Source organism: Hydra vulgaris, chromosome 11 (assembly GCF_038396675.1).
Source record: "Hydra vulgaris chromosome 11, alternate assembly HydraT2T_AEP".
Taxonomy (NCBI): Eukaryota; Metazoa; Cnidaria; class Hydrozoa; order Anthoathecata; family Hydridae; genus Hydra; species Hydra vulgaris.
In genome coordinates, this window is record NC_088930.1 from 54,307,876 (window position 1) to 54,379,964 (window position 72,089).

Consider the following 72,089-nt stretch of genomic DNA (forward strand, 5'->3'; position numbering starts at 1 on the left):
GCTTTATAAGCAGGAGATCCAGGACATCTCTGCTAATCAAAATTAATTTCATTTGAAAATTTAAATGCAATTTTACATTTGATGTTTTTCTATACGTGTATTATGTTAGAATTGACTACACGTGTTTCTCCAATTGAGATGTAATACATAGGTTGGCTAATAAATAAACACACTTTCTTATAAATTGCACTTTGTCTTACAAAGAAATACGCTTTCTTGAATAAACAAAAATAAAACTTATTTAAACCATTTTAAAGCAAACTTATTCTCTTTAAGAAAACGTTATTAGTCGAAATATTATGCTCACTGCAATGGCTTTATTATTTGCTGTGTTAATATTTTTAAGAAGCAGATGGAAAAAGCGCTATTTAGTAACTTAAAAATTAATTAATTAGTGCACAATGAACATTAAATTTCATTTAGAAATAGTAAAATATGTTGTGAAAAATCTCAAAAATAAATATTTTGGTTTTCAATGTGTTTTTTAACCAAAATTTTGCCATTTAGCAAATTTATAAAAAGCATCGAAACCGAAATTAATTGAAATTTTGTCTGAAACTAATGCCTAAACAGAATTTTGTTCGATAACCAACTTAAAAACACCAACACAAATGAAAAAAATAGTTATGTTTATGATGTTTCATTTCCCATGTTAAACTTATCGTGGCATTTAATTTTTTTTTTTAACATATGCGTAAAATAAAAGTTTAAACTAAGTTAACTTGTTTGTTTACTTACAAAAAGTTATATAACATAAATAGTTTAAAATGTTTGAAAAAAAACTTTAAGGGACTTGGGACTAGGGTTAATTAACATTTTGGGCTGAAATTTGAAGTTTAGGGTTTCTACATTACCGAAAAACAGCTGGGCAGAATGGCATTTTTGAACTTTGGTTTTTTCGGAACACCCTTGTATATATTATATATATATGAATATATATATATATATATATATATATATATATATATATATATATAAAATTTTTATATAAATATAAATGCATATATATATATATATATATATATATATATATATTTATATATATATATATATATATATATATAAATTATATATATATATATATATATATATATATATATATATATATATATATATATATATATATATGTACATTTATATTTATATAAAAATTGTATATATATATAATATATATATATATATATATATATATATATATATATATATATAATAATATATGTATATATATTTATTTATATATATACATATATATATATATATTTATCTATATTTTAGATAATATATATATATATATATATATATATATATATATATATATATATATATATATATATATATACATATATATATATATATATATATATATACATATATATACATATACATATATATATATATATATATATATATATATATATATATATATATATATATATATATATATATATATATATATATATATATATATATATATATATATATATATTATTTATATATATATATAGATATATATATATATATATAATATATATATATATATATATATATATATATATATATATATATATATATGTATATGTATATATATATATATATATATATATATATATATATATATGTATATATATATATATATATATATATATATATATATATATTATCTAAAATATAGATAAATATATATATATATATGTATATATATAAATAAATATATATACATATATATTATATATATATATATATATATATATATATATATATATATACATATATAAATATATATATATATATAAATATATATAAATATACTTTTGTAGTGGGTTTGCAATGAACCTAAATAGGCATTTTAAGCGCTTTGAAGTTAACTCTCTTTGGATAACTTTCCAACATGTGAAATAGTGGCTAGTTGTCGGCCACTTTTGGCGGCTGGCTTTAATGATTCACTAATTAATTGATAAGGAAACTAATTGGACTGCTTAAAATGGTTCAATAAACCCACTGATTTTCTGCTATTGAATGATTAATTTGCCTTTACATTCTGTTTAAAAAAACATTTGTACGTAAGTTAAAGTTTGGTCTTCAGATCTTTAACTTATGTACTTATCTAGGCTTTACAATTATAAATAACAAGATATTTTAAAACAGTTTAAAATTCTTATTCTGAATAATTTCTTTTATATTAAATTTCGCAAGGTCTTGTTGACTATCTCCACATGACAATGTATGGCTCATTCGTTCCGAAGTAAAATCTTGAGCAAAATAATGCGAAACAGAAAATAAGCTAAACAAAATAAATGTAAAATTATAAGTCACTCATGAATTAATAAACAAAAACACCCAAATAAAATAACAACAACATTAATTGCAAAAGATCTTAAAGGCGCACATTAAAGGAGCTATCGCTATTGTTGGACTTACTCGAATTTGTCGAAACTTTTTAACTTTTTATTTTATACTATATCCGACTATATCCAATTTTATCTCGCATGTTAAAAGGTTTTTCCGTGTTTTGATTGTGGTTTTGTTAACGGCATTCTTGAAATATATATATATATATATATCTACAACCCTTAGATGTTGTCCGAAAGTTTTTTCGATATTTTGTTGACAAAAAGTAAAAATTAAAATGCAAGACCGGAATTTTTTTTTTTTAATAATGATAGACTGCCTGCCCCAACCAAACCCTCAGTCGATGTAGCAGCACTCCCTTGCGGGTCAGGCTATTTGTCAGTCGATGTAGCAGCACTCCCTTGCGAGTCAGGCTATTTGTCAGTCGATGTAGCAGCACTCCCTTGCGAGTCAGGCTATTTGTCAGTCGATGTAGCAGCACTCCCTTGCGAGTCAGGCTATAAGATAGTCGATGTAGCAACACTCCGCGCATGATTTTCAGTAAAAAAAAATAAAAATAAAAACATTTTATTAAAAAAAATAAAAATAAAAACATTTTATTAAAAAAAATAAAATAAAAACATTGTTTATATTGTTAAAAACATTCACAATGTTTTTAAAACATTCTGGTCAATTAAATTTGCGTTTTTGTGGTTTTTTTAAAAAACGATTAATTTGTAATTAAATTAATGGTTTTTACTTTCGTCCAACACGGAAATGTTGGACGAAAGTTAAAAGTAATTAAAAGTGACGTATATGTTGGCGTAAGAATCACTTTTTTCCTTCCGCTCTTCCCAAAGCCAACAAACTATAGATCTATATATATATATATCTATATATATATATATATATATATATATATATATATATATATATATTATATATATATATATATATATATATATATATATATATATATATATATATATATGTTTATATATAAATATAAACTTGAATTATATATATATATATTTATATATATATATGAACTTGAATTGTATATATATATATATATATATATATATATATATATATATATATATATATATATATATAAATATATATATATATATATATATATATATATATATATATAAATTTATATATATATATATACATATATATATATATATATATATATATATATATATATATATATAAATATGTATGAGTTTGAATTAAATATATATATATATATATATATACATATATATATAGGATGCGATTTTATTATATATATATATATATATATATATATATATATATATATATATATAGGATGCGATTTTATTTTATATATATATATATATATATATATATATATATATATATATATATATATATATATATATATATATATATATTTATATATAAACATGATCGTAAATCTAAGAAAATTAAATTTTCTTATAATTAGTCAAAAATATTCAAACAGACCATTTATGTTTGTTGAGGAAAAGACTTTTGCTTCGGATAAAGTTAAGACAATTGGGGTTATAATTGATAAGGATATAAAGTTAAGTTTGGTGATCACACTAATGCTGTATGCGGAAAAGTTAATGGTAATTGCTTTGCCTTTTCTCGAAAAAGAGGTTTTCTATCTTGTAAACAAGCTATTCTATTACACAGGTCAACAAAAAAAAATTTTTTTTCTGGTGCCGAGCAAACAGTTTGTTTTTTGTATAGCATTTCTCATTTTGATTTCAAATATGTAACTCTTTTTTTACCATCAGGTCAAGTTGTAAAGATATTTAGGTTCAAATCTTAAGTATTTAGGGTAAAGTCCCTAATATTGTCGAAAAAAATGTTTTTCAAAAGTATGTCAACCTGGGTCTCAAAAGAAGCGTATTTTCATAGAGATTTTAGAAAACATAAATATATTTCCTTAAAATTTATTGACAAAAAAATTATGTAAAAAAATGCTAAAGACTCTTAAAAAAAAGTCAACAGAATGTTATTCACCAAAAATACACAAAATACTTATTTTTATTACAAATGAATAACATTTTAAAAATGTTATTCATTTGTAATAAAAATAAGTTAAACAATATTAGGGACTTTACCCTAAATACTTAAGATTTGAACCTAAATATCTTTACAACTTGACCTGATGGTAAAAAAAGAGTTGCATATTTGAAATCAAAATGAGAAATGCTATACAAAAAACAAATTGTTTTCTCGGCACCAGAAAATTTTTTTTTTTTTGTTGACCTGTGTTATTTAACGCGTATATTTTGTATAATTTTTCATACTCATTTTTTATATGAATGTTTTGATTAAAATATAATGACAACTATATTAATAAAATTCATAAAAAAGCAACCCAAATGGCCCATAAAAGTTTCGATTTGTTTTTGAATTAAATGGTTAAGTTAAAAAATAACTCAAGAATCCATCTTCGAAACTTGCGATTTCTAATTTCTTGCGATTTGATGTTTTTAAATCCCTTAATGGTTAAAACTTAAACCCTGAATTAAGAAAGGGCTTATTTATAAAAAAAAAATGTTTGAAATTTCAACTAAGAGGATGCAGTATATTGTTGCTACCACCTAAAGGTTCTTACTATTACAGTACAAACAATGTGCTATGTGTTATATAGGGCCATCTCGCTCTGGAATTTTCTTGACAATAAAACCATATGCTCAAAGAATCTACAGGTTTTCGAATATAATATTTTACATTGGAGTGCGGGAAATGTTATTGTAAAATTTGTAGAACTTAAATTAATTTATTATTATGATTATATGATATGAAATTACGATTTTATGATTTTTATTATGATTTGATCTATTATGGTATTATGATGTTATGTTTTCATAATGATTTTATATTTATAAAATGATATTACATTTTTATAATGATATTAGATTTTTATAATGATAGAACTTTTGTAATAATATATTTATATAATGATATATTTTTATAATGACATTATATTTTTATAATGATATTATAATATTATAAATGTTATTAGTTTATTTTTTTAAACTACTGTATGCAATCAACTGTAAATAAGTTTAAATTTAATATTATTACTAACCATGTCATTTTTACGAATTTGTAAATTTACTTATTCTTTTTATGGTATTTATAAAGACATATTTTTGACGATATTTTCGAAATCATTTTTTCATTTTATAAATTTTCTGCACGATATTTTATTTATATAAGTTGTTATGCTAGTTTTTACCAATTTTAATGGCATTTTTACGATATTTGTGTTTGTTTGTTATGTCTATACGATTTATTGTGTTGATTTTTATTAGTTTATTTTTTTAAACTACTGTATGCAATCAACTATAAATAAAGCTATAAATAAATAAAGACAGTCGTAAATACTAAAAGTTGCTAATTTAGTTTTTTTTCACATATTTGCTTTTTGCCACCATTTCTAACTCAAGACATAGCTAAACTTGTACAAGCTCAACACCAAGCCACAAAACATATTGCTAACTTTCAAGCTAACTAACTTAACACAAACACAAGGTAACTAACTATCTTAACAAGCCACATAACATATTGATAAACTCTTGCCTTATTTTCAGAAACTATCAAGACTCAACTTAACAACGCTTACCTAACGCAGACCTTATTGAGCAATATAAAATTATCAGCAATGTCAATAAAGTTACCTTTTCCGTCCCTCACCTTTGACTAAACAGCGAGTCTTTAAAGTATAGTCTTCGACCGCGTGGACTCACAAAACAACTGAAAGTACAACTTGTACAAAACTGCGCAGAAAGAATCAACTTCCTCACCAACCGTGTTGTCAAACCATGGATTGCTTTAACTCAAAATGCGGTTGACTTGAAGAAACTGAACAATTTTAAATACGGACCTGCTTTGTTCCGGTGTCTTAAATTTAGTTAAAATCTAATAACTGTATTTCTATCATAGAATTGCTTGGTGTGCCTCTCTTTGTAAATAACTTGCAAACATTGTTGACCATGAATAAACCAAACAAAATATTTAAACTAAACTAGTATTGATAAAGGTGTGAATCTTTTTGCCTATTTTTTTCCGTAACATTGGCGGCTGCCCCCCAAAATGTTTTTAAAGGCAAAATATTCTTTCATCCGCTTCTAATGGCTTTTGCATATCAATTGGCAGCGCTGCAAGACTTTTGATAAAAAACCATGGCAGCGACCGCTCGAAAATATTTTGCCTCCGAACATTTTGGAGACAAAATCTTTTTAAGGCCGACGTTCATAGGGAGGTGATAGCCAATAATGGCTGCCTGAAAATAAAAATTTAGACACAAAATAAATTGGAGGCCGCCTCTAGTGGCATCTATCTCCCAAGTAGCTTGTGCCGCCAAATTGGAGGCGGAAATGTTTGCCTCTCGCCGGCAGATGCAAGGAATGATTTCACGTTTGCTTTTAAGTTAAAATTAGGAAAAATGTTGAAATTTGTCATCAAAGTTGTTTTTTTTTTTAAAAAACATCTTCGATTCCAACAAGGCTGCAAGCAGCCACTAATTTAAGTTGGAAGTTACTCAAAGAGAAAAGATGAAGATTGTAGAGCAAAAAAACGATTGATGACGACTTGAAGGATTGCAAAATATATGAATCAGAAAAGCAAGATGAAGGAAGCGCATTCCAAAGAACTAATGTTCGAGAAAAATAACTAGAGGAATAAGCATTTTTAGAGAATTTAGGAACAGTCACAGAAAAAGGATGAGGCTTAATTGAATGACGAGTAACAAAAGAATGAATTTTAGTAGATGTCACAAGAGACGATACTTCTTTAGAGCAGTGCCCATTCTAGGATTTGCAGAAAAGAAAAAGTGAAACAACATTACGACGATGTGATATGGTTGGAGGTTGGCTGCAAGAGCAGGTTCAACTATGTTTACAATGTGTTTTTACACCTTGTCTAAAAGAGAAAGGACATCATTAGAAGATCCACCCCAGATATGGCAACAGTATTCCATACAGTGCCGTATTTGAGATTTATAGTTTTTATATAAAAATTGGAAGTAAGAGTTAATCCTAGAGGATGCAGAGTAGATGACTCATCAAGTTCATCACCGTTCATAAATATAGGAAGATCTAAATTGTTGCGATAACAATTGGCTAAAAAAATTGAGTTTTATCTGTATTAAAGTTTACCAGCCACTCTGAGCCCCATGCTTTAGCAGAAGTGAGATCTTTTTCAAGCTCAAATGCCCCCTACAAGCAATCAGAGAGTGTTGGTTTCATATCAAGACAAGAATAAATGATAGTATCATCAGCAACCAATGCCAACTTAGATGTGAGGATACCTGGAAGATTGTTAATGTAAATAAATAGTAAAGTAAGATTGTTAATGTGAATAAATAGTAAAGCTTATTGAGTATCTGGCAATATCTGATCAAACTGACCTAGCCCTTTCTTTTTATACGTCAGTTAATATTGTTGTTGTTGCTGACTCTAAGGATCACCACTCTGAATGGCTTTGCTCTGGTGTCGGTGATTCTACAAGCATTAAAGCCCACAACTTTTACCTTTCTCAATCTGGGATTGAGAAAGGTAAAAGTTGTGGGCTTTAATACCTGCAGAATCACTAGCCCTAGAGCCAAGCCATTCAGAGAGGTGAGCATTAAAGTCACAGACAACAACAGTATTAACTGACGGATAAGGAGAGGGCTTGGTCAGTTTGATGAGAAATAATATCAAAAAGAGTGCAGTCTTGAGATGAAGGAGAGCGATATAGAACAAAGAGAAAGGCAATAGAGTGAAGTGATATTAAATGAAAGCACATGAAAAAATAGTCCGTGGATTCAAACCTAGTTTGACAAAAAATGGGTGAATTCTTATGAATGTAAATGCCCAGGCTAAGCATTTACATTCATAAGAAATATTTTAAATACTATTAATAAACTCTGAGCGGTTACAAAAGGCTCCAAATGTGGCCTCAGCAATGCACACCAAAAGTACAAACAGGGACACCGCCATCCGCAACATGACACTGTTAATACTTTGATATTTTTCAGCTGTAGATGGAATCAGCCTCTCTGAGAGCTGCCACAGAGTTCAGGAATCCTGACTACTAGCCAACATCAGAATCATAAAACTGAGTTTAAGAGCTGTATCCTCATTAGGAGATAATAGAATGAGTTGCGTAGCCATAAAAACAGGGGCACAAACAAAACCCATGTATTGCATTAAGAAGATCCACCATTCAACATCCTAAACTGGAAGCAATTTATTAAAAATACATTTGCACCAGCCTAATAGATGAAGAAAGCGCGCAAGGCTGGTCATCAGATTGAATCTGTTTACTCCTTAAGTTTTTTTCTATGAGGCCTTCTACAAGACAGTAGCTGTATGCATTTAACATCTGCCCAAGATGAGTCTTTTTATTGAAACACCATCTCTAGCCTTTACTCAACCAAGAGCCCCAAGGCAGGGGGTGTTTTAAGTTGGAGTTGGCATCTCCTAGCCTTTACCTAAATAGGCGTATCCTACAAGGCAGCAGGACATGAAGCAGATTGTACTGGGTTACATGTTACCAGTAGCAGGATAACCTGACCTGACCGTGGTCAGGTTTTGTTTTACATGACCTATTATAAAAGTTTTGATTATCTAATTAAAATAATATTTTTGTCGGAATAGTTGTATATCAAATAAATGCAAATAAAATCAAATCAAATAAAATAAAAATTTTGATCCAACTTTTAGTATATATTAGTAGATATATTTAAAACGAATGTTAAAAATCCTTTAATTTCATTTCTGCGCCTTATACGGTTTGTGCTTCGTGTGAGTTCAAATCCTTTCGCTACCAGACTTAATTTTTTTTTTTAATCTGTTCTAATATTTTAGAATACAAAGTAAAACATTTTTAAACGCCAATGGATATTGTATGCATAACATATATAAAGATATTACATACTATAACAAACGAAAAGAAGAGAAGTTTTAAAAAAGCTTTTTAAAATTTCTAAAAACATAAACTAACATAATTTATATATTTATATATATAATATATATATATATATATATATATATATATATATATATATATATATATATATATATATATACATATATACATATATATATATATATATATATATATAAATATATACATATATATATATATATATATATATATATATAAATAAATATAGAAAGAAAGAGAGAGAAAAAGAGATTTTTAAAATGAGGGAACAATTTCCTTATGAGATTTAAAAGGACTTACCGCAGTGTTATTTAAACGATTTACACAATTACACAATTAGATTGGGTTTATATATTATATAAATGTATATATATATATATATATATATATATATATATATATATATATATATATATATATATATATATATATATATATATGTATATATATATATATATATGTATATATATATGGATGTATATATATATGTATGTATATATATATATATATATATATATATATATATATATATATATATATATATATATGTATAATATATATATATATATATATATATATATATATATATATATATATGTATATATATATATATATATATATATATATATATACACTTATAAAACTTGTAAAGTAAGGTCACTTTTGTACTGAAAATATATTGTGACTCTACATGATTTTAAAATATGGTTTAATATTTAATCATACTTATAATTTCTTTTAATAACTACTAATGTTACTCAAGCAAGAGGAGTGGGAAAGATACTACACGAAAAACGGTAAAAAATGTTTTGAATGCTATTATGGTCAGTGATGGATCCAGGACTTTTTGGTGGGGAGGATAGGAGGGGGGGGGGGGTTTGTAGAAATACTTTTGAACTTTGTACCACACTTGCGTCTCCTAAATAAAAAAAGAAAATGTTTTCAATTTCTGAGATATTTTAGGAATTTTAGATTATGATGGGGGAGGGGAATAAATACCACCACTCACCTTCTCTCGATCCGTCAAAAATTTTTTACAAGCACTGCTTATTATAAATGCATAAAAGGTAAGCATTGAATGGGAGTTTGTAGCTATTGCATTTTATATAAAACTGAAATATTTTTGTTAGCAGTAAGTAACAGAACATGAAACTCTAGTACATTGCTCATTTTCTCCAATTGATTGTTTGCAAATACATTTGCGGTCGGTTTTTTTTTAATTCTTTTATGTGAGACTTTCCAAAACTGAGAACACATATTTTATTATAAACTTTTACCGTGAATATCTTTTAGTTTGTTGACTTTTTGGCAATTGAATTCAAAAGCAAAGCCGTCCTATTTTTTTTTCCTTATTTGCTTTATTTTTGATTTTATACACATGCCTTAATATTTTCAGGCAATTTTGTAATACATTTCATTTCTTTAGATACTACTTTTGGTGACAAAATTGGTTATGATGAAAGCAACATCGAGGTTGCCATTGTTGACATATTAAAGCGAGCAAAAACCAACGTTTTAATTAGATTGTAATATTTTAAATAATTTTTATCAGGTTGTAATTTAATAATAGTTGTAATAAATAATAATATTATTTTCAAAAATATTATTCTTTTTCTGTTTTTGTAATGGTTCGTGTCAATACTGGGATTTTGTTTCTTAATGCAAAAACCTTATTATTGTCCTAATGAGGGTTGCCACACGTGTTGAATCTCTAAACATATGTATATTAAATTTATACATTGTCGGAAGAAAATAAAGACTTCATTTCTTATATCAAGACTTCATTTTTATAGTTGTTAGAAATGAAGTTAGTATATATCCCATAATTCATCAAGAATCCATCTAAAAAAGACAAAAACTATTTATTTATTACTATTCCAATAAACAGGGCCGTCTCAAGGAGAGGGGGGGGGTAGGGGGTGCCTCCTCCACCCCCCCTCCCCATCCCACACACGAATTTTATTAGTCGGCAAGTTGGATACTGGAGTCGGCTAAATTGGAGTCATAGTTTGCGGTCGGGAAATTTTAGAAAACAAGAAGCTTTTTTTTTATCTTTTAGATAATTTAGTGGCCAAAAAATTTTTTTTCGCTTTAGTCGTCAAAAAACAGACACGTCCAACAATCCTCCTACTTTAAAATTTCTTTGGAACGGCCCTGGTAATAAATACAATCTCTTAATCGCGAAAGGATATATCTGTGCCAGTTTTATATATTTTTATGCAATTGTATGCAACATACTTAAAATTAATAAAAAATGTAAGATAAATGCAAGGATATTGACGAACCAACGTCAATGCGCAAAATTTTTTTGGCTTAACTTTTAGATTATCGTTTAATATTATTCTTGGGTGTTAAATCATATTATTGAGCTCATCGAACAGGATTAAAAAGAAATAGACGCTCTAGAACAATTGTTATTAATTTATTGAGGTATAAAGACAAGATAAAAATTTTGTAAGAATCATATAAGCTTAAAGGAACTAACGTGTATGTGAACGAAGACTTTTCCCGTGAAACTGTGGATATAAGAAAAAAGGAAGCGAAGAAAAGGCGATCCAATGGTGAAAATGTTTATCTTAGGTATGATAAAGTTATTACTTTAAAAAACTCTTTATTTAAACTTAGTAATAATAAATTAAATCAAAATTAAAAAGTTATATATATTTCAAATGAGTATTTAAAGGTAACATATATATACTTTTTTTTTTTTAAATGGCGGAAAATAATACTTTAAATGCTTTTGATATATCTACTAGAGAAAACACGATACTTTTAAAAATGATTTTGACCCTGACGTGAATTATTTTAATAACTTTTCAATAGATACTGTTTATTTTAATATAAGTGATGCCTCAAGTTATTTAAATATTTCATTATCCAATTTTTCATGTTTAAATTTGAACATCAGGAGTATGAGTTAAAACTTTTGAACCCCTAAAAATAGCTTTAAAAAACTTAAACTACAATTTTAGTGTAATCTGTCTAACAGAAACTTAGTGTCAAAATGGCGATGAGTTAAATTCTAATTTTTTCTACCAGGTTATAATTCAATACACCTACCCAGGAAAAACGGCATTGGCGGGGGCGTATGTATTTTTATTCTTATTTCTTTTACTTTTAAAAATTACAAAACCTCAGTGTCAATGACGCTTATTGTGAGTCGTTAACAATTGAAATTCCTAATCAGAAAACCAAAAATATTTTTATAACTTCTTTTACAGACCACCTAATGATATTTTTGAAGCGTTTGAAAGACACTTTAAAATATGTTGCCAAAAGTCATTAAATAACATAATTACTTAATTGGTGATTTTAACATAGATATTCAAAAAATTAATAATGATTCCTACGCTAACCGGTTTGTAAATACTCTACTTCAGAACAGTTTTTATTTTTTTATTTTTATTTCTATTTATTTCGTCATTTTACACATTTTACAATGTTATCTATAAATTTAAACAAATATATATAATTGCAAGCTGACTGGGGCAAGTAGAAGTCAAAATGACTTATCATCAAGCCTCTTTGTGAAATACAAAAAAAAAAAATACAATTAAATTTTACATCTTCCAATATTACATAAAAGAGTGAAATTAATAAGTTTAAAAAAAAAAAAAAAAAATTTGGTTAGAACTTTTAGAAGGTTAAAAAAGAACTTAAAGTTAAAAAAAGAACTTCAAGTTAAAAAAAGAACTTAAAGTTAAAAAAAGAAGAAATTTAAAATAAAGTTAAAATATAAAATAACAAATAAAAAATTACAAATCTGTACATATTCGTATACATATTAAAGTTTAATATGTATACGAATATGTACAGATTTGTTATTTTATATTTTAACTTTATTTTAAATTTCTGAAGATATGAAGCGCATTAAATTTTTTTTTTTTTTTTGTTTATTGTCTTTAATTTAAAGCCAATAAACAAAAAAAAAATTTAATGCGCTTCATATGCATATACATATTCAATACAATATTAAAATTAAATAAAGTACATAAAAAATTAAAAATACAAAATTATTTCGATTTTTTTAAAAAAAATGAGAGAATGTACGTAATGTTTAAATTTAGTAAGTGTTTTTATATAGTTCTTTTAAATGTAGCAATAGATTTTATTTTTTTCATATTTTCGTCAAGAACCGAATTCCACAAGCGTGGTCCCCGGCATATAGTCGAGAAGTCAGATTTTTTAAATGATGTTAGTGGGATGTAGTAATTACTCATTGAATGTCTTGTTTCATATTTATAATTAATTCGAGTGAAACTTTTAAAAAAATATTTTGGAATCATTTCATTTTGAAGTTTAAACATAAATCACAAGTTATGGTATATATTTAGTTTGTGTACATATAGAGCATTTATTTCCTTGAGTAACGGCTCGGCACTTTCGTATCTACTTGCGCCCAAAACTAATCTACTTGCTTGCTTTTGTTTTGTATAAATAATTTTTAGGAAAGATAAATGATTGTTTGCCCAGGCAATATTACAATAGTTAATATGACTATGTATAAATGAAAATTATAAATTTTTTAAACATAAATTATTTAAAAGATGTTTTGTCTTGTACATAATCCCCAGGGTCTTTGAAACTTTGTTCTCGACTAGCTTTATTTGGCTTTTCCAATTTAAATTCTCATCGAAAATTATTCCTAGTATTTTCATTGAAAAAACTCTTTTTATTTTAATATTGTTAATTGTTAGTTCAGGTAATTTGAGTGGAAGGTTCTCGGATTTAGATGACTTTGCAAACAAAATATATTTCGTTTTTTCAATATTTAATGAAAGTTTATTTGCTTCAAACCACTCATTAAGATATATTAATTCTGTGTTTACAATATAAAAAGTCTTTTTCAAATTTGAGTCAGAAAAGAAAACATTTGTGTCATCAGCAAAAATAATATAATTAAGTATTTTTGAAGACAAATAAATATCATCAATATAAATTAAAAACAGCAGGGGTCCAAGTATTGATCCTTGGGGAACTCCGCAATTTATTGATTCAAATGGGGAACATGTTAAGTCATATGGTACTCCTTGTTTACGATTTTGTAAATAACATTGCAGCCACTTTAAATTGGAGTGAACTACTCCATAATTGTGTAGTTTATAAATTAGAATCTTGTGGTTGACAGTTTCAAATGCTTTTGATAGATCTAGAAAAATTCCGAGTGTGTAACTGTCGTTATCAAAACCATTTAAAATTTGGTAGGCAAGATCAATTACTGCATGTTCCGTGGAATGGTGGTTTAATACCTGTAATTAACAAACCAACTCGTGTAACTCGCAATACTTCTTCAATTATTGATAACATTATCACTAATATTGCCATGACTTGCCAAATCAAAAGTAGAATAATAAAAACTGATATCAGCGATCATTTTCCAAATTTTCTTATAAATTACTCTTTAATTCCTGAATCAAAAAAATTTATTCGGAACATATCTAAGGCAGATAAACAACCAATCTATTTTAAATTTTCGAGAATTTTTAACAGAAGTTGATAGGAATCTTTTAACTGAGTGCAATGATGCTTATGATTACGGTTGTTTTTACGCTTGTTTTCTAAACAATACGAAAGATCCTTTCCAAAAATTAAAAAAACAACTAATTTTAAAAACTTTATTAATCCGTGGATGACAAATGGTCTTAGAAAATCATTCAGAAAAAAACAAAGGTTGTATGAAAACTTTTTAAAATATAAAACTTATAACAATGAAATTAAATAAAAAAAGGTATTAAAATTGTTTTGAAAGAATAAAAAAGCAAATTAAAAAAATTATTTTTCTAACCTCTTAGAACATTCAATTGGAAATAGTAAAAAGACATGGGAAGTAATTAAAGAAGTTACAGGAAAAAAACAATTACAAAAAAACAATCTATTCCAAATAGATTAAAGCTAACCTTGAACAAACAAATATTTGATAAGAAAGAAATAGCTGAAAACTTCAACAAATTTTTTACAAACATAGGAAAAAAATTAGCAGCAGATTTAACTCCTGGAAATAAAACATTCCAATCCTATTTAAAAAAACAAACTATGTAATGGATTAGTTGGAACTGTCTCTAAATGAACTTCAAGCATCCTTTAATGCGCTTAAAATAAATAAAATTGCCGGTTTTGATGATATTAATGTTAATGATAAATCTAAAAGCTGTTTTTGATGTTATTAAATTACCTCTTTTGTTTATTTTAAATCTTTCAATAACAACCGGTATTTTTCCTTGTCAATTAAAAATAGCAAGAGTAGTCCCTGTATACAAAAATGGTGACGATTCTATACTATCTAACTACAGACCTATATCTATCCTTTCTTGTTTTTCAAAGCTGCGTGAGCGTATTATGTATAACAGACTGTATAGTTATCTTGGAAAACATAATATCTTATACAGCAAACAGTTTGGTTTTTGAAACAGGGCTTTCAACACATCATGCAGTAAATGATTAAGCCAGTCAAATTATGGATGGGTTTGCTAAAAAAAGTTATGCTCTCGGGTTGTTCATTGACTTGTCAAAAGCCTTTGACACTGTTGATCATAAAGTTCTCTTGTACAAACTAGAAACATATAGAGTAATAAATAGCAACCTAAAATGGCTGCAAATTTTAAAATAGAACCTTAAAAATAGAAAACAAGGAATATCTTATGATTCAACGTGTACAAAGTTAGAAACAAAAAGCTGCGGAGTTCCTCAAGGCTCTATTCTTGGAACCTTACTATTTCTGGTTTACGTAAATGATATTTACCTATTTTCAAACATGCTTAATTTTGTTCTTTTTGCTGATAACACTAATCTTTTTTATACCCATTCCAATATAAAAACAGTTTTCTTTACAGTAAATCGTGAGCTGGAAAACCTAAATGACGGGTTTAAATCAAACAAACTCTCTTTGAATATCAGTAAAACTAGTAGATTTTATTTCATCATCAATCTAAATCCGACGACTTGCCTCTACAACTTCCTCAGCTAATAATAAATAACAATATAGTAAACAGAGTTTCATCACTTAAAATTTTAGGAATAATATTTGATCTACATCTCAATTGGAAAAATTATATTACGCTATATGAAAACAAAATTTCTAAAACTATAGGCCTTATGCATAAAAGAAAACACCTACTAAGTAAAAAATGTTTAATAGATTTATATTATTCTTTTATCCATAGCTACATAAGCTATTGTAATATTACTTGGGCAAGTACTTGCCGTTCAGCATTAAAAAATATATATTAGGCAAAAACAAGCCAGTAGAATTATATGGAATGTGAATAAATACGCCCACTCATAGCCTTTACTCCGGGAAGTTAAAGCTCTTAATGTCTATAAGATAGACGAGTTCCAAAACTTGTTATTCATGTTAAAATATCAAAATGACATGCTTCCAAATTTCTTTAATAACCAATTTCTAAAAATAAATCATAAATACTTAAAGAAGTGCTCTACCCATAAATTTAATTTACCTAAGTCAACTCTTAAAATATCTGATTGCTCAATTTCAAAGAGAGGGCCTCGTCTGTGGAACATAGTTCTTAATAAAAATATGAAAAGTATAACTTCAATAAATTGTTTTAAAAATATAGTTAAACAGTATTTACTTGAATTAACAGACGCAAACATCTTTTTGTATTTTTAAATAGAAAAAAAAAATCTTGTAATATTTCTTAATATATGTATTTATTTAATTTTTGCAATTTGTCACATTCTTGTTGTAATTTTGTTTTAACTTGTTTTGTATAACGAGTATTTGTAAATTTATATAATGAGAACTTTATAAAAAATATTTTACGCTTACTATAGGGGCTTGATGACAAGACTTCTGTCTTCTCTTTTCTCCTGTCGTTATTAATTTTTTTTTTATTAAAATTTTATTAATAAAAATTGTACAACAAGATCGTTTTAAAATGTTTTTAAATTTTTTTTTTTTTTTTTTTTTTTATATTGTTATTTAGGTGCCCCAAGAAGACCTAACGGTCTTGTCACAGAGCACCGCGGATGTGAATTTAACCAGAGAGTTCACGCCTCCTTCCTTACCGTGACGCGAAAATATGTCCAAGGCTCGTTTCGAACCTGGATCTCTTGCTTATAAAGCAAGCGCTCTAACCACTGCGCCACGGCCGCACTATGACGAAATAAATGTTTCTAACCTAATCATATTCGTATCAATGAACTTTTTTTTATGACTATGTTTTAGTGGTCTAAGATTTTTTGTTATATTATTATTTTTTTGCTATAAAAATTATAAGAAATATTAAAGAAATTTCAAGATTCATCACGCTAAGAGAAGTCTTAAATCCCCAAAAACAATATTGATGATAGCGCTCTCAAAATTTCAACTGACAACTAAAAAATAAATCATTATTTTTACTACTTTATTATTGCTCTGTTATTTAAAAACATTGAGCACTCTATTTTTATAATATACTAACTTAATTTATATATATATATATATATATATATATATATATATATATATATATATATATATATATATATATATATACATATATATATTTATAAACAAACTTAAAATATTTTCGATAATATAGAGTGCTCAATGTTATATATATATATTTAGAAATTATATATATGTGTATGTATATATATATATATATATATATATATATATATATATATATATATATATATATATATATATATATATATAAATATATATATATATATATTTAGAAACTATATATATGTGTATATATATATATATATATATATATATATATATATATACATATATATATATATATATATATATATATATATATATATATATATATATATATATATATATATATATATATATATATTTAGAAACTATATATATGTGTATATATATATATATATATATATATATATATATATATATATACATATATATATATATATATATATATATATATATATATATATGTATATATATATATATATATATATATATACATATATATATATATAAAATCAAGTTGTTTCTCCGCGCAGCGGCTTTGTTCGTCAAGGTTCGTGTTTCGGAGTTATAGAGTTGAGAGAGGGTGATAACCACAAGTAGCTTCCTCATCTGTAGTGGCCTTCTCGGCTTTGGGGAGGTGAATTATTAAAAAAAAAAAAAATTAAATATATATATATATATATATATATATTAGTAGAAAATCACTGACCAAAAATTTTTTTCATTTTACACTGTGTTTTATCAACAAAGATTCATCAGATTCATTCATTCAAGATCATCAAGATTAATTCAGAAATGCATTTCATCACAATAGCATTTCTAATGAATTTTTGCTGATGAAACACAGTGTAAAATGAAAAAAATTTTTGTTGCGTGATCTTCTACTAATATATAATTGCTCTGTTCCGTTAAGAACATTGAGCACTCTATTGTGTAGGATAAGTTTTAAAGTTGCTTAAATATATATATATATATATATATATATATATATATATATATATATATATATATATATATATATATATATATATAAATATATATATATATATATATATATATATATATATATATATATATATATATATATAAATTGTTATACATAAATACAAGTTTATATATTTGTGCTTACAGATAAACAAGTATAAATATATGATGACTCAACATCAACTTTATGGTGAAATTCTCTGTTAACCAGTTAATTAGAAAATGATAATTATTAAAGTTAATTAGTAATTTTTGCTTTAAACCGATTCCAATAGTTTTGATGTTTTTGAAAGTGATTCTATGTTGTCTTAAACTAAACTCTCCTTAAAAAGTGCTGTTTTTAGTAAACCCTTTTCACTCTGATACTTTTCCTTATTTATAATAATTGACCTTGTTTCGTGGCCAGTTAAAAATTAAGCTACACATTGTTTGTCTTAATGCAGCAACATTGGCATAGGAAATGAATGTTACTAAAAACACCGAATCGTGTTAGTACAATGTTCTTTTGTCCAATAAAATTCTGCATATTAGACATCTAGTTTATATAATGTATCATTGGTATTAACAATGACATATATTTAATGTATATGTATATGGTCTGCCCTTTGTTAAATCTAGCAATACACAGTTTTAGTCTTTACTTTACTTGTTAATTTCTAAACCTTTGTTTCAAACAAAAACCTAACTGTTTAAGTAGTTTCTCAAAAAAGTGTTTTGGAAAGTTCCAAATGTTTTTATAAAATGTTCTTATTTGCAAAGACTTTTTTTTTGAAGTACAATAACGTTAAAAAATTTACTTGTAATACTTCATCGCAGGGCCGTACCAGGCCAACTTTGCGCTTCGGGCAAGCAAATAAAATTGCGCCCCTCCCAAAAAAATATGCAAAAAACACATTATATATATATATATATTTACATGAAAAAAAATTAATTATTGATCACAAAATTTATCGCATCAAGATAAAAAAACAATTTTTCATCAATGTTTCACAAACTTCAGTTCAAGGTCACTTTTCTGGCTTTTTTGGAGGCAAAGGCACTAATGACATCATTAAAATCAAGTGCGTTGGCCACTTCATGTTCAATTGAAACTACTGCCAGACAAGACAAACGTTCTTGGCCCATAGTTGATCATAAATAGTTTTTTATGATCTTAAGTTTACTGAAACTTCTTTCACACGTGGCAACTGTAACTGGTAAAGTGAGGAAGATGCGAATAGCAATTGCCGTGTTAGGATAAGCATCAGTCAATGAGTATATATGAATGAGCTGCAAAATGTCCATCGGGCTAGATATTTCAAAGTTTTCCATCATGGCAGCAGCTTGATATTTAAAGCTTGCCATTTCTGACTGGAAATCTGAAGAATCTAAATCTGCCTTGTAAATTTTAGACAAATTTTTGGCTTTAGTCTTAAGTTCATCCACTGAACTTTTGGAGAGAGAATGTCCACTGAGAAAGTCAAAATCTGAGGAAACAGCAGACATAGCTTCAAACCGCCACTCAATTTGTGTGACAATGCTGTCAAACACAAGGTTGCACTGGGATCCGAAATCTGTTTCTGGTGACAAACGGCAAAAGTTATCTTCAGCTTCATAAAGTGCCATCTGCTTCACTTTGCGCTTTCTCTTCATAGGAAAGTCTCCTTCAATTCTAATTTGGAAAGCTGTTTCTGCAGCAGCTTTGATAATGTTGTCCACCCCAACATCTCTCAGATTCTGAATGGAAGCCTTCAGTCCTTTCATTTTTTTTGCTGCAATGTCAGTTGAAATGTTTTTAGACTGAAGAAGTTTGTTTTCCCGGTCAATTAAAGAAAGAATTTGACACCGAAAATCCAACAAACACAGAAAACTGAAATCAATTTGAATGATGAGCTCTTTTGCACTGCAAACTGAGACAGCATTTATCTTGGGAGTGTGAATTATGGATTCCAAAACTTGAAGAACTTCTTTTATTTGTCTGTGTAGTGGGATGATTGCTTCTTTTTTGGCAGCCCATCTTGTATCACTATTTCCCTTTAGTGAGATGGTCAATGTTTTCATCAGTTTTTCCCATCTTAAGGTAGAACTTGAGAAAAAGTTAAAGATGGCTTGAACTTTTCCAAAGAATGTAATCATGAGTGGAGAAACTTCAGCAGCATAGAAACCAACAAGGTTTAAAGTGTGAGCTGCACATGGAACAAATCTTGCAAACTCATTTAGAGAATGGATGTGAGCTTGGACGCCATTATATTTTCCAGACATATTGGCTCCATTGTCGTAACCTTGGCCCCGACAATCAGAAATGCTCAGGCCATCCTTCTCCAGTTTTTCGGTGATTTCAGCTGCAAGGCCCTTTCCAGTTTTTTCGTGAGATTCAATGAAGTCCACAAAGCTTTCCTCAATTGTACAGGTTTCTTCAGTGATGTGGACATACCTGATTATTTGGGTTATCTGCTCTTTGTGGGAGGCATCTGGAGTGCAGTCAAACAAAACAGAGTAGTATTTAGCTTCTCTGACATTTAACAAAATTTCATTCCTGACTTTCTGCCCAAGTAATTCAATCAGCTCATTTTGAATTCGAGGAGAAAAGTAGGATGTTGTGGTTTTCTTTGCCTTAACGGATGCAACGTGTTCAGCCACTAAAGGATAATAATGGCTTATCAGCTCAATTAAGTTCAGAAAGATGCCACTGTTTTGCTCTCCAATTACTCCTGTTGAACCCCGAAGGGCAAGATTGTTCTTGGCACAGAAGAAAATTGCATCAACAATCACTTTCAAGATATCTCTCCACTTTTTCATCTCTCCGTTGATAACTCTCTGCAGATCAGAATCCAAGGTTATTCCTTCCTTGAGATTTTTTTCCACATTTTTCCAATCAGAATAGCATCTTTGGTGTTTATTGCTGTTTTCGTGTTCTGGAATTCTTGGGTTCAGTTTTTTTCAGTCACAAAATCCTTTTGAAATTTCTGAAAAATTGTTGGTTTTTGTCGTTGAAAATAGCAGACAGTAAAAACAAAACAAAGAATCTTTTTTGTTGCTGTACAGCAGCCAGTAGCGAACAAATTTTTCACCATTGGGATGAATTTTTTCATATCATTTTGAGCTGAAGTGTCGCATTCTGTTGTCAAAGTCACAAAGTGTGTTTGGGAAATATTCTCTTCTTTCTTGCTCCGGCCCATGCTGAATCAAAAAGCACCTTGTTTTATCTGTCATTTTAGGCCATGTAGCTGGATCACTGTGTTGAAAGTTTTCTCCTGAGGTTGCTGAAATTTCTGAGATTTCAGGAGGAAATTCACTGTTGCCCATTTCATTTGGTTTGGAAAGCTGAGAATTTCTATCTTCTTGTGCTTCTGAATCATTTGGTCCAAATTCGTCTTGACTTTGGCCAATGAAAATCTCCTCTTCAATTAATTCCAATGGATGATATGAATTTAAGTCAGTAATTAAAGATGTAGCAGCAACTTCAGCTGTTGAATCATTATCAACTTCATTGAAAGTATCCTCTGAAATAATTTGTTTTTCCACAGAAGAGTTTGTTACCAACCGCTTCTTGAAACAATTTCTTAGTTTTGCGTCACTTTCAAGACGGTCTCTTCTTTTCTTCTTAAATTCAGCACCAGATAATTTTTTTGCACGATTCATTGTAAAAAATAATGTTCAGAAAATACAACTTTTTAGTGTTTAAGGGCGCTCTTCTGTTTGGTAAATGAGCTTTTATTTTAAAGTTCGTCAGGAGGCGCAATTTTAATCAATTTTCTTATCAACATAAAAGTGACGCCACGCAAATTAGTTTTATAATGTGAAAATAAATAAATTAATTTGGGGAATTTTGCGCCCTCCCAATTTTGGCGCCTCAGGCCGCGGCCCGGCTGGCCCCGCCCTTGGTACGGCCCTGCTTCATCGCTACAAAATAAAAAATATATAAAAAGGAAATTGTTTTCAATCAGGCCAATTCTTTTTTTCTTTTAAATACTTTATAATCTTTATAATTTTTCTTAGCAAACACAGTTTGCTAAGGTGAGTTGTAGAGAATATAAAGTACTTGAAAGTCTTTTGATTGATTTACTTTGCATATTTAGAATCGTTTTAGACTTTATGAACTTAGTTTGTTTTGGGGTTGTCTGTTGATTATTGGTATTTTGAAAAAAAAAAGCGCAAGGTAATGTCATTTGTCATATGTTCAAATTATTCATATTTCTGAAAAGTCATATTACTTATCCATCTGATTTTGTCAGAAAGTCTAGATCTCTGGTAGTGTTTTAAAATATAAAAGGCTATACAGTTAATTTCTTTTGTATACTAGCCCTTATGTACTAAAAATACAAACCAAATTAACAGCATCAATGCATTGGTTATGCATTGATGGTACTTAGTTGGTTCGGATGACTGGATTATTAAGACTGATATTATTAAGGCTGTGGAATATTATGGTCTAAAATTCCTAACATAATTTAAATAACCTGATTCATTTTTTATAACTTTTTGAATGATTGCTTCTCGATGCCTGCCAATTCATTTAAAAATTGTTGAGCCTGAAATTGTTAGTTTTTAGTAAGAAGATGCCACTTGCTCAAATGGTCAAGCGTTTAAGTGAAATGTAAGTAGTTCGGATTGGAAAAAAAACACTTAACAATGTAATCACTGGTGTTAAAGAGAGGTATCTATTAAAACGGTTTTTGATTCTTCAGTTTGTGGACATGTACTATTTCAGTTTCTTTATTGTACCATGCAATTCAAGTTATACGAAAACATTTTGTCTTTGCCAAAATAACCCTTTTAAAAAAACTTTACAGAAATCTGAGCTCAGGTGAGCATCAAATAGAAAGTTAGTCTAATTTCTTATATTGGTGGTATTTCAATTTGTTCATTACAAATGTTTTTTCATTTTTAAGAACAGAATTACGTAATGAACAAAAAATTTGCCCTTTTTGAAAAAATATTGAAATAAAGCAAAATTTTGAAAATGGTAGGTGTGGAATATACTTACTATGTTATACCGTATATATATTAACATACCCGTAATATATTAACATTTAGCAATAATTATACGGATCATGGTAAGTTCGTTTTTGGGCAAATTTAAGTCATCTCATGTTTTTTGAAACTTTTTATACCAATGGAACTTAATTAACACATTTCCAGCGGGTACTCTAAATATTATTTAGACTGGTACTGATTCCACTTCGTTGATAATTAGTGTTTCGCGCAACGTCTACCTTAGCGACTAATGTTTTTTAAAGATAATCGTAAAGATAATTTTTAAAGATAATTTAAAGGTTCTAGAAAATTTATTTTATAGCTTTAAAATGTAAAAAATAAGTATAGTTTTTATAAATGTATATAATTATTTTTCTACTGCTTACTAAAACATATTGCAATAAGGAACAAATATAGAAACGGTAAGTCCTGAATAGATTTATCAAGACCCGTATTTTACGGGTCGTTACAGCTAGTATACATAGTTTATAAACACATTTTCTAAGTATATTTTTTTATGAAAACATAAATAAATACTTGATTTTAATTGAGGCGATACTTGCTTTTTTCACAGGAAACAAATTCGATGTGTTTTGGTTCTTAGGAAATCTTACCTTCCAAACCTACTATTGAAAAAACGTCTCTGCAGGAATTTTTTTTTTTATCAATAGTAGTCTTAAGACATGAAAAATTTATAAAAGAAGCCATTTTAGACATAGTCTTATCTACATAGGGTTGGCAGAAAGTTGAGTTAAACTAATTGACGCAAAAACTTTTTAGTCTTACCAAAATTAGTCTAACTAAAATTATTCGACTAACTTTTTAGTCCTACTAAAATTATTCGACCAACTTTTTAGTCCAACTAAAATTAGTCGGCTGATTTTTTAGTCTAACTAAAATTAGTCGACTAACTTTTTAGTCTAGCTAAAATTAGTCGCAAAATATAGAGTGGCAGTTTGATAATAATAATAATTATTATTATTATAAAAAAACAGTAATTAATTCGCTAATCCTTGTCTTCTCTTATTAAGCAGTAAAATTTTCGTGAACGAAAAAAAAAAAAGGAAACGAAAATTAATGCCTTTTGTTAACGAGATTAAAAACGAGAACTAAGTTTATTTTAAAAACAAAATCTGAATAAAAACAATATTTTTTATTTTTCGATCGGATTAAATACAGAATCAAAAGGTATTATGGAGCGAAAAATAATTTCATTTTAATTTGAAAAAATTGAATTATCAGATATATATTTATTATAATATAATATAAATCATTTATGTAAAATTCACAGATATTATTCGTACTGAGTAAAAACATTACTCAGTACGAATTAATACAAATATTTTAATTGAAATCAATTTTTCAGAAATCGGAAGTATCTTCTGATAATAATTGTTTTTAATTTTATTTTATTGTTTTGCAATAAAATTTTTCAAATTTGGTATTTTAACTATTTTGTTTTGAAAATAATAATTTTTGCTATAATATTTTTAATTTTTTTTTTAGTGTGTAACAAATAACATCAAGAAAGAAGTAAGCTCTCATAGCTCTTATAAACTTTATATGATACTTTTTTATTAAAATGTATTAGAAATTTTTATTTAATTAATTTTTTGTTTTTAATTTGTTTATTTTTTAATTTTTGTAACAATTGACTGCCTGCCAAAACCAAAACTCTCAGTCGATGTGCGTACACTCCCATGGCTGTTTAAACAAGTTCGTTTAAACAAGTTTGTTTACACAAAATTGTTTGCACAAGTTTGTTTAAACAAGTTTGTTTAAACAAGTTTGTTTAAACAAGTTTGTTTAAACCAGTTTGTTTAAACAAGTTTGTTTAAACAAGTTTGTTTAAACAAGTTTGTTTAAACAAGTTTGTTTAAACAAGTTTGTTTAAACAAGTTTGTTTAAACAAGTTTGTTTAAACAAGTTTGTTTAAACAAGTTTGTTTAAACAAGTTTGTTTAAACAAGTTTGTTTAAACAAGTTTGTTTAAACAAGTTTGTTTAAACAAGTTTGTTTAAACAAGTTTGTTTAAACAAGTTTGTTTAAACAAGTTTGTTTAAACAAGTTTGTTTAAACTCCTTTAGTCAAAATCGATATAGTTAAATAATAATTTTAATAAAAATTATTAAAGAAAATATTTTCAGCAAAAAAATATTTTTGACTGAGCAATACTTTATTTGTCAATTATTTCCGATATCTAGGGCCTACGCCCTCGTCACACGATAAATATTAATAATCTAATGCAACATAAAAAGGTGAAACTAGCACTATTTAGGAGCGAAATTCCACCCAAAATTGAAAAAATTATAACATTATAGCATCAGCTAAAGTGTAAAATAAAACGCTTTCGGAAAATAACGATGAAAAATGGCGGAAATAAAAGCTCAATTTTTTAGCTTCTTTATTTGATGTTAGCTTCAAAAAATCTGAAAGGAAAACGGGTAAGTTAAAAATATTCCTGTTTTTCAAAACGCATATATTTTAAGGAACTGTAGAAAATAATTTTATTTAGAATGAATTGATTTAGAGGATTATTTTTGCAAGTCACTTATTAATTGTAAATTAATTTTTATTTTTCATATACTTCCATATATAGTAAGGTATATTTTTGCAAGTATATTATCCGGAAGAACCAATTGAAATCGAGTTAAAAAAGATGCAAAGTTTTGTCAAGTCTTCTAATCCGATAAACAACCAAACTTTTCAAAAAGGCAACAAATATATTCTCACATTAGTTAAGTTAAGTTATGCGCTTTTGTTAATATTCTTGATGCGATTTTAAATGAACACGAGTGGCAAAAAACGCTAAAGCAGCCAAAAAAAGTCTTTGAGATATAAAATAAAATATCTAAATCATATTAAAATACAATAAGCAACTTAAAAGAAGCGCTCATTCAAGTGTATTTGCCGTGGTACTCTTGAAAGCCATTGCAATAAGGTAATAGTGAGAAATAGTTGCAACTTTTTTTTATAAGAAAAGTCAACGAAAGTGTATGCAAACAATACATAACTTACTAAACTTACTAACTTACATAAACTTCAAATTATGTAATTTTAAAACATAACTTCTAACTTACATAAACTTCAAATTACGTAATGTTAAAATATATAACAAGTTTAACACTGTTACTTTCAGTTGAAAATTGCATTGCGCCACATGTTCCATAAGATTTAATCTGTGGCATTTATTTCCGTTTTATAAAGTGTTATATAGTTCTAAAATTTTGTAAGACAATATGCTTGCTTTGCCGAAGGGTTTGCATGCAGGGTTCCTAATATATATAGCTACAACTGGTCTATTTCTTTCTTTTTATTCAATCTTTTTCAATTTTTCTAAAATATGAAACAAATTGCTTTTGAAAAAAGAAGTTTCTTATGAAAGAAAGAATGTTATTTTGTTTTGCAATTTAAATAACAAAAGTTTAAAAAAAAGCAAGCTGATGATTTGAACTTGCCATGCGGCGACCTTTCCTTTTTAAAACATTTAGGTGGTTAAAAAATTATTTTTTTATAGAGGACATAATGGAAAATTCTAATTTTATATTTAAAATAAACCATTTTATTAAATTTATTTTTAAAAATAATAAAAAGTTAAAATTATGTAATATTAAGGTAATTAGGAATTTTAAATTTTTATAGCTATGTTACCACGCCCCCGTTAAACATTCTATACCGAGTGCGCAATGACAGAATTTAAATAACCATCTAAATAGTATCATACTCCGTAGAGTTTTGGAAGAGTCAAATCGGTCGCGTTTAACTGATAATGCACAAGGCATAGATAATTTTTTGTATTTCCTATTTAAAAGTTTTAAAAATTTCAGAAATATCTTTAAATCTTCTATTATCATAATCATAAATGATATAACTATTAAATATCCTTTTATTAATAAATAGGATGATTTTTTTAATTTTTTAATCTCTTTTTAAAGTTACTAAAGCTTAATTTTTTAATGGTTTACTTAATGAAATAGATTCTGTTTTTTAGGTGATGTATTGAAATTGTATCTTGACAGGATGTTAATTTTATAGATACTTATGTTGATCGTATTTTAAATACAGGTAAGTTGTTTTTTAATTTTTATAGGTTTTAAATAATTCTACGTTCATTCAATGTTACATTCAATCATGTTTTAAATGAATATAAATATTTAGTCCAGTGTTATTGTCTGGCAGTGATACTCAGGTTAGATTTTATTAAGTTAAATTTACTTTTAAAGAATCTTTTAAATTTAATTTCTTAAAAAAATTACATTAATTTTGCTTTGCTTTTTCTTTAGTTTCTCATTCAACAAACTATTTTATACAAAATGTTTAAAACTGAATAACAATATTTAGTTTGTTATTTTCATCGAATTCATCGAAATAGTGCGTATCTAATAAGTACTTACAATAAATTCGTAAAAGAACTTAAAAATCAGTATTTCACTGTCTATGTTATCTATATATGTGTCCTTATCTGTTCATGAAAACATTAATGTTTTTAATTGTACTTTTAATAAAAATAAACATTTTACTAAATCTTTTTATATGTTTTTTACACACACACTCACAGATACCACATATTTCTTAGCATATGAGATTATTAATATAGTCCGTTTTGATAGTAATTTTTGATTTTTGAAAATATAGTCTTTTCTAGGATCACTTATTATTTCATTTGTTACATTTTTAATATTTTTGGGGAAATGTTTTGCGTAAAATAATATACTTTTTTACTGTTCTTATTTTTATTTGACTGTATTCATTAAAAAAATGATATTAAAAATATTTTTTTCGTTATAATTGCAGTAATTTTTAAAATACTATGGTTTATGAATTCTCAAGCAAGTTCAATGAACCTTGAAGATCACGTTTATGAAAAAAGAACAAATAAATAATGGTTACAGTTTTAACATTAAAATGCTCAAAATTTGATACATTCTGAGTTAAAACTTCACAATGTTTACATAAATCTATGTAACTGATAGATGAAATTGAGGTATATATAGCTACGAAAAATTTTCGGAAGTTTAAATACGAGGTCGTTTTAATTTACCTTATTACTTACTTATCAATAAAGTTTACCTTATTAATACCTTATTAAAACACCAATATTTTATATACAAAAATATTTGAAAATAAAATATAAGTATCAAAATTTGCAAACAAAATATTTTTCATCAAATGGTAATAAACTAATTTTATAGACCCAGCCAGAGAAAAAAAAGACTTCAAACATTAATAACATTTTTTAGCAAATATAGGAAAAGTACTATACAGATTACATGGTCGGGATAATTAACTATTTATAGTAGAATATCTATTATAGAAATTTTATGAAGGTAACCTTTTTGCTTTCAACAGAAAGACAAGTAATATAAATACTTTTATTAAAGACAAGATTTTCTCATAACTATCATAAGTTAATGATTATTTCAGAATAGTGAATCAAATTTTTTTCACATCAAAAAGGAAGTGTTTATATCACAAATAGTTTGGCTGCCTAGTATTTATTAAAATGATTGTAAATTTACATTGATACTACCTGATAAAGACTAATAAAATCGTATTTAGGAATCCGTACTTTAAATATTGATACTTGTGGCTAACATAGCAACCTCAAGTGAGTCATTTTTGGAATTAACTTGAAAGATTTAACTATAAAAAGTTATTTCATTAAAAATATAATTAAAATAAAAAACGCCTTTTGCGTTAATTTCAATATAAGATGATCAGTTTAAGAAAGTTGCTATAAAAATCCAATGCTAAATAATAAAGTACTAGTTACTAGACTTCCATTAAAATCAATATTAACTTTTGCTTTTAAGTTAATTGTTGCAAAGCTATCGCCTTGTTTTGCCGTTCATTAAAAAGCTATTATAAATAGTACTGAACAAAAATGTTCAGTACTGTTATAAAAAATACACTAGTACCGAACCTTTTTGGTTTATTCTACTTGTTTTTAATTAAGTTTGTGTTAATTAAGTACAACCTTTATAGGCATAGTTTTTAAATGACAAAACAAAAAACTACCTGCAAAAGAAAAAGACTAAATGCAACTCCCCCAGCAACAAGCACTCGCTGTTTAATAGAATTTGAAAACTTTAACTTGCATCCGTCGGTAAAAAGAAGTTTTTGGCAATTTTTCTTTCGATGGCAACTTGGAAGACCATTATTATATCCACATGTTGACATTGGATCTGTAGCATTATTAAAGTCAGAAGGTCCTAAATACCCGCAACAACTGAATTTTTCATGTATCGAATTTAGAAAGTCCATGGCGTCATTATTATCATCAAAAACATCATCTATTGCACCTTTTAAAGCGTTATCCGTATAACCATCAACCTAACCAAAATTAATAAAATTCGATATAAAGTGAGAAATGTAATATATATGAGAAAAAAGATGTTCTCAAAATACGATACAACATAAAAAATATCAAAGCTAAATGTAAATAACTAAAATTTATTTCAAAATAAAGTCTAAACTATTGCTGATCTCAGCTATTTAAGAATTGGAGAGCTGAGATATTCAAAAACTCTTTGAAAAAACGCGAAGCTGATAAAGAATACTTTACTAAATTAAATGAAAGGATTGAAAGCCTGAGAAAAAATGAAATGTACTAAAATGAACAGTTCTAAAATAAATACATATAAAAAAACTCCAAATATGGAAATGAAAAAGTTGACAAAAAAACTAAAGATCAATTAAATGAACCAATAGCATTAAGATCAAATATATTAAGTCCTTACCAATGTAGTCTAACTTTGTCCCTTCGGAACAGATTTATCCAAATTGTATTGAGTTATTACACTGATAAAATTATACTGTGTAATTATACTATGTAAACGGTACAAAAAATTGGAAAATTCTTTTTTTAAAACTTTTTGAGAAAAGCTCATTCAACCTGTTTTTCAATCAACCTAAGGAGAGATAATGCTTTTTTCTATGCTTTTAAAGCTGAAGCCTAAAAACTTACTTTTTTCATAAGAAACAACTGCAAACCAATGTAAGTTTAAATTGCATGAGTGTTTTTTCTTGACTTAAAACTTTGTATATCAGTTATTATTATTAATATTATTGTTATTATTATTTTTATTATTATTATTATTATTACTATTGTTTAATGATTTAAGGAAAACAAATAGCTTGTTAATTCTAGTTGTTTGCTGTTGTTGTTGTTGTTGTTGAAATGCTTTTAAAAGAATAAAGTAATATAGTTGTTATAATGGTTTTAAATATTATTTACTACTTTATTATGCTTTTAACTTAATAAATATCTCAACTCATATAATTGAATAGCTTATTGCCTAAAATATCAACCTGGTATTTTAAGTAAATAGCTATTCAAATACCTCATTTATGCTAATCTACCCAAAGTTGTACTTTAGATTGATTTGTTCAGTAAATTGATAAATTTGGTTTGATACTTTGATAATGATAATAATAATACTTTGGTTAGTTAAGCTTACAGTTAAGTTTTTAAAAAAATTGGAATTAAATATAAATGGTACTATATTGCTACCCCTGTATTAATATATAAAATGTTACAAGTAATCTAACTAATTAATCAAAAAATTAATAATAAAAATAAATTAAGGTAAGTAAAAAAATCGGTAAGTTTACAAACTTTAGTTAAAATTATAAAAATAACATACCTTTGTTGAATTGATAAATGCCATAATACCAATAGCAAAATTAACAACAAGCATAATGGATAACCAAACTATAAAACAACTTGTCACGTTTTCATCATAGCAAGCTGCAATACAACAACCTAGTAGTGATAATAGCAAGACAAAGACACCAATGCTGATAATTAGCTTCATCAATATAACACTTTCATTCTCAAAATATATATCATCTTCAAAATCATCGATATACAATCCGCCAACAATAATTAGAGTCAATCCAGCTGCCTTTAAATAAGTTTAAAATTTTCGAAAATGATTTTATTACTAAACATTTTAAATTTATTTTATTATTTTTAAATATTACAAACCTCGGCCTACTATGTAACTCAGCCGTGTAAGCTACATTTTAGAGGCCTATTAGCGTAACAAAAAAATGATAATTATATATACATATATATATATACATATATATATATATATATATATATATATATATATATATATATATATATATATATATATATATATATATATAATATATATATATATATATAATCTTTGAAAGACGTTAGTCATTCTCTTGTTATACAATAAAATGAATGTAAAATTGAATGAATACGGCTGCGTATAAACGTTTTTTTAAAAATATACATTTGTTTTTATTTCAATATATATTTTTCGATATTTCGCTGATTTATTGTGATCAGCGTCATCAGGTATAATAAATAAAAATTGTTACAAAGAAAATCGTTATAATAAAAACAAACGGTTAAAAGGACAACATTAAAAAGAGCAAGAGAATTTACAAAATAGGATTAAATGTTGATGTCAGATAATCTGATAAAAAATGACCCCCAAGCTTTTGTTGTTACGTTATCACCCTCATCCCTATTAAGAATATTTTCGCCACTTTTCAACTCTCGTTTAACTTTAGTTCTGTTTATTTCCAGCGATTCCTTAAATTTTCGAATATGATTTTTTGGAGCAATTGATATGGTTTTTGGGTTTAACCAGTCAAACGTACCTTGGCATGATTTAGAATACTCAGTAGCACCCAAACTGGCTGAATGTTTGAGCATTTTGATAAGCTACATGTACCAATATCAAATCATCTAGAATAACTTATAAGGTTGCGTTGAGTCTTCCATTATCTTCGAAAATTGGCCTCCTTTTTATGGCGCTACTTTTTTCAGAATAGATTATTTTGAAGTTATCTACCGCCTCATAGAACTTTCTTTTATGGTAGGTGATTTTAGAACTTAAAGCCTCATTAATATGTGTTTTTCTAATATGTCATTTTACAGGGCTTATATCTGGAGCACTTGTTGCTAAGAGCTCAATAACATTTTCTGAAGAAAATAAGCTTTGGTGCATACCATTATCTGCCATACTTCTGTACGTAAAAAGCACATATAACTTATTACTTAGTTCTACATGTATTTGCGATTCAGTTACATGTTTTTTGATAAAACCATTAGCAACACTTGTGTTAACTTGTCGCATTTAAATAATTCAGTTCGTCTTGATCTTAAATGTTCCCCACATGAACCTTTAGAAAATAAAGCATTTTGTATAATCAGCATTATTATGTTCAGTCATGTTATAAAATAACTGTTTTATTTTATTTCGACTCTGAAACAAACTCTTCTGTCACTTCAATTCAAACTCTGCACCTTACAAATTTCATATAAATTTATATTACATAACAATGGACTAACATCTCTTAACATAACATATTTATAAAAAATATTAATTATTATTCAATAGTTTGCAAATATTCTTAATTGATTGAATAATGATATTCAATTAGTTAAGAATTTTGTAAATTTATAGAAATCATACACCACGTCACGTCAAAAATGTTTTTACGCTTCCCACAACTAAATATTGAATTATATGTAACCACTCCCAGCTGGCATTTGTTTTTAAAAGTTACGTTCTAAATGTATTTTAAATGTCTCTTTAACGTCTTTTAAACATTCTTACGTAAAGAATTTATCTTCACTATTTGGATAAGCACGCGGTCTTTTCAAACGCTGCGCCTTGCCACCTTTTCTATCTTTGGCATAGCAAAACCAGTTCATAATAGCATTTTTTATTTTATGATTGTTGCTTTAGCTGCCCTAAAATTGGGGCGAACTGCTTGTATTACAACATTGCTCAATGCCAATGAACAAAAACTGTGTTTCCCATTTTTCCCAATCCAGTTTATTCATGTGCCAATTCGTGCGTAAACAAACTTTTTAACACGTTTCTAGCTGTATCATTTAAATCAGTTTTACCAGAAACTGTGTAGACAGCTTGATTGTATGGGGTAGTCAAAATAATCATTTGATGAAATAAATTTATGACAGAGTAAAAAGATTTTACTATCTTGAACAATAATGTTTTTAACAAGGCAATACTGATTTTTGCTTTGTAACACACAACATTCTTTATAAAATTCAGAAACACTTACTAAAAACAGCTAGTTTTCAACTTTAAATATTGAGCACAATTTAAAAGTATTGATAAAATGGGACCTTGCTCAAGTTTGCCAGACATAACAAACTCATCAGAAATTGTATCTTGTTCTACAGAAAAACTTGTCATCTCAGCTAATCGTTTTACAAGTTGCTGTATTGACTGCTTAGGTTTTCTAATAAACTATTTTAGCTTTCCCAAAAAGTTTTCGAATGAAAATGCACTAAAACTATCAAGAGAACCAAATCTTTGTGCTTCTGAGGCTAAGTACACAAGATTATGAACATTATACACTAAAAATTCTTTTCCGTACAAATGTGTGCATGCTGCACAAACAATTTGAGGAGACTGCAAGCGTACTCTAATTGTGTTTTACATAGTAGATGGTTCTCTAAAATACTTACTCCACAGACCAACAACAAAAAATGTTTATAAACATCATCAACAACAATTCCATTTAATGAAGCAATACCAGTATATAGAAGGAAATCTTAATGCTCAGTTGCTTTCCAATAACTAATTTCATGAATTGCACGCGATTTACGAGAAAACTCACTTGGAAAACATTTATCTATGCTAATTAGTTTATCTAAAATTTCAGCAGTTTTTTTTGCAGGATAACGGCCCATAAGACCACCTTTACCTATCCACTGTTTAACTACCTTACCAACAACTCCTATACAGACTAGATGCATATAATCAATCGGAAAATTTGTCACTATGCCTATTCCAAGCTCAAGTAATGGGGTAGAACCTTTATGGTGCTCTTGGTCATCAATTGCAGAAAAACTTTCATTGGTACGCAATGGGCAATTCACATCTGTGAATATTACTCTTACGCACCATTATTCACCTTCATCTCACAGGCAGAGTATCCACTGTGAAGCCTCCTATTTTTTAAAAAAGCTCTTGCAGATACGTCACAAACGAAAGCACCTATTTGTATAGTGTAAAGAGCTTCGTTATATAAAATACCTTGTAATAACAATTCTTTGGCTTCTGTAAAAAATAGGTCTTAATATTCATAAAGTGAGTCTGGCTCTGTTTTACCCATGAATATACCAGCAACAAATGGTTTTGGATTTTTAGATTGCATAACATAACATAGCATTAGCCAAAATTGATCTAAAGTACTTATAGATAGGGAATGCCATCAACATTTAAACATAATGTTATCACACTTTCTTCTGTTGTGTTGTTGGAGAGAAAGCATTCAATACTACTGCGCCGTCCTAAATGATTGTAAGATCCATTGCCTTGTTCTCTAACTACAACACTACGTGGAGTTTTAAGCAGTGTTCTGGAATCTTGAGGCAACAAGGGGTGATAAGGATTCAATAGTTTGAATAGTGATTTAAATGGTACATTTGTTATGCCAAACTTAATAGACCACTCACGCAGCTGCTCTACAAGTTCTAACTGGATAACTCACTATTAACTGTTTCATTATCACTGCTGTACTTACATTGTTGAAAAAAGTCATCATAAGTATAATCATTGTAAAACCTTCTATCTAAATCATTTTCTATCTTATACAGAGAATAAAAATTGGGGATAACATTTTCAGAACTACTGTCGCAATTTGATGAAATATTCAATTCATCATTAATAATAGAAGCTCCATTTATTATCCATACTGTTTCAAATACATATTTCATTATAGAAGCTACAGTTTTAGATATTTGTTGTCTCTTTGAAAAGCATGTTGATCTTGATTGATTATTTGATTTCATTATAAGTTTAGCATATATTGTAAAATAATTTTAATACAATAAAATTTCAATCCACGTAAAAAGGGGTCAAATTAAACAGTTAAGAATTATATATCGTTTATATATATATATATATATATATATATATATATATATATATAATATATATATATATATATATATATATATATATATATATATATATAAATATATATATATAAATATATATATATATATATATATATATATATATATATATATATATATATATATATATATATATATATATATATATATATATATATATATATATATATACATTTACAAAAAAAAACTTTTAGCATCTAAAAGAACAGATCCAAAACTTCATTTTTTTTGATTTCTCATCTTTAATATTATTTATTAGAAATTTCTTTCAAATCTTTGATATTATTTTTTTATTACTATATTCTTCATAAAAATATGTCTTAATAAAAGCATTTTAAAATAATAAAGTAAATTTTATATGCAGGATGCCAACAGCACGCTTAAGTAAAAGTCTAAGTTTCGTTAAATTTTTTTCGTGTACCCACAACATAGGGTATTTTTAACTTAAACGATGGGCCACCGTTGGCCAAAATGGTCGTTTTTTATTACTTTTACTTTTTAAGAATCAATGTTTGCATCCTAGGTTCAACGTCTGCCCAATAGCAGTTTAAAATTATAAACATTTATAATTTGATATAAATTGGTTGTCAAATGTTATAATTTATTGTATTTTGATGCCAATTTATACCATCCATTGAATTATTTTAATTTATTGAATGTATTTAGGTATATAAAACATTTTCAAAAAACTATAGCAAAAGTTAAAAGCTTGTTGGCACATCAATCTTTTACTTCTCAAAGTTAGCATAAATGTTATAGTTTTTAAAGCAGGTGAGGTTTCGAGAGATGATTTTTAGACTAAAATTGTTTTTAAATCAGTTCGACTGTAATTACAGTAAAAAAAGAAGTTTTTCTTTCTTAAAAACTTATAAAATTCTAATATAAGTCTAAATTAAACAGAGACTTAGTGCTCAAAAGTACAGAATTTGCGTTATTGAATGCTCCTTGGGTTCGGGAAAAATATTTTGCAGATGTTTTAAAAACTCAATTTTTTTCCTTGATGTATAAACCTTGATATTATATTTTTTCATAAAAAATTCAGCACTTCCTCTTATTTCAAACAACTTTTTTAACTGCATTAATTGCTATATCGAAACAGTAAAAACTTTAAAAAAAGAAGTCAACGTTTTATGAAACTTCAAATCGCAGTAACTTTTGAACCGCTTTGAATCATGGTATCAAAATTTCAGATTTTTCTTATGAAATAATTTATAGATACCCCTGAAACTTTCAAGAAAAATCAATAACTCAACTATTTCAACTTGCCTCATACTCATAAAAAACGACTCTTAAAAACAACCATGCAATAGTGTATATATATGTGTATGTGTAACCATGCAATAGTGTATATATATATATATATATATATATATATATATATATATATATATATATATATATATATATATATATATATATATATATATATATATATATATATATAATAGAAAAAATACTTAGGGGAGATAGGCCCCTTAATCTTTTTATGGTTTATGGTTGATTACTTGAAAACCTTTGCACACAACAATACTATTTTCAATATTTTTAAAAGAATATCTAATTCTTTATTCAAATCAACAAGCTAATTTTGGTCCAAATAATATTTAGTAGGCTAGACCTTAACTTTACAACATCACCTTCAACGGATCCCATAAATGGGGCACGTTGATCTGCACTATGGGGCACATTAATCTTACATTCAGTTTTTTACAAAATCAATAAAAAGTTGGCAATAAAGCATAATTAAAAACATAGTTCTTCAAATTTCTGCTGAGAGATTCACACTTAAAGTTTAGTGTACAAGTTTTTTCATCAGAAATTTTAAGAAATGTTTGCAAAAACTGAAAAATCAAAATTGTAAATCAAATGTCGACCGACACAAGCTGTGCCACCATGCTGCATTGGATCGGGAAGCTTGCAGACGATATCATTTCTAATAAATTGGAACAATTGCTCACTGAAAAAGATGAATTTATACGATTTTAAATTTTTTCTTTTCAAATATTTGAGCATTCACACACTTTCTTTTTCACAGATTTGTCCAACATAATGAATAGTTTTCTATTTTGTATCAAATATAACCCAATCAAAATCCTTCAAATACTTCAAAATCCTTCAAATACTTCAATCCCTCTTAAAATCTTTCAGTGCATCAAAGTCAATGTTTAGGTCTGATGATTTAACTATTGTTAAGAAGATATCATTTCAAGATCATTATCTATGTCATTACTTTCAAGCGGTGGTCGGCGATGAATATTATCAGAATCATCGGAAAGCTCCATTGGTTCATCGTCTCCAACTGTTGCAGTTGTAGCTTTTTTTTCTTTTTACTTTTTATCATTCGAAGTCTCTTCCTCAAGCATCATTCCTCAAATCATTGGATTCTGCAAACTGAAGTCTTGTAACAGCATGTTTTGTTTTCTTTCTGGATCTTTCTGAACCACTTTTTGAAAATTTTTTTTTTCTGTTTATTTTGTTTTTTCTTTTGCCAAACAAATCTCGTTTCGAACAGGAGTGTCTGTCAAAATTCTTGTTTTTTGTTGCCTACTTTTAAATTTTTTTTTTTGGCTGAAGCCTTTGAAAAGGCTCTTAGAAATTCCGCTGTTACGATATTCGGGGTTGCTATTACTGCAACAGATGGTCCTGCTAATTCAGAAGAGTCTCGCTCATCCAAACTAGCTATTGCCTGCAGATTTTGATCGGGTTTAGATATAACAGTTTCTGCAATATCTGCAACAATTTTTGGATGTTCAACAGTAGGTGTGGGTGCTGGACGATTGGTCACTGATGCTGGCAGATAATTGTCATCTGTGAAAATGTCCAGATTGAATGGTTCGATCCCGGCAACTTTAAACCCCGATTCAATGTTTGATTTAGTAAAGGCTTTACCGTATGCTTCACACACAATTGGAACAAAGCCATATATATTCATTGGTCTGGTACTGCTGACCAGCCAGTTGCCGCAAGCCTCATTCTAATACCTCTTCAGAGGCCCATGCACAGATCTGTCCGACGGTTGCAGCTTGTGACTGCAGTGTGGTGGAAAACTAAGCATAGTTATACCGTTTTCTTTCACCAAATCGAGGGCTGCCACAGACATATAACTCTCGTGGTTTTCTAGCACAAGAAGAACTTGAGAATCTTTCAAACAGTGTGAATGTTTGATAAATTGTTTCAACCACTCGACAAAGATATATGATGTCATTCAACCAGATGGATTAGCGAATCCTACGCATCCGGGTGGGCCATCTTTAATCATAAAATCTTGAAACTTCAACCTCGGAAAAACAAAACAGTGGTGGTATCGAATTGCCAATCGCATTTACAATACAGCACGCTGTCACAAGAGTTCCTTTTTCTGCCACTGTTATGCTGCCTACTTGTTTGACACCTTTACAAGCAATAACCTTAACAGGCTTTTGTACGGTTGTTAGTCCTGTTTCGACCACATTTTTAATGCTTTGTGGACCAAACTGATGACGTTCTCGCACTTCCCGGAGATTCCAAAAAAATTCACTAACAGTGAATCTATTAAAAGCTGTTTCTATTGCAGAGCTGGTGGCATCTGGAGCTCGTTAAGATAGTTCTGGTTTTCTTTTCATAAAGCTCTGTAACTAATTGATGCCTGCCATTTTGTTCTTAATCCATGAATCCGGACAAACTTTATTATTAGCAACAGCCGTTTTATATGCTAATTGGCGAGTTATTTTCGTTGAAAGGCAATAGTTCATCTTCGAAGCTTGAAGCAAATAGTTTGATAAGCAGTCTTCTTCTTCTTCTGTAAAGACCTGTTGTGTATTAAATCTCGGTTTAAATGTAACACCCGGATTGAGCCTTTGCTTTTTAACATATCTTTTCAATGTCATACAATCGATACCAAACTCTCGAGCAACTTCATTCCTCTATCTGTCTTCCGAATTCTATTTCTAACCATTTTCAGTCAACACCAAATCTGAAATTTTGAAAAAAGTCATAAACATTTTTAGAATTTGATACAACAATTATATATATATATATATATATATATATATATATATATATATATATATATATATATATATATATATATATACATATATATATATATATATATATATATATATATATATATATATATATATATATATATATATATATATATATATATATACACATATATCTTTATTCGTCACAAAAATGACAATAACATAACAAAAGAACATAAGTAATAATACAAATTCATTCAATCAATTAATGAACCAGCATTAATTAACTAAAAACGAAAAAAACAACGTAAAACTAATTAAACGAGAAACAGTGACATAAATTTAGCAGCTACTTACAATTACAGACGCTCAGAATAAATTGACCAAGCATCTGCCTTGCACGGATTTCGAACCCAGCGTGCACCACTGCTCAATAACCCAATCTTTTTCTTCAATGAAAACAGCATGGAAAACGTAAGACAAAGAATTACTCTTGTTCACAATCATCTTATATAAATATTTGACCTTTCGTATTAACAGTTTCAAATCCAACGGCAGCTGATACATATTTATGTTTATCAAAAATTCAACAAAATTAAATCGACTATTATTGCAATATCTTGATAAAATTAATAATAAAAAAAATAGCCTTTTTATTTTTTATTACTAATTTTATTTATCTAGCAAATGGAAATATTTATTCTTTGTGCAATGAATGCATTTCAATAGTTTCTCTTATATATTACATACAACAAATTATGCATGTATCATAATTTTAGTATGGGGCACTATGATCCCCAGATCAACCAGCCCCGTGTAAGAGAGACCAATAAACCCTTATAGGTATACATCATGTAATAATGGCTGTATCTCGCTGATAAATAACAATCAACAGCGAAATCATACCGTAAAATATACGTCGATAAAATACCTAGTGACTGCAGTTGATATTTTACAAATGTTTAACATAGTAATAAAAATATATGAATAATTCTCGTTTTTATCAAATTTACCTTTTATCGTGAAAATCAAACTTTTAGCGCTACATCATCTATATATAATTATATCTGCGTGACGTCATAAGTTACTATCAGCATATTTATACTATTTATTATCTATTTATTTTCGTTGTTGTTTTGTCAAAAAATTGATTTTATGAAATTTAAGAAATTTCTTAAATTTCATAAAATCATTTTTTGAAATTTCTTAAATTTCATAAAATCAATTTAAGAAATTTCTTAAATTTCATAAAATCAATTTTTTGGCAAAACAACAACGAAAATAAATAGCCGGAAGTATATGCTGATTGTAACTTATGACGTCACGCAGATATAATTATATATAGATGATGTAGCGCTAAAAGGTCAAGCTGCCCCACAGATCAAAGAGCGCCCAACTCCTTTATCTAATTTTTATTTTTCTTCAACAGCTTGTTTCTCCACAAATATATATATATATATATATATATATATATATATATATATATACATATACATAGATATATATATATATATATATATATATATATATATATATATATATATATATATAATATATATATATATATATATATATATATATATATATATATATATATATATATATATATATATATATATATATATATATATATATATATATATATATATATATATATATATATATATATATATATATCAGTGGCGTAACTAGAGGGAGCTCAGCCCCGCAAGGCGGTAGGGCCCCGGAGCTTAGAGGGCCCCGCGATGATTTTTCACGTATTCTTAATTGAAAAACAGATAATTTTTCATTAATAGGAACTCTATCATAGAATTTAATTTCAATAGAAATTCTTTTATAGAATTTAATTTCAATAGTAATTCTGTAATAGATTTAGTTTCAATAAAAGTTTTATCGGAAAATTAAATTTCAATAGAAATTATATTTCAGAATTTAACTTCAATAGCAAATCCATTATAGAATTTCTATTGAATGTAACATTCTATTATAAATTTCTATCGAATGTAAACATTAGCGAATAGTAACGTTGTCTATTATAGAAATACCGCTGATATAATTTAGTACTTTAGTATTTGTCGATAAACTCAGGTGATTTTAAAGTGGAAAATTAAGTATAAATTATTAAATATAATTATATTTAGAAGGTAAGTGCTTTTCTATTTATATGCATTCATGCAAAGCAGTAAAAAAGTCATATAATTATAATTTTCATTATAATAAGTTGAGTTATCAAAATGTTTAGCTAATAGGTAATAAATTAGTTATATTTATAATATTGGTAATATTTTTTAACTGCTTGTTAAAAAAATCTTGCAATTTTATTCTAGCGATTTAAAATATCCTATATAAATTAATTACTGAGATCTTGAATTTTTAAATAAAAAATGTATATAAACGCGATACAGGTAGAACCATGTTTTTGTATTGAGCACGCGCTAGGTTTTACTATAGTACGAGGATAGTACGAATTAACAAAGAAACACAAATTATGTGTACATATTTGATATAAACTTAAAAGGGCGGACTTAAAATAACGGGTGATGCGGAAGTTATCGGACAAAATAAAAACCTCAATAACTTATTTATAAATAAAAAAACAAACTACTATTATATTTTTTTTAAAATTTTAAAATGTCCCCAAAAATTTTTCAATTGGTCGTGCTTGAGACACATTTGGGGATTGGATTCTTTATCAACGTAATAGACATATTGATCCATCCAATTTAGAGAATCTTTCGAATAATGAGAACTTGCTAAATCTAGCCAAAATAAATAGTTAAAGTCTCCATGATACTTGTGAATAAATGGAAGAAGTCGTTTTTCTAAACATTCATTAATATAGATTGATGAATTGATCGCTACAGCCTTGAAAGTGCGAAACAATGGTTCGGACATACCACGGTCAGATATGGCTATCCACATTAATAATGTTTTTGGAAATTTCTCTTTTCCTATAAAACGAACACTTTCTGGGCATGTCTTTTTGTTGTTTGTGTAGTATCCAGAATTTCCAGGCATGTTGTCCCCTGCAAAACAAAAGTATTTTTCGTCATCGATGACTAGAAGCGATTTTGTGTTATAGAGTTGGTTAACTAGTTTCCTGCTTCTTTTCTTTGCCTTTATTTGTTGTTCTATAGTGTATTTTATTATTATGCTCAAATAATGAAATTAAGATGTGTCCGATAACTTCCGCATCACCCGTTACGAACTACAGAATAAATACAAATTAAGTTTATTATTTATTCAAAAATATTTAGCCACGTATATTTATATCTAAAGGGTTAATACATATAATTGTTCTAATAAAATATTTTTCTTACAATAGCATGGACTCAAAAATAACTTAATGAGTGGAGCCAGAAAAAGGAAATTAAAAAAAGAAGCTGATGATAGATTACGTAAAAACTATAAAAAGATATCCTTATTTTTTTCATCAGTAGAACAGAATTCTAGTGAAGAAGTTGCAGATAAAAGTATCAATGTTGTTACTAGTACTTCTACAGGCAACCCAACAAGAAGAAATGTTATCTGTTTCAATTAACTTAGAACACAAGGAAATTTCGAAAGATCATAATGAATCTCGTTATAAAAGTAATGCATATATTTTCGCAAATCCTAACAATCTTACCACTGCAATGCAAGTTGAAGAAACAGATCCAGAACCGAATATATTTCAGGAATTAAATACATTACCAACAGATATGGGATATTTTAAAAGGAAAATTTCTTGATGATAGCACAAAAAGATTTATTATTTTCTCTGAAAGATGCAAACCACAAGGGCCATTTAAAAAATATCCGTCACAAAATTTTAGACATTTTTCCACAAATTATTATTATTGTGCATATAAATTTGGTCGAACACAGCGATTTTGGCTCTGTTATTCCAAAATTCTGGACTCAGCATATTGTGAACCATGTTGGTTATTTTCAAATGATAAAAACAACCAATGGCGTACGGGAGTTCGTGGCTGGAAAGGGCTAAGTAAAAAAAGAAAAAGTCATGCTAATACCCTAAAACATTTTAAAGCATGTCAAGTATACGATCATTGGAAACAAAACAGGGCACTTAATGAGGATACAGAGACACTAATTCGTCATAAAGCTTCATTTTTGGAAGATGGTATTGGAAAGATTATTTAACATCAGTTTAATGTTAACAAAAAAACTCACTTGCATTTAGAGGTCAAAGTGAAGTGTTGGCAGATGAAATTTATAATGGCAATTTTTTGTCTCATGTTTATTTGCTGTCAAAATACGACGATACAATGAAACAAGTACTCAATAAGCCTAAAGGCACTATAAAATATCTTAGTCCAGCTATCCAAAATAAAGTGATTCAATGTTTAAGCCAAAATTTAGAAAAAACAATATTATTCGAAATAAATGAATCTGCCTTTTTTTCTATTATAGTTGACACAACTCAAGATGTATCTAGAAAAGAACAATTAAGTTTAATTTTTCAATACGTTCACATAATGCGCAAACAGGACACTCAACCTTGTCAATTAGAGATTAAAGGAACATTTTTGAGTTTTTATAAAATAAAAACATCATTCAGCAGTAGGTTTAACCAATCAATTGTTATTATTGCTTGAAAATAAAGGAATAGATTTAAAAAAGTGCCGTGGTCAAGGATATGACGGAGCTAATGTGATGAGCGGCATTTATAACGGAGTTCAAAAAAAAAAAAATAATATTCAGCCATCTGCACAATATGTTCATTGTGCGAGTCAAAATTTAAACCTGGTTATAAATGATGCTGCTTCTGGTTGTAGTGAAGTAAACAATTTTTTTATAATTTAACAAGAAATTTACTCCTTTTTTGGCAACAGTATTAAAAGATGGAATTTGCTATCAAATTTTAGCGGGGAGTCGGAAGTAACATTAAAAAAATTAAACCCAACAAGATGGTCTTCAAGAATTAATTCTTTATTAGCTATAAAGTTACGCTTTTTAGATATAGTTGAAACTTTAACTGAAATTTCTTTAAAATATTCGAAAAGAGTAAAACAAACTGAAGCTCTAAAATTATGGGACAAAATATCAAACTTTAAATTTGTTTTTATTTTCGTCATTATGTATCACATATAAACGAATGTAAGTTATGCTTCAAAAAACTTACAAAAAAAGTACATAGATCTACATAAAAGTACATAGAAGCGGCCACGTTATTTGGTACACTGAAATTTAAGTTAAAGATTTTAGATCAAATTACGATTTATTTAAATTAGAGGCTGTTACTATTTGCAGTAAGTGGAAAATAAAACCATCATTTAAGGTTAAGAGGCAATCCAAATATGCGAGACATTTTGATGATTTAAGTGGGAGTGATTTAAACGAATGCGCTGAAAAAAGATTTCAAATTAATGTTTTTTATAGGACCATAGATATTGTTAACTTGCAAATAAGTGATAAATTTACTGGAATGGAAAAACTTTCAAATCTTTTTAATTTTTTGCAACCTCAAAATTTAATAAAATTGTCTGAAGATGATCTAATTAAATCAGCTAAATTATTGCAACATAGTTACCCAGACGATTTGACAAAACATTTTCCAAACCAATTAATTAATGCAATCACTTTTATTAAAAATGACATCACAGAAGCAACTACATTAAAAGATTTAGCTGACATACTGCTCATACTGTTTCATAGTCCTCAAACTTTTAATGTCTTGCGAACAATATTCTGTTTACCAAGTCAAACCTGTTTATTATTATTTTTGTCCCGCGTTTTTTCAGATCTTCAAGAAGGGTTTTCTACTCGATTGTTTTCTTTATTAAAGTTACGTGCCTATGCAATGAATCCACATGATCGTAATGTCAGTCTTGTTATGGATGAAATGTCATTAAAGCAGCATTTAGAGTATGATAGAAATTCTGACAGGGTTTATGGTATGAAAAATGGAAAACTTTTAAATCAGACTCTTGTAATTATGGTTAGAGGCTTGGCAAATAAATGGAAACAACCAATAGCTTATTTTTATAATAATTCAACAGTATCAACAGCTGACTTGGCTTCTTTACTATGTGAAACCATTTCTAAGGTTCAAGAAACTGGTTTACACATTAGATGAGTAGTTTGTGATCAAGGATCTACTAATATAGCTGCCTTACGTTTGCTTGGGTTTTCCAAAAATTTACCATATTTTCCTAATCCTTCCAATGATAAAAATATTCATGTTATTTTTGATCCTCCGCATTTAGTAAAAAGTATCAGAAATAATTTACGAAGACATAACATTGACATTAATGGTGAAATTGTTTCTTGGCAACACATCCAGTCTCTGTATAATTTAGACAAAATAAACTCTGTACGTCTAGTGCCAAAACTAACAGATAGACACTTAGATCCTGGTCCTCTTTTATCTATGAAGGTCAAACTTGCCACTCAAATTTTTAGTTATCAAGTTGCTTCTGCATTATATTGCTGCTCTAATACAAACTTACTTCCTTTAAGTGTATTACTAACAGCAAGATTTGTTGAACGCATGGATACTTTATTCGATATATTGAATTCATATAAACTATATGCAGATAAACCAGCTCGTTGTGCTCTAACTTTAAAAGGAGCAAGTATTTCTCAGTCTTTCAATCTAAATGATTTTATGAAGTGTTGTACTCAAACAACCACTAATTGTGGAATTTATGAAACAGAAAATAACATACCTAAAGGAATATCTTATTTTCATCCAGGATCATTTTATATGTTTACTGGAAAAATTTTAATGCAACCAAAGGATCAAGCCCTTTTACATATAGCTGGATGGCTTATTCAAAAGGTTAAGTTATGTCATAGGTGTGCAGATGTACTCTTTCTTAGTTCAGCTGACAATCCATCAGCTTTTATGTCACTAGTTTGTGAAATGGAAACAACTTTTATGAAATTTATTGATAAATATCTTGAAAGAGATGGACTGGCCATGATTCTCATCAATAAAATTAATAAAAAAAGTCATTTTCAGTTTTTGCACAATCAACATAAAGAACATGCGCTTTATTTGAAAAAAAACATTGTTCTCTTTTTTGTTATTACAAGAATTTTTTATTTCATAAAATTTTTAAACAGAGACATAAACCCACGCAATAAGTCAAATGCAAAAAAAGTTGCACGTATTCTTAATAATTAATATATTATGATACTATTTTTTTAATTTTTTTTTTTTTTGTATTAAGATGTGCAAATAACTTTTTAAAAAAATTATGTTTTTTGTTATTACAAGAATTTTTAATTTCATAAAACTTTTAAACAAGAACAAAAACCCACCCCATAAGTCAAATTGCAATTTCAAAAATATTGTACATATAGCCCTATGATATATTATGATATTATTTTTTCAATATAATTCTTTGAAATGAGACTTATTTATGTTATAATGTATAATATTAATAACTTTTGTTAATGTATAATGTTAATAACTTTTATTTTTAATAAAATAATTTTATGTTCTAAAAAAATTACACTAACTTTATGGTCTACAAAATGTTTTTTCCCCATTATTTTATTCTTATTGAAACATTCTAATGGTAATCTTAACAAAATTGATGAATCTTAATGTTACGAAATTGATATTTAATACAAAATCTTTAATACAAAATTGAGATTAGCAACAAAGTTGATTAACAAAAAAAAAAACTATTTGTGTTAGTTGCGGAAGAGGTCCGGCAGGACATCCCAGAATGTAATTTCGATCAATTAACAGGAGTTTCGCGAAGTGGATAGGCTTTGGTTGCAAGTGCTGAAAGATCTTTCAGCAAATTAAAGATTATCAAATCATATTTAAGAAATAGCATGTCTCAGGAGCGTCTCAAACATTGTGCAATTTTGGCAATAGAGAACGAAAAAGAACAAACATTAGAATTAGATAAAGTAATTGCGGAATTTGCGAATAAGAAGGCAAGAAAAGTTTATATTTAAAGTTGTTCAACAAATACAAAGTTTCTTAGAATATTCTTCAATTTTTTTTTCTATTCTTGATAGCATTCTAAGAATTACTGTCTTAAGATTTTTTTTTTTTTTTTTAAATTTTCCATTTTTGTTACAATTAAATTCCGTAATATAATACAAGATACTCTTATTCTTTCAAAAATAATCCAGTTATAAATATAAAAAAAAATCAAAGACAAAATAATAAGAGATAGTTATACAAAAATATATATAAACGCGGGAAACTTGCAGAAGACCATTAAGTCTTATCATCAAGAACCGTTGTACTAGTTATGTTTTTACAATATTAAATTCCTATAATATTGTTAAAAGCAAAACTTAATTAACTAAGGTAAATAGTGTTAACACCAAAAACATTCAATGTAAAAAGACAAGAACAAATAAAACAAACAGTCAAAGAAACAAAAACAAAACAAAGCAGTTTAAAAGAAATCATTAATAAGATTTTTATACTTTGAAATACTCTTTTTTATTAGTTTTTGAAAGCAATTTATATTGTTTAAATCTTGTAAATTACTATATTTTGCTAAGATTTTATTCCAGATATGCGGAGCACGATACCTAATTTTAAATTGTTCTTGTTTAGTTTTGCACAATGGTTCAATTAAGCCTGTTGTGCGTAAAGTATACTTAATGTTAGGTTTTATTTCATAAAGATCATTAAAAATTGAGGGGCATTGTTGAAATTTACTTTTGCACATGAGACATAAAATTTTATAAACGTTTATCTCGTATAACGTAAAGATGTTCATAATTTCGAACAGTGGTTTTGCATGTTCGTTTTTATTTTTAAAATTTATTATTCTTAAGGCATGTTTTTGTTTTCGATAGAGTGCTTCAAGCTTGCTTTTTTTTTAGTAGAGATAGTATAGTTATTATGAAAATAAAAATTCTCCCATAGGCATAAGTGAGGTAAAGTTAGTTTTTGCTATTAAGGATGTTCGTTCTTTTTTATAATTATTTTGTGAAAAGATTCTAGATAATTTCTCAAATTTATAAAATAAATATTTTTTATATACTTAATCGTGTTATATTAACTCAATATAAAAAGCAAATATTGAAAATTTCATTTGTAAATATATTTTGAAAAAATTTAAAGTGGGAGGGCCCCTTTTCTTTTTTGGCGGGGAGAGCCCCAAATTTATAGTTACGCCACTGATATATATATATATATATATATATATATATATATATATATATATATATATATATATATATATATATATATATATATATATATATATATATATATATATATATATATATATATATATATATATATATATATGTATATATATATATATATATATATATATATATATATATATACTTAAGAAAAAAAACCTGACAGTTCATTTATAGAAAAAAGAACTTTATTATCAAATTAAAACTCAATTCATCATCATTAGGAAATTTTTGTGCTGTTTTAACTTAAATTGTTGGAGTAATTTTCTTTCCAACTGGTTACAGTTAGAAATCAACTTTATATACTCCAAAAATCTCTTTAATTGAAACTTCTATTTTTCCAGATAAATTTCAAGTTATAAAGAATGTGCTGTACCTCCTTTACTTTATTTTATGGAATTTCTTCATAAAAGTGTACAATTACCGTTTTTTATTTATAATTTATGCATAAAAATGAGTACCTGGTAAAGATTTAGTTTAATTTATCCTATTCTTTTCAAAAGTACATATTAGTTCCAACTTAAACTGATGAAAAGATTGATTACCTAAAATTATATGCAACATGGAATACCTATCGGCAGTATTATTCCTATCATTGTACTTTTTTTTTTTTTTCTAATATATGTTTTGCTGTAAAAAAATATTTATAATGTACATATATATGCAAATGCATCAATAGTTGCAATAGTAAGCGCCATTTTGTCTTATTAACCAACCCCATTTAAAATGCATTTTACAAGAGCATTACATGTAAAAGATATAAAAAATATAAAATGACAACTATCTAAATTTTTTGAAAAAAAAATTTGTCGAGCTTAAACAATGACATGTAAATACAAAAAATGTAAAAGTCCAAAGAGAGATTGAAATGTTAAGTTTCTTGATTAAAAAAAAAAGAAGTATAAAAACATACAGAGTAAAAGCTGATCAAAGAAATAAAAGGTAGAATGAAATAGAGGATAGAATGAAATAGTTATAACAATATTTATTATTTTGCTCCTATTTATTTATTGAATTTGCTAATATTTTTTGATCATATTGTGGAGAATCTTTTTTGAATAACATTATATAAAAATTTAATAAAAAGTAAATAACATTTTTATATGAATGGTCAAATTTTTGGTTGCGTAATAATTTTTTGTTGTTGTTGTTGTTGAAAAATGGGCATAAAGCAATAAATCGAAAATTTTGAACTTTAACGTATACTTGTTTAAGCATTGAACTTTAAAGTATACTTGTATAACTTTTTGCATCGGTCAAGAATCTTATTTCAAAATTAAATTTGTTACTATTGGTAAAAAGTTATGAGATATAAACGGAAATGGTGAACTATGGATTTGAATGAAATACTCCAACTATTCTGTTTAAACTGGTCAATCAATCTTTATAAATTCTTTGGCAATTCAAAAGAAAAATCAGGAAGAAGTTAATAAACACTTGCAATTGGCCCAATTGCTTGACGTAACTTTGCAGCATCCAACTCGTTGCCACACAAAAAAAAATGTAGACATGCCAAGATGAGACTTGCTAATAGCAAGAAAGCAGCAGAGGAAATTACATAAGTTTGATTTTGATGATGAGCTGCAGATAAATCAATCAACATTAGCGACTCAAACAACAACAACAGCAGCAAACCAAGTCTAGTGTAAAAAGTGCCGTAATGTTTTGAGCAAAAATTTAGCAAATCAAAATAGTAAATGGCATCAATCAAAAAGTTCAAAATGCAAGGTAAGGCTTTTTCAAACATGCATGCCAAGGCGATGTATATAAGGCACCAAGTTTTATCGCGCCGAAAATTGCGGCACTAATTAATTGTTATAATTGGTAGCATTTTTTGATTAAGCCATCAATATGCATTTTTAGTTACTCATCCATATGCATATTTAATTACCCATCAGTATGTATATTTTATTTTCCCCAAATATAAAGGTAGAATGAAATTTTTTTTTTCCAATTAAAATAAGTTTCTTAAAAAACTTTTTTTAAAAATTATTTGATTTTATATATTTAAATACGCATCAAAATTCATTTCAACTTAAAAAACAGAATTAAAAATCTTTATCGCGTAAAAATAAACTTCTTTTCTTTGACCAACTTTCATTGTATATAAATACAAATAGTAAGAAGTAAAGAAGTAACACTGTTTCTAAGATTTAAGCAATAGTTTTAAAATTATATTTTAATGTGTACTAAATTTTACAATATTTGTGTGTGTGTGTGTGTGTGTGTGTGTGTGTGTGTGTGTGTGTGTGTATGTGTGTGTGTGTGTGTGTGTGTGTATGGAAGGGTGGGTATGTATAACAAAAAAAAATTGATATTCTTACAAAAAAAACTAAACCATAAAAGCCAAAATAGCAAGGATGCATAGCTATCAGTTTAAGATCTTGTTAATTTTTAAAATTAAAAAACCCTTTGCATATATACTTCTCTTTAGAATGTTATTTTTTGATGGATAAACTGTTTTAAGCGCAAGTGCAAATAAAAGCATTTATTTGAACTTGACTAAAATAAACAAAATATCTTCATTAAAAAATTAACGAGTGAGTTCGACTTTTAAATGAATTCATTTAAAAAATATTTTTTTTTAAAATTGTAACGCGATTAAGGGCGTTTGAAATAAGTCGGAAAAAAGAAAAATATTAATATCATATTAATATATAACTAATATTTATTATCTTAGATTTAGTAGAATGACTAAATCTGTTAGGTAAATTTTCATCATCTGAAAAATCTAAGCTAAACTCCGGTTCCGAATCAGTTCCAGATGAATGAAAAGAAGCCTCAAGTTCATTGGGTTTTACTTCACTAATTGTGATACTACCTTTACCTCTTGCTTCCTCCATCCTCTTGAGCCGATTAGTTCAATTTTAACTGAGTTTTGTAATACTTCATCCAGTTCTTCTGTAATATACATTAGGGTACAGCGAGAATTTTTTTTTCTTCTAAAAGCTTAAGAAAAGGTGTATTCTTATGTAAAATCAAATTTTAAATAGGGTTTACTTAAAAATATTTTTGATCGGAAAAAGTTTTGATACCCAAATTTGCACTTTTAGAAATTGCAAAATTTAGTAAAATCTTATTTATCACAGTTGTCCTTTATTATGTTTTACATATCCTTTTTTTTCATTGCGATGAAATACTAAATGCAAATGTTTTTAGACCAGTTACAATTTTTTTTGATACTTGTTTCAAAGTCATTATCTTGCATGAATCCTACCAGCAATGCAGATTCTGGACATTTCAGGGGAAAGGGTCTTCAATTTTCAATTAGGTTTTAAAGATGAACAAATTTGCTTATAACAGTTGTTTTTTTTTGTTTCATTAGAAATAAAGGTGGTGCCAGTGATGCGGTTTCCCTAAAAAACAGGAGGTTTATCCCATCTTACCCAAATAATATTTTGATAAGACTATTATAACACTATTAAAAAAACAATAAATAAAATAAGATATCTTTCAAATCTATTGACATTGAAATTTTATTATAATTTTTTTCTTTGTTTTAAAAACAGGTAGCAACTCTCTATGTTGAGCTCTAGCTCTAATATATCCATCTCTTGCATCTGGTCCAACCACTGACATGGATGCTACTGTCACTTGTTTTACAGCACGCTCGGTACTTTGAGTATGAATTTTAACAGAAGGAGTCATTAGAGGTGTCAACCTTAGCAATACCAACTTATCTTTAGTGAGCGAACAAGTAAAAGTAGGTTCTTGTACTACACCATTTTCCCATTTGACTAGCTCTTGAAGAGTAGTTGCTTCAAAGTTCAGTTTAGGTGTTTTTCTTGATCTGATTCGCATGTCTCCAACGATATCATAACCCCTTTGTTCTAAAATTCGGTAAACTGCAAAGTTGCTGTCTTCTGCATTATTACTAGATAATAAAGAGAATAAATAACTTTCATGGTTCGCATACCAAGCGCCTAACTGGATGTAGGTAGTTACAATTTTTCTTACTATAACAGGTTGATTTTTAAGAATTCTCAATTGAGACAGAATGTGATTGGAAGCATCTTCAAGTCTGTCTTTAACTTTAATGTCAAAAAAAAGTTTAAATTAAAAATGTAAACAAAATAAGACAAGTAACTTAAGATTTTTCAAATTCTGATCAGTTAAGTCATGCTTCCTTGTCCACATAAAGACTATTCTCATGCCAGTAGTGAGCCATCTGGCATGAATTAGGGGGCCACACTGAATTTCTCTAAGATTAGGTGCCAATACACTGATCTTAACTGCTTTACATAACTTGTAGGTTTGTTTTTGATCTGTTGACATCTTTTTTAGTGTTGTTTTTGGAGTGTCAACAAAGCTCTCTCCCTCTGAAAGAGCTTTAAATTGAGGATTGTACTCCATTTTATTAACATCATCAAGACATTTTCCCACAGGACCTACAAAGCATATACTACATGATGTTAGTCCATCAATTCTTTCTATTAGGTGACGAAAAAATAACTCATTTAAATGAAGCATGCATATGGCCCAGAGGCATTTGTGACCTAACAGCTTTTCAAGATGTGTTATAGCACCACCTTTCCGGCCGGTGTTTATTGAAGTACTATCAGCTCCAAGTACTAAACATGATTCAGTTAAGTTATATTGTTGCAGCAAATTATAAACATCTTCAGCAACTTTTTTAGGTGCCTTATCTGAATGAGTATGTGCATTTGGAGTAAAATGACCAAGAAATCAACCACCAGGTTCTATAGTCAAAGTAATGTGTTGCTCTTTGATAATAATAGGATGTAGCTGTCCATTTGAATCATTTATCATCGCTCTCGTTGAATCTTTTCTTCCATCAAAGTAAATGCCAATATTATCTGCTTTTGGAAGATTGAAATTGTCATTATTATTTGCTACTATCATGACTTTTTTTATCGCACTCATCAACTTAGAAGGATCACAAGCAAGGTAAGAGTATTCAGGGGTGAGAAATCCTGCTTCAATTAAATCTTGCAGATAACTTGTAGCAATTGCTGCAGTTGCAGCAGGTGAAATCCCAAACCTATAAAATAAAACTAGTTTATATTTATTTGTGTTAATTCATCATCCGAACTTTTGCTGCTCAACAAAATAAAAATCTATATGATTACCTTATACTATCCATTGCTGTGGTTTTTATTGACAGTGCTTTTTATGACTTCTTTTCTGAAAATTGTGTAACAAGGAGAGCATAGACACGTAACTTATCCTTTAGAAGCCTTTCAACCAACAATTTAATTTAATCGTCTTGCTTTAAAGCAAATTAACATTAACTGGATTATAGTTGTCATTGAGAGAAACATCAGAATAAACAATTTTTTGATATTCTTTATATAATTCTATATCTTGTTTTTCTGTGACCTAAACCCAAACTTTTACAAATATTATTTTTGTTTTATATGTATATGTGTGTGTATATATATATATATATATATATATATATATATATATATATATATATATATATATATATACATATATATATATATATATATATATATATATATATATATATATATATATATATATATATATATATATATGTATATATATATATATATATATATATATATATATGTATATATATATATATATATATATATATATATATATATATATAAATATATATATACACATATAAATATATACATGTATATATGCATATACATATATACATCTATATATACATATAAATATATTTATATATGTATGTATACATATATACATACATATATATATATATATATATTTATATACATATATATATATATAAATATATATATATATATAAATATATATATATATATATATAAATATATATATATATATATATATGTATATATATACACATATATATATACATATACACATATATATATATAAATATATATATATATATGCATATATACAAATTTATATATACACACATATATATAAATATATATCTTATTTTTGATCGGAAAAAGTTTTGATACCCAAATTTGCACTTTTAGAAATTGCAAAATTTAGTAAAATCTTATTTATCACATTTGTATATACATATACACATATATATATATATAAATATATATATATATATATATATATATATATATATATATATATATATGGATATATACAAATTTATATATACACACATATATATAAATATATATCTTATCTAACTTCAATAGAAGTTCTTCTTTTACTTTTGCCTTGGTTCCTTCGCATGCAACGTTTTTTACTTTCTCCCAAAGGGTTTTAGTTCTGTAATAAAGCGATTTCTCACCAATAATAACTGGATGTTGAAACTTAACATTTGCTTTTCTCCATTGAGCAAGAATAAATGGAATCAGATCGCCAGCAAGATCTTTGTTAGAATATTTATTATGGTGTAGATTGCATGTAACGTTTTTTTGTTCTTTTAGTAAAATTCCTTTTTGAATAACTGCTCTGTTTGTAGGCAGCTCACTAGGAATAAAATCTTTTCCAGGTTCAATAAAATCTGGTTGTATTCAGCGATGAATCTACCTTTCAAACTTTAGAAGACAAAGCCACATTTGTCCGCCGCAGACCACGAGAACAACACAAGCCAGAATGTATCGTAAACAAGGTAAAGCACCCAGCATCCATAATGGTTTGGTCATGCATATCATGCAGGGGTACCGGTCAACTTTACATTGTACAAGGGACAATGAAGCAAGATCAGTACAAGACTGTCCTACAGACCACCCTGATTCCACAGATACGAGAGTGGTTTCCTAATGGTGAAAAAATAGTTTTTATGCAAGATGGTGCTCCTTGCCATACTGCAAAATCCATAAAGACATTTCTTGCTAATGAGAGTATTGAGCTTCTTGATTGGCCTGGAAATTCTCCAGATATGAATCCTATTGAAAATCTGTGGGAGCTAGTAAAACGTAAAATCAGTGCGGAAATAATAACGAGTAAACAGAAGCTTACAGAACAACTGATTGATGTATGGGTTCGAGATCCAGAAGTTAAAGCATTGACCTCAAAGTGCATAAATAGTATGCCAAGGCGTGTCAAAGCTCTTATAGAGTCAAAAGGGCTCACAACCAAGTATTAAGTTTCTTAATATGCTTTGTATGTAATAATATATAGATTATATAACAAAAAATTTAAGTTGCGATTGGTTGTATTGCATTTTAGACACACAAAAAAGACAAAAAGCTAAAAATTGAGCTTGAGTCTAATAATATGAGTAGGTACTGTATATATATATATATATATATATATATATATATATATATATATATATATATATATATATATATATATATATATATATATATATATATATACATATATATATATATATATATATATATATATATATATATATATATATATATATATAAATATATATATACACATATAAATATATACATGTATATATGCATATACATATATACATCTATATATACATATAAATATATTTATATATGTATGTATACATATATACATACATATATATATATATATATATCTATATATATATTTATATATATATATTTATATACATATGTATATATATAAATATATATATATATATATATATATATATATATATATAAATATATATATATATATATATGTATATATATACACATATATATATACATATACACATATATATATATATAAATATATATATATATATATGCATATATACAAATTTATATATACACACATATATATAAATATATATCTTATTTTTGATCGGAAAAAGTTTTGATACCCAAATTTGCAATTTAAGAAATTGCAAAATTTAGTAAAATCTTATTTATCACATTTGTATATACATATACACATATATATATATATATAAATATATAACTATATATATATATATATATATATATATATATATATATATATATATATATATATATATATATATATATATATATATATATATATATATATATGCATATATACAAATTTATATATACACACATATATATAAATATATATCTTATCTAACTTCAATAGAAGTTCTTCTTTTACTTTTGCCTTAGTTCCTCCGCATGCAACGTTTTTTACTTTCTCCCAAAGGGTTTTAGTTCTGTAATAAAGCGATTTCTCACCAATAATAACTGGATGTTGAAACTTAACATTTGCTTTTCTCCATTGAGCAAGAATAAATTGAATCAGATCGCCAGCAAGATCTTTGTTAGAATATTTATTATGGTGTAGATTGCATGTAACGTTTTTTTGTTCTTTTAGTAAAATTCCTTTTTGAATAACTGCTCTGTTTGTAGGCAGCTCACTAGGAATAAAATCTTTTCCAGGTTCAATAAAATCTGAAATTGCAGTGGTCGATGATCTAGTCTTAACTTCCGACATTTATAAATATCACGATTAAATAACTAATAACGAATAAAATAGTAACAGACTACAATCTTCTATAACGCTTTTATACAGCGGAGAGCCAGGTGAAAATATCTTTTAAAATTAATTTGGCGCTGCGCTTATTAGGAGAGTTTATTACATAAAAACGGATTTTATTTATATCATAATAATTTAAGTTTTTTTTGTTTTAATAATGTGTAAATATGAAAATTTGGGTATCAAGACGTTTTCTGATCAAAAAGTGGTCCATAACAAACCTACCTTGAAATTTAATTTTACATAGGAATACACCTTTTCCTAAGGTTGAATTTTATTTTTTTCGAAAACATTTAAATCTCAATGTACCCTAATATACATGTTTCGCTCTCCTTTTTGATCTGGATAGGACTTAATATCCTCCTTTTTGGCATTCTCAGAACAAAAACGATCTTGATTTAAAATTTGTTTATAATTTGCCAATGAAATATCAAAGAGCCTATTTTCTCCTCTAAAAACTTATTCTGTATCTTAGAGAAGTTGCCATCGCTAGAGTTCCAATATGATGAATTGAGATGACGCAGATTTATGTACTTATTATGGAGTTTCAGTATCTTATTCCTAATACCAGATCCTCTGATGATAAAATCTTAAAACCCTGCTTTCTTTCAAGCGTCTATTACGGCGGAGGCAACACATCTTTGTTCAGAATTCTTGCAGAAACAATCTTTGCAGATTCAATCCCTGTTCTCATGCTTCTGAGAGCAGGCTATTATCAACTTTGTAGATTGAAATCTTATTGATCTAAATTAAAAATAGACAAGTATTTATCATTATGGTTTTTTTGTTCTTACATAAATTTTTGCCTCATTGATATTAAATTAAATATTTATTGCCTAAAGTAGACCATTTTCAAATATAGATATACTATTTATAAATATAGATATACAATTTATATATAGATATACTATAAAACATTATCAATGTTTTATAGTATATTTATATATAAAAAGTTAATTATTTGTTCTACCTGAGAGATTTTAAAAACTGCATGTATCTCGGAATATTTGCAATGGTTGCCAGCTGGTTTGTTGGAAGCTCGTTGATTGTGTACTTTAGGAGAAAGAGCAGCCTCCTTGGATTCGTTGTACTTTCTCTCCTCAACCATTTTTTTTTTGTTTTTTTGGAGTACGACCCATTTTATTTAATACTTTTCTTAATAGTTAATGCTAAAACAAATTTTTTTAAAAGTTAATTTTAATGTTCCTCTAAAAAAATTACATTTAAATATACCGTTTTCAAGTAAATAAATGTGTATTGAAGGTATACAAGGTATAAACTATTACATAATTATATATAAAAAAACTAGTTCATATTCAATTTCTAGTAATTACTATATACGGTTAAAATTAAAATAATAGACAAAATCCAGTTAAAGCAAAACAGTATACAAAAAACACAGGTTGTTCAACTAGTCATCCTAATCGACATCCTCTGTGAATCAGGCTCTAATGAACCTTCTGTACAAAATAGGCCAGATGGACTGGTTCTTATACAGTCGAAAAACAATGGTTTTCTAAATTCTCTAGGGTAAGAAACATTAAAAATGTAAAACTGTTGGATTCACATTTGAAAAAATGTAAAAAAAGCTTAAGTTTTATCAAAAGTTAAGAAATTGAGATTTTACATATTGCTTAAATTGACCTTAGAAAAACTTTTTAGTCATATATATGAACTCAGTAGACAAAACGGAACGGCAAAAACATGAGTGCAAAAAAAATTTTTTTTTTTGAGACACCCTTCTACTCGTAATCCATATAGATATTTAGGCGCCCAATTTTTTTTCTTAAAACCACAAAGGTTTAAAAAAAGTAGCGAAAGTGCTCATATTACCCAAACCACAAAATGAAATGAGCATTTTAAATTAGCTCAAGTAAATAACATTATTTCAAATTTTCAACATTTAATTAAAACAATTTTGTTTTATGTAAAAAATTAAAATAAAATTCGTTATTTTATCAATTTCATTAACTCACACTTTTAATTGATAAAAATAAAAATTTTTTGAATTTAAATTGCAGAAAGATATTTAGTATTGTCTAAGTATTAAAATTTTTTACTATAATTTGCTTTTATTCTCAAAGCAACTAAAACCACCGCAATTTTAGAACTTTACTTTGAGCATGTTTATATTACACGAAAATGGTGTCTTTAAATGAAGTCAAAAATAAATGCGTTTCTCTGCGATTTTTTTCCAAAAACGGAATGGATTTCTAGCTAACATTTTTTTTTTCATAAAAAATAAATATTTGTAATTCAACATCAAAATTTTGCGCCGCAGATTCTTTCATGTGTAATAATAATATTTTAACGACACAAAAAATTGATTACTATTACCTAGGTCCTCAAATTACCCTAATCTACCCAAATTTTCATGAGCTTCCATTTTATTGAACTTTAAAACAATCTAAGTTCAATGGCGTACAGTTCTCTAAAAAATAACTTTTTTATAAATAAAACAAAGTATAAAATTTACAACAGTACTACAACAACTTATTAGCCTATTTATATGTCAAAGTACCGTTTGTGACTTCAAAATATGTATTTTAGACCGCTATATTTTATACATCTTGCGAATTTTCAGAGTAAAATTTTTTTTTTTAATTTTTTTTTTTTTTTATGCATGTTTATTTTACAACTACAAAGTATTTACAAGTACAACCAATTACAACCAATCACAGATTGGCGGTAAAGATATACAAATATAAATCATAAATATAAAGTTCGAAATATACGAAGTAAATTAAAATATAGTTGCGTACAACTCTGAGACATAAATAAAATAAATACCAATTACAACAATATAATAACGTGTACGTTTGGAGGAGAGTTTAGATGTTTCACTATGAGTTTATTTACCTCATTTCAAAATAACGTTAGTGTATAAATATGATAAAAACGAAATTTGCGTAAGATTGATAAAAAGAATTACTTAATTGTAGTTATAGGAAGCTCGCAGAAGACTTAAGTCAGTCTTGTTATCGAGTACCTTTTTAGATGTGTAATACACATAAAAAATCAGTTGCAACGTGGTATATATGTATGTGTTGCATATAACTTGTTATTAATACAATTTTTTTTATCGATTTGTATTAAAAGTTAAGGTACATTTATTTATTTCTTTATTCAAACTTAAAAAAATTTCTTACAATTGTTTAATTTGATTATTGTAGTTTTTAGCTTCTTTTTTTCAGAGAGTGTTCGTTGTTTAAGTTTAATAGTGATTCGTTTCTGGAAACTAATTTGTTAAATAAATAGGGACCACGATATGCAATTGAGAATTTTGAGAGTCTCATTGTTTCAAAATGTATCTTAAAGTTGCCTGTTGCTCTTGTATTGTATTTATTTATACTGTTTTTAAAAAAGTGTGATGTAAAATGTTCTGGAACCAGACTTAGTTTATATTTAAACATGAAAAGCATATTTTTAAAAATATTTATTTGGAATATATTTAGTGCGTTCATTTGTTCCAGTAGGAGTTGAGCATGAGTAAATTTGTTTTTATTGTATACTAGTCGTCGAAGCGTGTTTTTGACGTAAGTAAAGTGGTTGTAAATTTGTGTGTACTGTCTCATGCTATATTGCTATATATAAACTTAAAAATTGATTTCTTTTAAGTGAAACGCAAAATAAATCGGCAGAACAAATATTAGAATTATGGTGTTGTGATCCGCCAAATATAAATAACCTGCACTTCATATTAAAATTTACTGACACAAAATAGGTGCAATGTGTCACGTTCAATTAAAAGTTGATAATAAAAAGGATATGGTGTCAGATAAATGTTAAAAAACCGCTGATAGAAAATTCATTTTACCATCGATCTTCAATCAAAAGAAAAATATTGTACCTAAACATGCGAAAATCTGAACAACCAAATTCTAATATATGATCTGCTGAATTATTTGGCAGATCACTCTACACATGAGAATAGAGCCGATCATTTTTTTTATAGATAAGGCGTTTACTACCAAACAGAAAAAACATTTGTGCATTTAAGTCTCTATAGGCTGTATTTTTTCTAGAATCAACTTTCAATTTAGAATGCTAGAGTAGTCTTATAAGAATTCTGCTGATTTTAAAATCATAGTGCTTTGTTTTCAAAGCGTACAACATTTGCTCTGCCAAACTAGCTGATCAGTTATAAGAATTCAGCTTATTTTATATTCCAAAAGAATGTCTCTAATACACTGCGATCTATTTTCTGATACTTAGCAGTAGTTAATGAAAGTGGATTTCCAACCTTTTTTGCAGTTTTTATTTGCAAAAAATCTTCTGCTTATTTAATAAAAAATCTTTACAATTTTATATATATATTTTTTAATAGTTTTCTATTTTATCTTTTTTAACTTATAGTGTATGTCGTAGCTGAAAAAGAAATCTCAATATCCTATTTTGACTTAAAGTTATAAAGCATCAAAGTTGGTCAGGGTAACAACATCACTTTTTGTTGTGTCTAACAACATTTGTTAATACAATAAGGTATAATATTATCTATCCAACAACATCTGAAATTTCATTGATGTTAAATAACATCTGTACAGCAACATCTGAAATTTCATTCGTGTCTAACAACATCTGTGCATCAATTAAATAAACATTAAATATGTAGTTACATCTTTTAAATTATCAAAGTCTAATAACATCTGTGTAACTACATCTGTGGGTTCTACAGATGTAGTCACATCTTTTAAATTATCAAAGTCTAATAACATCTGTGTAACTACATCTGTGGGTTCTACAGATGTAGTTACATCTTTTAAATTACTGAAGTGTAATAACATCTGCGCAACTTTTTTATAATGAAATTATTTTTAAGATGAATTAACTAAAAATGTATTATTTTAACTAGATGTAGTTACATATAAAAAATTTTTCAGATGTAGCTACATCTGGAAAAAATTCATCCAGATGTTATTGGACTTATAGAAAAATTACCAGATAAAGTTACATCTGCCTAAAGATGTTGTTATGGGTTGTTGAATTTTCAGATGATATTGGACAGATGTTATTAGAGTAAAAGAAAAATACATATGATCTTGGACTACTCCACAAATTTTGTTGGACAGATGTAGTCATCTTTTCCCTCCAAGTTGCGCATTCCGTCGGAATATTCTTGTCGGGATATTACAGTACTTTGTCGGGATATTATAGTTTATGTTTGATCGGGATATTATAGTATTCTTGTCGGGATATTATAGTTTATGTTTGATACTACGTGAGAATATATTTTTCTAGCTCAAAATATATAATTTAAGTCCTTAATTTTAGGTGAATTCAAAATCGTTTTTATGATTATATTTCTAGGTATTTGTTTGTGTATTTTATTTAAACACACATATTTATTCAATAGACAGATTTATAGTCTCAGTTCCGTTCCGCAAATTATCTCAAAATTGTTTGGAAAAGTAACAAATTCTAGAATTTGAGAAGATTTGAGAAAAAATTTGAAAAGCAGAATATGACATATTGATATTACTTGATATAAAATCTTTGATAAAAAAATTTTGTAACGCTAAATATATTTACTAGCCAATTTTATCACTAAATTAAGTTCGAAATATTTATCTCACTAAACGATTTTATGATAAGTTATGCAATTTTCTGTTTTGTGTTATACTTTGATGTCGGGAAGAAAAATGTGAACAGCAGTAATAAAACTGAACATGCCATTTTGAAAAAGACATAAGTCCTTTTAACAGTTAGTTTATAAATTTAAATCAAAAGTTTCTGTATGATTTATGCTTTTTTTTGCAAAAATTAAAAGTTAAATAAGTTATATACGTTCTATATTTATCTATTTCTATGTTTAGTTTTTATAGCAGCGGAGACATTACTTTAATATAAAACACGTTTTTGTCAATTTTAATAAAGTTTTAATAAATGGACCTGTGTCCTTTACGAAATGACAGGTTCAATTATTACTGCAATAAAAAAAGCTTGTTAACGTTTTCGTCATTTTTACTCTTCCCAGCGGGCACAACTTAGAAAAAAGTTACCCTTGGTTTCTGTTGCGTGTTTAAAACCTTGTAAAGCAAAAAGGAATAGCACCTGTCATTAATGGTTTTCATTCCGTGAAGTTATTTATCACTATTTACCATAAATATCTGTTAAAGTATTATTGGTTGACTCGTTACGGAAACGTAGTATTATATCATAATAAATTTCCGTCAAGAATGTAAAAATACTGATAAAAGCATACAACATTTAAATTTGACTTCAACTTCAAAAAACACGTGTTAAACTAGAGTAAAACTGCTTGTAATATATATGTGTTTTTGGTTTACGCCTGGACTGTGACAAACACGTCTACACAGATTTTAATTCCGAAAACGAAAATAGATGTGCTGGTTGGGTTAAATTTAAATTCATTTCTCTATTTAAACATAGAATAGATGGGAAAAAAAAACTTTAGTTAAAAAATTTCCCAAAATTAACGTGGTGGTTTTTCCGTTTCAAATCTTATTTTAAATCAAATGCTAAAATGTAAGATTTATAGAACATATTGTAAAAATAATTGATACTCGGGAATAATGTTTTATTTCCAACCATAGATCGTCGCAATAAGAATTCAGCTGATTTTATAATATGCTCAGTCGTTTGTACTATATAAATAATTTGCTCAGCCAATCTGTTCTGACAATCGTACCTATCCTTCAGAAAAACCATAAATACACCTACGCTATTTTAAAAGTATAGTAAAAATGATTCGTATAATAACATTAAACAATATAAATAAAAAAATTTGTTTATTTATTTTAGAATTAGCAATACCATCGTTTTTTTTGGTAGTGAAGGTTATTCGTCGATTGGGAGAAAAGATGCTAGATGATTGCAAACTGCAAACAATTAAACATGGGGATAGCAACATTATAGTTTGAGGTTCTTTTTGAAGTGGCCAAGTCGGAAATTTTTTAAAAATTGAGGAAAAAATGACAAAATAGATCTATTTGTATATTTTGAAAGAACATGTTTTGGGTCACGGAACAAAACTGATTGGTGAAGGATTTGTTTTCCAACAAGACTACAATCCAAAATATACAGCTAAAGTCATGAAAGAATATTTATACAATAAATCTGAGGGAAAAAAACTACATTATATGGCTTGGCCATCTCAAAGTCCCGATTGCAATTCAGTTGAACTACTTTTGGGATCACCTAGATAGAGAGGTGCAAAAAAACCCTTCAAGAAAACATCACTTTAAAGTAATTGGAATGCTTGGATGGATAGCTTGACTAGATGAATGGATCGATAGCTAAATGGATGGATAGCTTGATTAATGGATTCATTTTTGATGGATATTTGCAACTGCTGTGTAACAGAATGCCTCGTATTTGCCAGAGGCGGTTATATTTACGAAAATGCAATTTAACATAAAGAAACTAATACAAGTAAAAGTTTATAATTTCTCTTATGAAAATTGAGTAAATTATAAATAAAGGAAATAAAATTTTACATTTTCGTAGTTGTAACCTTTAAAATATCCCAAAAAAAGTCTAAATTCATTATAAAACTTTTCGCAAAGTGCAATTAAATTTATGGATGTCAGTATATATATATATATATATATATATATATATATATATATATATATATATATATATATATATATATATATATATACTGACATCCATAAATTTAATTGCACTTTGATTTCAATTTAATTGACATATATATATATATATATATATATATATATATATATATATATATATATATATATATATATATATATATATATATATATATATATATATATATATATATTTCTAAATTAGGATTCATCCTGATGAACCTGCTGATGGTGAAACACAGTGTAGAAGAAATCAAATATTAGATAAGTGTTTTTACTAATTTATTATTGCTCAATGTTCTTTTAGAACATTGAGCAATTATGTTAATGTATTCTACAACATTGTTTGTAGAGTACATTCACATAATTTATATATGTTTATATATATATATATATATATATATATATATATATATATATATATATATATATATATATATATATATATATATATATATATTTATATATATATATATACATATTTATATATATTATATATATATATATATATGTATTTATGTATACATATATATATATATATATATATATATATATATATATATATATATTTTATATATATATATATATATATATATATATATATATATATATATATATATATATATTGATACAAATAGTTAAGATGAAGATATAATATTAATAGATACTAATAGTCACAAAAGATCTGAAAAAGAAGATATTTAAATACAAATTTCCAATTAAATATATGATATCATATTCAACAAATAATATATAAAGATTACATTTAATATTTAAAAATACAAACGATGTTTACAAAACAATTTTTTGTAAACAAAAATAAAGATTAATCCGTAAGATATAAAACGTAAGTTTTTGTTTGACACTGAAATGAATTTAAAGATTTTGCCATATTTAAATTACCTTTCAGAAAAGAGTTCCATAGCTTGGGACCTCTATAAGTTATACAATATTCTGTGTATTTGTTTACTTTTTTAGGTAATTTATATGTATTACTTTGATTTATTCTTAAGAAATACTTCTCATTTAGATTTTTTTTTAAATTTACTTATAAAGATTTTAGGAGTTAGATTATTGGTATATTGATCCATAAAGATTAGGTGTTGGTAAATATTTATCTGATATATGTTCATCATTTCCATATCCATCATTAAAGGTTTAGTGTGGTCCCCCCTTTTTTTGTTGTATATAATTCTACAAGCATGTTTTTGTAAAAAAAAGAATTTTTTTAAGTTTTGTTGGTTGACAACTTGCCAACGTAATATTTGCATAAGTTATGTAACAATGGATTAAGCTGAAGTATATGAGCTTTAGACTATGTGAATTTATGTATGGGCGAGTTCGGTACATAATACTAATGGTTATACTAATTTTTGATTGTATATATTTTATATGTGGGAGCCATGATAAATGATCATCCACAATAACTCCTAAAAAATTTGTAGTGTCTTGTTTTTTAATTTGTTTATAATTTATAATAAGTTTTGGCAGTTTTAAAGGAAGGTTTTCTTCTTGTGTTTTATTATGAAACAAGGTATATTGTGTTTTTTCAACGTTAAGAGAAAGTTTATTTGACCTGAACCAATCATTTACTTTTTCTGATTCAATGTTCATGTCAGCATAAAGTTGAATAACATTGCAGTTAGATAAAAATAGATTTGTATCGTCTACAAGAATGATAGCATTTAGTTTTACTGATGCATTGTTAAAATCATTAACATAACTTAACATAAAATCAGAGCGGTCCTAGGATTGATCCTTGAGGCACTCCACACAGAAAATTCAATATTCCGGATTTCTTGTTTTGAACATATTGTTTTCTATTAGATTGATAACATTTTATCCAATGATATAGTTTATTGCATACCCCGTACCATTTTGTTTTTTCTAACAGAATAAAGGGATCAACGGTGTCGAATCCCAGTGAAAAATAAAACCGCGTCCCACATGGGTTCTGCGTGGGTTTCGTGTGGGATTGATGGGATTTATGTGGGACGGATTTTCCCATGTGGTATCCGTATGGAAATTTGTCACCTTAAACCCATGTGGGTAATCCCACATGGGTTACATGTGGGAACCATATGGTATTTACACACATGGGAAATCCTACGTGGGTTTCCTGTGGGATTTGCATGGGAATTAATTTGAAAGCTGGAAACTGAAAAAAAAACTTTTTGAAAAAAACTAAAAAAAAAATTTTTAAATCAGCATTGCCTTGCGTTACGTTTACATTGTATGAAAATATTTTATATTAATATAGAGAATGACAAGCAAGTATGTAAGTACCACGAATAATGTTTATCTTTCTTTATAGAAATAAGATTAAGATTTGTGCAAATAGACGTATTATTAGGATAATATAATAGTTATTTGAATATAGATCTTGAGTAAATTATTTGCAAACAATTAACTGATGCAAGTTGAAATGTTGTCAAAAACCAATCTTGCATGCATGGGACACTGCAGTGTCCTACAAAGAAATGCAGGTTTGAAAGTCAAAGAATTCCTAATTTTCTTTATTAAAAAAAGAAAAAAATAGGATGGAGATGGGTTTCTGTAACTTTTTTTATGCTCCAAAACTTTTAACTTTAGATATAATAAGGTCCTTAAGACTCAAGGGACTTACGAACTACATTGAGGAAAAAAAACAGGATATTTACAGAAACTTTTCAATTTTTATTCTGGAGTACCACAGTGTAATTGGGAATAAAGTCTCTGGGTTCAGTATTCAAAGTAATATGATCTAAAGTAATATATAAATTAAATAAAATGCTTTAAAATGCATGCAGTTATACATATAACTCCTTATAGTTAACTATATGTATAACTAGCTATACATAAACTTTATTATATAAACTTATTTTTCAAGGTTATGCTTGAACAAATTAGTACCAATTAATTCAAATTCAAGATTTAGTTCAAGTTCAAGTTCTTATTTGTTCATTGTTTTTTCACTATTTTATATTTATTTGTTCAAATTTGTTAACTAGTACTAATTCTTACTACAGTAAGAATATTTATCATTGTTGAACGTGATTTTATTAGTAACTTAATTTTACTTTCAACATATTTTGACAACACCCTTTACATTTTAAATGATGACAGCTTTACTTTTCTATTAATGCTAAACTTATTACGTGTCAATAACTCAGATTGAATTTTAACTGAATTATTGTAAGCTTTGTAAGGGTTTGTTGTATATGAAATGGTGTTGTAAATAAAGTAAAAATAATATATATATATATATATATATATATATATATATATATATATATATATATATATATATATATATATATATAACATTAAAACAATAAAATCGATACAAAATTTCACTTTAAAACGAATACCATAAACATTGTGATGATAATAGCATTAGGAAACTAGTATATATGTATTATTATTATACTATAAATAAATAGTTTTTTAATTCATTTTTTAAAATAGAGACTGACGACTGATAATTAATGGAAATAAATACAAATTATAAAAATCATGTAAACTTCATTTATTATTTCTAAATACTATATTAATGTTAGTTTACAAAGTTATAATCAATTTAGAGCATTGTTATTAGTTTTTTTGCAATTCGCACTTCCACTTCTGTCTCTCAAATTTATAAAATAGGTGGTCAAATCTTGCTCAATAGGTAGGTTCTCAGCATAAAAATGCTTTTTTCTTACACTTTCTAAAGAGAAATATGGCAAATTGATTACTTATTTTACCTAAATCATAGGGTCATCTATGCATAATGATGTCAGATGATGACCCGTTTATTGAACACCTTCACCCTTTATCAAACTCTGTCAATTTTTTGCCATCTCCCATTGAAAATTCATTTCAGTTTTTGTTATCATATTATGATGGTATATCTGAATTGTTAATATAATATCAAAAATGCATATACCATCAATTTTTTTCTAGTTTAATTATACATTTATTCTCAACAGTACTAAAAGTAAAAAAAAAAAAACATAAATTGTTCTTTCAGATAAGCAAGCCAATTTTTGAATTTAAATTGTTTTTCTATGATCCTCAACAGTTTTAAGCAACAAAAGCAAAAAGTTTTTAGACCACATTGTTGGTGTAAATACCTCTAAAACCTGCTCATTGCAAGCATAAATTGTTTTACTTTTTTTTTAAATAAAATATTTTACTTTTTTTTTTAATTCAATTTTTTAATTGACATTATTTTGGTCTCAGCATCCCCTCCCCATTGTCAATTATTGTTAAACTCACACTGCCCCTCTATCTATTGGCATCATTTATGGATGATCCCATAGCCTAAACACTATATATATATATATATATATATATATATATATATATATATATATATATATATATATATATATATATATATATATATATATATATATATATATATATATTATTTTTACTTTATTTACAACACCATTTGATATACAACAAACCCTTACAAAGCTTACAATAATTCAGTTAAAATTCAATCTGAGTTATTGAAACATAATAAGTTTAGCATCAATAGAAAAGTAAAGCTGTCATCATTTAAAATGTAAAGGGTGTTGTCAAAATATGTTGAAAGTAAAATTAAGTTACTAATAAAATCACGTTCAACAATGATAAATATTCTTAAAGTAGTAAGAATTAGTACTAGTTAACAAATTTGAACAAATAAATATAAAATAGTGAAAAAACAATGAACAAATAAGAACTTGAACTTGAACTAAATCTCGAATTTGAATTAATTGGTACTAATTTGTTCAAGCATAACCTTGAAAAATAAGTTTATATAATAAAGTTTATGTATAGCTAGTTATACATATAGTTAACTATCAGGAGTTATATGTATAACTGCATGCATTTTAAAGCATTTTATTTAATTTATACATTACTTTAGATCATATGACTTTGAATACTGAACCCAGAGACTTTATTCCCAATTACACTGTGGTACTCCAGATTAAAAATTGAAAAGTTTCTGTATATATCCTGTTTTTGTTCCTCAATGTACTTCGTAAGTCTCTTGAGTTTAATTAACCTTATTATATCTAAAGTTAAAAGTTTTTGAGCCTAAAAAAAGTTACAGAATCCTCCCTGTCTCCCCCCTATTTTAATATTTTTTTTTAATAAAGAAAATTTGACTTTCCAACCAGCATTTCTTTGTAGGACACTGCAGTGTCCCATGCATGCATGCTTGGTTTTTGACAACATTTGAACTTGCATCAGTCAATTGTTTGCAGATAGTATACTCAAGAACTATATTCAAATATCATATGAACATGTTAGAGAATGTTCATATGATATTTGAACATCACAAATTTAATAATATTGTTATGATATGTTATATAAATAATACCATAATAGATTATGATATGAAAATAAGGTAGGATATGAAGGCAATGATCAAAGAATAAATTTACTTATAGAAATTTAGATGTTTGTTTATTAGTTTCAGAATATTATATTATGTGTGACCGCGGCCTTCTGCTATAACAGGCTTTGACATCGCGCAACAAAGTTGTTAAACTGAAGGCCTATTCCTAATACTGTGTTTACATTTTCATCTTTTAACACTAGACGAAAGTTTGTGTTTGCGCTTTTTTAATAAATCTTTAAAATTTAATTGGTTTATAAATTAGATAGCGCAACTTAAAGACTTAAACATTGTAAGGTTCAAGGCGTTAACATTGTAAGGTAATAATATTGTCAAACTAACCATAAGTTTTTTTAATAATTAAAATGCCTTTAAAATGCTGTGTATCTCTTTGCAAGTCTTCAACTACAACAAAAATATCAATACTCAACTACAACAAAATTATAAATTTATAAATTCCCGAAGAATCTAGAGGAGAGAAAAAGATGTAGTGAAGCTATCCCAAGAACTGGTTTTATTGTTACAGACTATACACCAGTATGTCAACTTCATTGACATACTGCTGTATAGTCAATGAAGTTGACATACTGCTGGGAAGCAACGACCTTTAAACCCACCATCTATTTTTAAAAATAATCCGCCTAGTTGTTTAGCCACACCAGCAAGTAAAGTTAGAAAAACTGTAACTTCAAGCGGTTTTCGAAGCATTTTACCAGATGAGTTAAATGATTTTGTAAAAGAGGATGAACTTATATTTGACGATATTCAATCTTTTTTAAGTGATAATAAAGATGTTATTGTTTTCCAGCTTAATAAAAAAAGTTTACACATACAATCAAAAATGTACAAACTTGGTGTTCCATTATTTATTTTAGTAAGTTTCAATGATTATTCATTTGTAGCTAACCATAATGGCACAACTTGTAATATTTCATCTTAAGCTGTAAACAAATTAAAGTTAATAAAAACCAAATCAGCTTTATTTGAAGCAGTTAGATTTTTTAAAAATAAATAAAGTTCGCTTCAGTCAAATATTCTATTCGAACACCTTAATGCTATGAGAAAAGATAATGTTGGTGAAGTTTTATATACTTCAGCTATTATATGTAGAGCATATGAGTATTTTGCTATGCGACGAAGTTTATATGATTGTTTGTGTATTGACTACAAGTTGCCAAGTATAAGGACTTTAACACGATTGACTTCAAAAATAAGCTCAATGGAGGACCTAAGTTTCATAAATAGTATTTTTATGAATTTAAATCCATTGAAAAGAACTTCCATACTACTAATTGATTAGGTCTATGTCAAAGTTTCATTACTTTACCAAAGAGGTGCTTTGTTTGGTCAAGCAGTAAACTACCCTGAAAAGTTAGCTAAAACAATTTTATCATTTATGATTAAATGTATTTTTGGAGGTCCAGAGTTTATATGTAGAGCTCAACCTGTTGCAAATCTTTCCCCTGAATTTTAGTTTGCTCAATGTCAACAAATTGTTGATACGATAAATAGTATTGAAAGTAGTAAGACATTGGTAATAATTACTGATGGTAACCGTGTAAATCAAAGATTTTTTGGAATGTTTAAAACAGTAGATAGTAAACCATGGTTATCAACATCAGGTATATATTTATTGTATGATTATGTGCATTTCTTAAAATCTATACGAAACAATTAGTTGACAGAAAAGACTGACGAACTTCAATTTTTGAACAATAAAGAACTGGCTATGGCTAAGTGGAGTGATTTAGAAACTTTATATAAAACTGAGTGCAATAGTCTTTTTAAACTTTCTAAACTTACAGCTAAATCAGTTTATCCAAAACCAATAGAGAGACAATCTGTAAAGTTTTGTTTGTCTGTTTTTTGCGAAGAAACAGTAGCTGCATTAAGAACGCATCCAGAGATTGAAAATAAAGCATTTGAAGGTACTTCTGTATTTATTGAAAAAATAATTTTTTTTCGAATGTTGTTAATGTCAAAGCACCTGGTGCTGGCATTCGGTTTAGAAATGAATTATGCGGAGAAATACACTCAGTTGGTGATCAACAGTTACAACTGCTACGAGATATTGCTGAATT

At 27.0% G+C, this 72,089-nt stretch overlaps 1 protein-coding gene and 1 long non-coding RNA gene across 3 annotated transcripts; one reads left to right on the forward strand and one right to left on the reverse strand.

Annotated features, from left to right (window-relative positions):
• Positions 1-2,134: 2,134 nt before the first annotated feature.
• Positions 2,135-51,161, reverse strand: LOC136086762 (23 kDa integral membrane protein-like). Its single transcript, XM_065809225.1, has 4 exons — positions 51,033-51,161; positions 31,311-31,571; positions 29,683-29,997; positions 2,135-2,281 (listed from the first exon to the last, which is right to left on the reverse strand). The coding sequence occupies exons 1-4, from the start codon at positions 51,072-51,074 to the stop codon at positions 2,204-2,206; spliced, it is 696 nt and encodes a 231-aa protein (XP_065665297.1). The 5' UTR covers positions 51,075-51,161; the 3' UTR covers positions 2,135-2,203.
• On the forward strand, positions 11,492-28,263 carry LOC136086763 (uncharacterized). Of its 2 annotated transcripts, XR_010641562.1 has the most exons (5): positions 11,492-11,853; positions 25,172-25,198; positions 27,656-27,729; positions 27,823-27,853; positions 27,948-28,263. It is a non-coding gene; the product is annotated as an uncharacterized LOC136086763 (long non-coding RNA). The 2 variants fall into 2 exon arrangements; XR_010641563.1 differs by lacking the exons at positions 11,492-11,853; positions 25,172-25,198 and adding an exon at positions 25,742-26,108.
• Positions 51,162-72,089: the final 20,928 nt, after the last annotated feature.

Excerpts from the sequence above, each read along its gene's own strand:
- LOC136086762 (XM_065809225.1), bottom strand. The coding sequence starts at position 51,074 with ATGCATCCTTGCTATTTTGGCTTTTATGGTTTAGTTTTTTTT. Across the intron at positions 29,998-31,310 it reads CATTTATCAATTCAACAAAG|GTTGATGGTTATACGGATAA; the intron begins GTATGTTATTTT and ends AATTTTGGTTAG. Across the intron at positions 2,282-29,682 it reads TTAGTCTTTTTCTTTTGCAG|CTTATTTTCTGTTTCGCATT; the intron begins GTAGTTTTTTGT and ends TATTTTGTTTAG.